The sequence below is a fragment of the Protopterus annectens genome, chromosome 12.part0, assembly GCF_019279795.1.
Source record: "Protopterus annectens isolate FY-2018-M chromosome 12.part0, PAN1.0, whole genome shotgun sequence".
Classification (NCBI taxonomy): domain Eukaryota; kingdom Metazoa; phylum Chordata; order Ceratodontiformes; family Protopteridae; genus Protopterus; species Protopterus annectens.
Window position 1 is genome coordinate 616,010,553 of NC_056746.1, and position 72,089 is coordinate 616,082,641.

The following is a 72,089-nucleotide window of genomic DNA, read 5'->3' on the forward strand; positions in this document are numbered from 1 at the left end:
TTACTTTATTAGTTATGGGTATGTGGAGGAGGTTCATGCCAAATGCATTATATATTTAGAAAATCTAGCCATTACAGGATTCTAGGCAGTCCCCTGATATTTAAAATAGTGGACTGAGAGGTGTTACTGCACCATTGTAGGCATCTCTTTTTTTGTTTCTTTATGAGATTGATTAGATCAGTTCATAGGTTCATAGATTAGTACTAGGCTAATTGCCCTTGTAGGCCATTTTTAGCCTAGCCAATTACCCCATGTGAGAATGAAACCCTGCAACTTACGTTTGTAAGGTAAACACCTTAACCATTATGCCAGTCTTCCATCTCTTTATGCCAACCTTCCATCCCTTGTTTTACTCTGTGGTTTTCTGGAAGCACCATAATAAATGAAATGCTCACATTTCTCACAGTGAAAGTGCATGACATCTCCCCAGTAAATTTATTTTCAACAAGAAGCAGAACTATAAAAATGGAGGACTGAAAAAAATAAAGATCTCTGAGATAGTAAGTAGAAGAGTTTCACTGATGTATGATCAACAGGCAACAGAACTGTATGTAGGGAGAGGTTACAAAAAGATCCTTTGTCTTCTATGTACTTAATAGTTCAGACTTTCAACACATGGTTACTAACTGTTATATGTGAGGTTTTAATGCAATTTTAAGCTCAACTACTTCTGAAAGTGTGTTATCCCATTCATTGTCATCAGATACTTGAGAATATGTCCAGACTCACACCTTGCACTTACTTCTCACATCAGTCAGCCAAAACCAGCACACAAAGAGGGATGGAGTAGAACTAAAAGTCATACTTACCAGGACAGCCTTATTTTGTTGTTCTTTTCTAATGTCTGCTTACTTTAACAACCTTCTCTTTAAGAGTTCTGGCCAAAAGGTTACAAGTGAGTTGCACTCATAGAAAAACAGTCTCATTATCAGGTCATATCAAGATGAAAAGATGTAGGCTATTCCTAAAGTTGCAGGGGCAGCTGAAAACACTGGTTCAGTTTATAACTTAACAATAATCTCCAATTGGTACAGTCAAAGAAACAATGCACTTGCAAAAGAATGACAGTAAAACACTGACAATGGAAGTGAGTGAAACAATGGTTAATGGAAGTTGATATGCAAATTAGGTGATATGGAGAACAGTTGTTAATAGCAGAGTGTGACTATTCTTCTCATTTCCAAAAATATTTCTCAAAAGAAATAAAGAGGCTTCAGTTTATACAATTCTGAAGCAGAAGCTTGAGCTTTGCATTCTGTTTATTATGAGGGTAGGATGAATAGGATGGTGCTTCCCCAAGCCATGTAATACCCTCTTCCATTTGCATCAGATGAAATAATTAGGTTAACATATAGCAAAAGCAATGCAGCAGATTATTTACTAGGACATATTTCTCAAAACAACAGATGGAATTTAAATTACCCTATTCAAATAAATTCAGTCGGATGATCTGAGACTTCTGGGAGGGTACTGGCTGAGCTATTACTCACACTTAGCGTTGCTGTGGAAGATTTTATATTTTCATATTAATTTTGGAACAGAATGAAGATAGAGTGGTAGGCTCCATGGACATTTGAGGATGGAGGCAAGTCATGATCCATCCATCCATCCATCCATCCATCCATCCATCCATCCATCCATCCATCCATGCATCAATCCAGGGTGTCACTTTAACATTGACAATCATCTAGAGCCAAGGTTCACACTGCTGGGTGAAATAAGACTAAAAGGGTACAGAGTCAAACAGATTTGGCATCCTTAATAAGGTACTATAGTAAAGAAAAATGTCAGTGGATGAACATCTAAGATGTAAACAGTCAGATATCTAGGATAACCTTAGTTAATCTTATGATTTTTTTAATTTGCATGGAAGCATTTTAGTGTATTTTGAAAGTTTATAATTTCTTTTTAGTTATAATTTTTCATTTGTTGTTGAGCCATATTGTGGGATTGCTAAGTCCTTATTTAGAATGTATTCAGGCACAGGTGTGTTTTTGACATATCCATTAACATTCCCTTTGTTTATGTGGGGTTACACCACTAGCAGACAGGAGAAGAAGAGTAGCTTTCAACAACTTCATACTTTTACATGTCTGTAAGTTGCATATTGGATTATCTGCAGGTTTCTGCTTCAGTGAATGGTGTGAGATAATCATTTGTGGTTTTCAGTTTGCTGTTTTGCCAGTCTTTTGTTCCAGCTTCATCTTGGGTTTACTTGTTCTGCCATCTATTAATAATCTGTTGCAGACCTCGCTTGTAGATATGTGCACAATCCTCTGCTCTGTGATTTGTGAGCACTGAAAACTTACAACTTGTTGCTGTTTCTATTATTTTTTTTTCCACTGGGAATTTGTTCAAATTCCTGGTTACAGTTTTTGCCTTTCTCTTATAGATAGTGATGGTTGAGACTGAATTACGTTGAAGATTTGTGAGTCAGATCTTTGGCATTTTATCCATTCTTTTGGACTGATTACAGATTATGGAATTATAACTAAGATTTGTGAAATGGAAATTCTACTTAGTGAAATTCAGACTGGAAAATGAATATTTACACTTTGGTTGATAACGTATTATTGGGTTTGTTTTATGTTCTTTTTTTGTGTCTAGTTCAGCTTTATATTATTTCTTTTGACCACCACATTGCCAGTGTGATCAGAAAGTCGTTCTATGTGGCACATCTCATTACTAAGGGTTTTACATCCAGGAAGAAAGAGGTCATTGCCTCCCTCTGCTTTTCCCTCATTAGGCCAGTCATTGAGTACAATGCCCCATTTGACATGTACCTCACTAAACACCTGCAACAACTGTTGTGGCCACAAAAGTACCTCACAAAGAGGATTATAGGCCTTAAACATTTGTCCTAAAAACTCTATTCCCTGTCTCATATTGCTAAATTAGAGGCGATCTCTGCTTGACTTACAAAGCCATGTCTGACCCAGCTCTGTTAGAAATGCTACATCTAAAGAAATCCCAATCCCTCCACACCACACACTCTAGAGACCTCAACCTCATTACCGCAATCAACAAAACATGCTGGAGGGACAGGTTCATAACCCAGAGACTGCCCATGCTATGGAATAGACTTCCCATACATGTCAAGTAGAGCACCTCACTGGCCCTCTTCAAGAGAAATCTTGATGAGTGGATGGGAAATAGAAAATTCACCCCAGGGATCATTCCAGTGGCTTTACTCGACAGAGGCACTGGAAACTAAGGCTGGATGGCATGATGCCAGGGTAATCCTATGGGCTAGGCTTATAAAGGCTCTAGGGCCATTAGCCTAGTACACACCTATGAACCTATGAATCTATATGTATTTTTTTCAAGCTGCAGTATTGTGATTGGCAACTTTGCCTTGGGAACCTTAAGTTTTGATTATTTTATATTATTTGGGCATTGTTGCTTTGAGAATTTTTACTCGTTATATTTGCTTTAAATAATGCTGCACATTTAATAGTTTGTGGTTTACTTATAGTTTGTATTCATTGCACTTCACTTATATTTTTATAAATTGCTTAGAATTAAGTTACTGAATAAAGCAATAAAATTTATAAATTGCTTAGACTTAAGTTACTGAATAAAACAATAAAGCTGAAATTGAAGAATGGGTTCAGTTATTGTATTCTAACAACACTGGAATATGGTGAGCCAGAAAAAGTCACAACTTTGCTCGAGGTAAAAATGCAAATAAAGATATGTTCAGGCAGTGAGTGAAGTCTGATCAGACATCAAAGAGTGATGGAGACGTGTTACTGAGGATGGATGATAGTATGGGTTAACAGTTAATATGTAGTTTTAATCAACACTGCAGCTCTGCAATGCTTGATTATTGGTCTAATCTAGTATTAGCTCTACTGTTTTACAAATTCAAGCATTAGTAGTGCTTTATCTACAGTTATAGGAAAATAGCTGCTCATATCCCTTGTAATAGTGTGGGAACTGCAGGACTGCTATCTATAATTTTAAATACTGTTTTACATGAAAATGTTAGTGTGGTGGAGCAGCATTTGTAAATGTTTTCCAAATATTTAGTGTTATATGATTGGTTTGTTTTTCTTCACTAAAAAAACTTTTAAATGAAACGAAATACAAAGCTTCAATACTCATTGATGAAGAAAAAGCATCTGTATAGAGAACCATCATTTTACCTTGACTTGACAATTCTTGACATCTAGAAACACTAATCTCAAAAAACAATACCTCTTGCCTTCAGAGTATTCTCAATAAAGATATTTTATCATTTTTGTCTTTCAGATATGAGCATCACTGAGTCACTTTGGTAAGGCCTAATTGCTTGCCAGTCACTAAAACTCCCACAATGGCATTCTCTACTCTGAGTTCATTTATAGTCTTTCAAAGAATACTGTTCCTTTAACATAAGTTAAATAAAGTATCCTTTTCTTTTTCATTCAGATTCAGAAATGATATAACAGTGTAAGAATTAACATAAATGTCTTTATCTTTTAATTACTCATGTTGTACTGGATAAATGCCAAATATATCAGTTTCTCCTTTAGTGCCAAATCTTCCTGTACCTTTCAAAGTAAAAGTCTTTACTCATTACAGCTTTGATAAAGGTGGTTATTATGTAGTAACACCATAAAGTGGAAATAGATATAGTAATCTAACAAGATCTGAACAAGACTTAACTGAATTGAGCCAAAAGGTAGCTGAAGATTACTCAGACATCTGTAGCTCTGAAGAATGAATTACACACTCCTTTGTAACTCTGACCTCAGATTTGTTTCTCTTCTCTTTGATGGCAGAATTAAGACAAACTGCACTGTCTTCTGTAGTTTCTGAATATGAACTAATGGATATTTGACTTAACTTCTGTACTCAGTCTTCTGAGAATCTCAACTCTTTTCTGTATATTTGAACTGCTGGATATTTACATTGACTTCTGTACTCAATCTCCTGAGTATCCAAACTGAACTGACTTCAGTCTAGACAAATGTCTCTCATAATACTAAAACTATGAAGGTTTCCTACAACTCCTACATGCCTCTTTAACCTTGGTTCCCAAGCCCTGTATTATCTAAGCAAGTGTTATTTCTGTACCAAATGTTCTGCACACTCTGTTAGCATGTCTTACCCTTATTACTGCTTTGGGCTGAAGGTTATTTCACTGAGTTCATTTGTATCCTTTACTAATATATTCCTTTCTATTGAAACTGTACTTACGGAAACTGCAGGTAAAATGTGAAATATAAATTACTTTACTGGAGTTTTATTTCTGTGAATACCTAATCATCGACCTCTTTACATCAAACATCCATTCATCGAATGTTCTCATCAGCGAATGTTTTTCATAGGGAAGGGAGTTAGTTTGCCATAATTAGAAATTTGTCTTTTTCTCCACTGTAATGTAATCTTGGAGTTGGTATATATAAGTGTGGGGGGTGCAGCCCCCCACATTGAGGAGTGTGTGGGCATAGCCCTTCACCTTGGTGGGTTTGAAATAATGTAGTGTATGTGACGATCGCTGTGGTGGACAAGTAATTCCCTTCCCTATGAAAACTGTTTGCTGATTTTAGCATTCGATGAATGGATGTTCAATGTAAAGGGGTCGATGATTAGGTACTCATGGAAATAAAACTTTGATGAAGTAATATATACCCAAAATGTAGACATAGGCCCACTTTAATATGGCTGTCTTTCTAAGCCTTTGCAAAAAGAATACTGCATTTATGAAGGATTTATTCTGGCAAAACCATACTTATATCACACCTATTCTTACAAACACTGCCGCTTCATTCTCCTCCCTAAACTGTTTTATTGAAAAGAAATGTTTTAATATTTCATTTATATTTATGGGGCCCTGTCACATACAGAAAATGATTGAACTTAGACTGTTTAAAATTAAAACTAAATGTTATCTTCCCGTATTTTTAATATCCCATTCATTGTTATATTTGCTTGGAATAGATGAAGTTCATGCTATCTTTTTAGATGTCTGAAATTATTGCTCTGTAAAAAGACACATGCCCTACCCTACAGGTATGAAGACCCTGGTCTTCACCCTTTTTTAGTATTTAAATTTCACTATATCATCCCTTAAATGCCTTATTACTGGTATTCAACATTTATCCTTCCTTTTAACATCTTCAAGGGTTTGTAGGTAGGTGCCAAGCATAAACAGTGTCTAAGTTTCACTAGTTTGATAGCTTAGAATAGCTTTTAATTACAAAATAGCTTTAAGTTATATCTTAATACTCAGAGTTTTGTACTTGTCCTGTTAACAGGAGACGATTGCAGTTATCTGTGCATGTTTAAGAAATGTGATCAATTAACCTTACTAAATTGTAGACTGGGACAACTATACAGTAACATAAAGCTAAGGTATTATTTCTTCTATATTTGCAAACACCTTAAGCTGATGAAGTTTACAGTAATTCATGTAATCTGACAATACTTACAAGCACCAATTTATTGCCTACATTTTTCTTGAATTAATCTGTATTTTGTAATTACACTAAGAGACATTAAGCCTGTCTGCTGTGGCATTTAACGTATTACTGCAGATTAGCTTTACTAGTGCAACTCTACAATGGCCCAAGTGTTACTGAGATGATTAAAGTGAAGACATGTAGGAGTCATTCAGCTGATTACTGTTCTTTGGCACACAGACTTTTTCTTAACTCCATTTTTTTCCACACTGCAAATACAGCATGCAAACTGAATCTGCACTCTTTACTTTGTATACTGTATTTGGTTGAAAAATAATTACCACTGAAAAAAAGTAAATTTCCATAGTGGGCATCCTGAAGTCACTTAGTCTCCCTGCCTACCTCCTTTTGAGTTTCATAAATGTTTTCTGGGTAATTATGTGTCAGTGGCCACAGCACGTGTGAAAATGTAACTTCTAAACATTGGGAACTGGTAAAAAAATATTTGCAAAGGCTTTCTGAATGTGAACTCTAATCAGACAGCAAAAGTTATACTATTAACAAGTAAAATAAGCTTGTTAGAACCAGGCTGTCAGAATAATGGGGTAAAAACAGATGTGTGCATCCAGACCAACCATTGTGTTCTTGTGCTTTAGTTCCTTCTCAAGACTGCTCCAGTATAAAGCACAGCAGCTTCTTTTATTGAAGATTTGCCATTCACTGATGAAAGATGTCTATCAGGAAATCTGCTGGAAGAAAAGCAAAGAAAGAACATGTAATGGGCTAAGCAATTTCTAGTATAAGAAACCTGGAGCCTTGTAATATACCTTTGACATTTGCAAGTATTACCATTATGCATACTGTCCAACAGTGCAAAAATGTATCCCCCTTTGCATCATGAAGTGCAAAAAAAAAATTTGGCATGGAATATTTTATATTCTGCTCAGAATGGGTTTGTAACTGGTGTTAAGAATCAGTAGAGAATGAGGAAAAAATGAAAAAGGTTATTTATACAACTCTGCACTTTCAACAATTTTGGCCATAATTCCTGCTTCAGAATTCCTGGGAAAAATGGGTAAAGCAATTCAAGTACATCAAGGTGCAGTGTTTTGTGTGAATGGAAATGTAGATATATTATCTTTAATTCATAAATCTACTCCATTAAATATGGCATATTATCATTTTACAATGTGTTTTGAAAACTCTGCCCTGTACTACTCAGAGTGCATTGCAGGGCATCAATAGAAAGCTTTCATTACTGGTGGCAACCTTTCCAATGATACATAACCTCTGTCAGGTTGCTGTTTTGACAGATGAGAACATAATATTTTCATCTTTTCAGGGTCTCAGTAAGTGAACTTGGCAATGATCTGGATGATGTCTTTATTTGAAGATGACATGCAGATGGATGATTTTCTGCAGATACAACATATCTGACTTCTATGGCTAATGAGATATCATCACTTGTTTGCACAAATATTTTAAAAATTAATACAAATCCAGCACCTATTGTCAGGATTGTGGGTGGGAAGGCCACCACAACAGTCATTGGGAAGAAATGTATGTGCAAAACAAATGTAGTCTTTAATGTTTTTCTATAGCTGTGATGGAAGTGTAAAGGCAGTTGGCAAGCACTGACACACACATATGAAGAAAAGATCCCAAGTGGCACAAAAGGGTGGCCTTTCATGTCAAATCACTGATAGCCAACACGATACAGTGCAAGAAAGAAAGCTCACACAACTCTAACGCAATAATCAATTCATAAAGTGTAACCTAGCCCCAAGAACATAAGAATATCCACTGTCTTGTGTATAAACTTTCAACATCCACCTCCAGATTTGACTGCACACAGATCACCTTCAGAGATGAGTGCTTGACCAGCATTCTTAGCCTCTTTGTCTCCAATTTTTCTGTGAACCATTGCGCCTTTCAGTGCCCCTTACCTGTGGTAACCGTCTTCTGCACATGTTATTCCTCCCACATGCACACATAGCTCCACGAAATTCCCATGGAAGGCTGACAGAATTTTCCAATTTCACACAGCTTTCTTTCTGGCATAGAAGTACTACCACCACCCTGGAATGGCCATGGACCTACGGTTACCTACTACTCTTAATTAAGTATAATATGAAATTATGCACCTTACTAATTTTCCCATACAGTAGTCTCAAATACTCTAGGCTAAGAGGAAACAAGAGCCATGGCTTTATAGTATAGTAAATAACCTTTTTTTTCAGCTAATAAACAGTAATAGTAATATATATATATATATATATATATATATATATATATATATATATATATATCATAAAAAAGACCAGCCACAAGAGGTTAAAATAAATAAACTTTACTTATATCTTAACATACATTACTGTCACATGTTAACCATGCAAAGGAATGAGAAAGAACATGTGGAAGAATAACATAACAGTTAGAAAGAGTATCCTCAGGATTCATTAAACCCTACATGGAGTGTAGGAATAGTGCAGCCGCTGTTACACAGAATATGGCCGCCAAGCGATTCAGCAAACAGCTGATCTGACGTGCACAAGCTTGGTAGCACTATTCCTGCACAGACACCATTGTCTAATGCTAATTACCTCATGCTCTGGTGAAAACCATGCAAATGAGGTGAATTAGTGATTCAGAAAGCAGGCAAGTGTCTGTGCAGGAATAGTGTAAGAAACAGAAATGTGTTCAGTTACTAGCTGAACACATTTCTGCAAATTAGAAAATGAAGGCATAACAGCTCATAATAAAGCATGTATTATATCTAGTAGGCATGCCAATGAATAAATATATGGCCATTGGCATGATAAATAGTTTCAATTTTTTAAAATAAAACTTTTACTTTTTTTGGCAGATTTTGGCCATTTAAGCATAGGGCAGTGGCATGCAAATGGGATCATGCCAAAAATTTAAAAAAAAGAGAGGAAAATCAATTTTTACAGAAATCTGCAATTTGCCATTATAATCAATGGCATGCACAATGAAAACAATACCAGGGAATAGTGGTTGCTAAGGGGAAAGGCCCAGTCTAAGTGTGGCAACTATGGAGTAAGATAGTGGTGCATACAAATGAGGGGATTTATACTGAATCACAAATTTCTTCTAAGTGTCAGATTGCACCTTACTGTGTAGGTGATCTAACACCACCGTGTAAACAGGAGGAGCAACTAACAAGAAAAGGGGGTGTGTCATGCTTGCTGTAAGCACATTGGAGCTCAGTGGCCTGTCTTTGCCCTAGCTAAGCACAGCTAAGGAAGGGGGGGGGGGTGTCTGAGGCCGTATTGTCTTATTCCATAAAATGCAGGGCATGTTCACATCCAGGGTGGGCCATTTCTGTTTTAAACTGTTTACTTTAGCTAAATAGGTGTGCGCAACATGCACTGGGCCTAAAAAAACAAACAAATAAAAAAAAAACAACAGTATTAGCAGAACTGTTTACAATTGAGCACCGGGTATGCGTGTCATGCATCAGGGCTTAAACAGGGAGGGAATGGGAAGGAGAAACAGCAGTAGGAAGGCAATCAAGGAGAACTACCATAGCTGGCAGGTGGAATGTATCAGAATCAGCCAATTACACAGGCAGCAGCCCAGAACACTACTATAAACTATGCTAACACCTTTCAGTCTGTTTTTTCCCACAAACTCTACACCACTGGTGTACACAGTCTGGGGAATTTTAAACTGACAACTCTAACAAAACATGTTAGGGGCTGCTGTTGCTCTGATCTATCAGTATTTGGCAGAGACTGAGGGTGGTGAGGAGGATAATACTGACAACCAACTCAGACCAAGGAGGAAGAGAAGAGTGTTCAGACTCAGGGTAACCTAACAGGGGCTACATGATCTGGAGATAGTAGAGCACTACAGGGTGGACAGAGACATACTTCAGCAACTTGTTGAGCTGTGTTGGGCCTCGCCAAAGACCCAGAACCAACAGAAGGTAACCCATCCTATTGGATACCAAGATATGTGTAGTCTTAAGAATACTAGCCACAGGTACTTTCCAAAGACCAACTAGGGATATCATGGGGGTCTCACAGGCATCTGCATCCAGGATACACAACCAGTTCCTGGATGCCATGCAACCACATGCCGCTGAGCACATTTACTTCCTCAGCAACCGTGAGGAGAGGACCAGCAATATGCATCTCTTCTACCATGTAGCAGAATACCCGGATGTATTGGGTGCCGTAGACTGCACACACATCCACATCAAAGCACCACCCAGTGACCAAGGTAGGGCGGTGCTACCCTACCCCGGTGACCAGGGTTGGGTGTACCTAAACTGCGAGGGGTTCCACTCCATCAGCTGCCAGGTCGTGTGCAATACCCAGCCCATTATCATGAATGTGTATGCTGGAAGCCCTGGAAGCTATCAAGACTCTCACATCTGGCATTCATCACAGCTGTCCTGGGCATTTACCAGTGGGGACATCCCATATGGCCACCTGATGGGGGATGCTGGCTACACAATGGAGTTATGGATGATGGCACCCATCAGAAATGCTCACACACCCACACAAGAATGCCATAATGAGGCACTGGCACAAACCAGGATCATTATAGAGCATGTGTTTGGGATGCTCAAGTCACGGTTCTGCTGCCTTGACATATCTGGTGGAGCCTTGCAGTACTCTCTAGCCACATGTGCACACATGTTCATAGTATGAGCCATGCTACACAATATGATCCTGTAGAAACAGCTGCAGCAGGAACAAAACAGGAAAGGGCCACACAGCCCCCCAACATTGCCAAATTCTCCACAAGCACAAAGGGACTCAAAGGAGGAACATCCTGAGCCTGCCCCTGTAGGCAGATGGAGGTGTGCCCAGTATGCCCTGTCCTTGGCAAAGAGGCAACGCATAGCACATACACTGATACTGTAGGGCCTGAGGGACTGATCTCTCTCTCTGTCTGACTAGCACACACAGTAAAATGGATGCCAAACATCACACCACCTATATCTTACCATGTATAGGCAGTGTCCTGCATGCATCCAACATAGTCAGCCCTCAAGTACCATCCTCTCAACAGCCTCAGGTACAAGGTAAGTCAGTCTGCTTACAAAATAAATGAATGGAGTGGAATGTTCTGATAGCACATCTATGGTATTGATCAAGCATGCAAGGGAATGGGGTGGCTTACTGGGATAGCTGCTGACAACTGACAGATCTGTGGGACAGCAGGAAGTGTATCCCCAGTACTGGCCTACCCACACCATGCAGTACCACCCTAGTTGACAAATACCACTGCAGTATATGTGGTGAGCCAAATAACTGTGTGGTCATAGGTCACATGCATGGATGTCGAAGTGGGGGTCCCTTACCCATCCTCAGCCTCACCCAGCAGATTAGCAGTAGAAAACCATACAGAAATGTCTCACAAAGGCCCCCACATGGCAACATCTATGAAATCCCCATCTACAGACTTTTACACAGTGATATCACAGCGGATCTGGTAGTGGCAGTATGGCTTTGAAAGGTAAGAAGTCTGAAACTACAAATGTTTATGCCAGAACAATCTGACCTGTGGTTGATACTGTTATGCCTGTATTCTCAAAGTTAGGGTGCACCACTATGCTAAATGGGACCAAAATATTAAGCAAATATCAGCATAGTCTCTGCAAATGTGTATTATGTACAGATGTGTCAGCCCTCCATAGTACCACAGAAATGCAATAACATGCCCCTAGCCTTAAACAGCAGCCAGCCATCAACTAGAGTGATGGCTCAACACAAACAGAAAGCAATTGTCAGTAACACCCGCAGTCAACTTACTAGTACCATCCCAGGGTTGTCCACTGCCGGCAGCCTGGGAACATATGATCATCAGAATGCACTGCCTTGCTACAGATGGACTGCATCTGTCACACCTGGCCTACAGACCTGTGACAAATGCCCATGCCTCACCCGCAGTGCCCTGTTAGGGAGTGTCATGGGGTTCATAACACCAACATAACTCAGTCTATAAAATGCAAAGAAAGGCCATGCTGCTAACTGCTAGGAGAAATCCTGCCAGTGTCAGAGAGCAAGAAATTTGGACAAAACCATGAATAATGGGATGAAAAAGGTGCAGAGAGAAGGACACCTTTGAAATACTGCTCTAATAATGTTAAAAAGTTGATGGAATAATTGTAGTAGCATGGGATGTCTGATGGGTACAAAGTCTGAAACTGCAATGTCAACTGTCATTAATATCTGACTTCAACCCTGAGTCTTGCAAAACACTTTTCCTTGAAAACCACACATGTTTGGGTAACCAAAAAGATATATGAGTCATGGATGTGGACATTCTGTAATACTCTGTACAGTCGACAGGCATGGCTAGGAGTCTAAACATGGGAATGCACTCATTGCAGGCAGTTCTAAGCATGGAAGATGGTGACATGTCTGCACCTACAGAACCCTGGCCCACAGCCATGGGGAGTAACACACCCTTCCCTGATCCCTCATCCTATGCAGCATCTTGACCACAAAATGTAGCCATCCAAGCAAAATGAGGAGGGCCATACATATATGTGAGACAAACACACATCTCCAGGCTTGTGAAACAGTCTGACACACAAGACCCTCCAGGTGCAGTCAACCATTGAGAAGACCCCTATGCAAAGTACTGGTAGCTATAGACAAACATATCTGTCCGAAGACAAACACACCCCACATATCTTATCCCCCACAGCTCTACCCAAAGTCTGCCTGCCACCCTGATACTGTCTGACTTATATTACCCAACAGTGGATTGGAAATCAGACCAGGTCAGAACAGAAATGCACAGAGCTTCCACCATTGCAATATATCACCAAGGTGCTGGACCTTTTCCACATCACCAGCAGTCAATTGCTTGTAGGCACACCTCTCAAGAGGCTGGATTGTGCAAGAATGCATAGCATTTGGCCCATAATCCTGGTGTGTGCATCATCCATCCTGTATTCCTCTGGTAAATCACTGTGATGATCTGATGAGGTATGTCATGAGGTACTGAAACAATACATGGCAGTGTCAAAAGGCATACATTTCAGATGTCTGATAAAACATCTGAATGTGAACTCTAATCAGACAGCAAAAGTTATACTATTAACAAGTAAAATAAGCTTGTTAGAACCAGGCTGTCAGAATAATGGGTTAAAAACAAATGTGTGTATCCAGACCAACCATTGTGTTCTTGTGCTTTAGTTCCTTCTCAAGACTGCTCCAGTATAAAGCACAGCAGCTTCTTTTATTGAAGATTTGCCATTCACTGATGAAAGATGTCTATCAGGAAATCTGCTGGAAGAAAAGCAAAGAAAGAACATGTAATGGGCTAAGCAATTTCTAGTATAAGAAACCTGGAGCCTTGTAATATACCTTTGACATTTGCAAGTATTACCATTATGCATACTGTCCAACAGTGCAAAAATGTATCCCCCTTTGCATCATGAAGTGCAAAAAAAAAATTTGGCATGGAATATTTTATATTCTGCTCAGAATGGGTTTGTAACTGGTGTTAAGAATCAGTAGAGAATGAGGAAAAAATGAAAAAGGTTATTTATACAACTCTGCACTTTCAACAATTTTGGCCATAATTCCTGCTTCAGAATTCCTAGGAAAAATGGGTAAAGCAATTCAAGTACATCAAGGTGCAGTGTTTTGTGTGAATGGAAATGTAGATATATTATCTTTAATTCATAAATCTACTCCATTAAATATGGCATATTATCATTTTACAATGTGTTTTGAAAACTCTGCCCTGTACTACTCAGAGTGCATTGCAGGGTATCAATAGAAAGCTTCCATTACTGGTGGCAACCTTTCCAATGATACATAACCTCTGTCAGGTTGCTGTTTTGACAGATGAGAACATAATAGTTTCATCTTTTCAGGGTCTCAGTAAGTGAACTTGGCAATGATCTGGATGATGTCTTTATTTGAAGATGACATGCAGATGGATGATTTTCTGCAGATACAACATATCTGACTTCTATGGCTAATGAGATATCATCACTTGTTTGCACAAATATTTTAAAAATTAATACAAATCCAGCACCTATTGTCAGGATTGTGGGTGGGAAGGCCACCACAACAGTCATTGGGAAGAAATGTATGTGCAAAACAAATGTAGTCTTTAATGTTTTTCTATAGCTGTGGTGGAAGTGTAAAGGCAGTTGGCAAGCACTGACACACACATATGAAGAAAAGATCCCAAGTGGCACAAAAGGGTGGCCTTTCATGTCAAATCACTGATAGCCAACACGATACAGTGCAAGAAAGAAAGCTCACACAACTCTAACGCAATAATCAATTCATAAAGTGTAACCTAGCCCCAAGAACATAAGAATATCCACTGTCTTGTGTATAAACTTTCAACATCCACCTCCAGATTTGACTGCACACAGATCACCTTCAGAGATGAGTGCTTGACCAGCATTCTTAGCCTCTTTGTCTCCAATTTTTCTGTGAACCATTGTGTCTTTCAGTGCCCCTTACCTGTGGTAACCGTCTTCTGCACATGTTATTCCTCCCACATGCACACATAGCTCCACGAAATTCCCATGGAAGGCTGACAGAATTTTCCAATTTCACACAGCTTTCTTTCTGGCATAGAAGTACTACCACCACCCTGGAATGGCCATAGACCTACGGTTACCTACTACTCTTAATTAAGTATAATATGAAATTATGCACCTTACTAATTTTCCCATACAGTAGTCTCAAATACTCTAGGCTAAGAGGAAACAAGAGCCATGGCTTTATAGTATAGTAAATAACCTTTTTTTCAGCTAATAAACAGTAATAGTAATATATATATCTATCTATATATATATATATATATATATATATATATATATATATATATATATATATATCATAAAAAAGACCAGCCACAAGAGGTTAAAATAAATAAACTTTACTTATATCTTAACATACATTACTGTCACATGTTAACCATGCAAAGGAATGAGAAAGAACATGTGGAAGAATAACATAACAGTTAGAAAGAGTATCCTCAGGATTCATTAAACCCTACATGGAGTGTAGGAATAGTGCAGCCGCTGTTACACAGAATATGGCCGCCAAGCGATTCAGCAAACAGCTGATCTGACGTGCACAAGCTTGGTAGCACTATTCCTGCACAGACACCATTGTCTAATGCTAATTACCTCATGCTCTGGTGAAAACCATGCAAATGAGGTGAATTAGTGATTCAGAAAGCAGGCAAGTGTCTGTGCAGGAATAGTGTAAGAAACAGAAATGTGTTCAGTTACTAGCTGAACACATTTCTGATAATTAGAAAATGAAGGCATGACAGCTCATAATAAAGCATGTATTATATCTAGTAGGCATGCCAATGAATAAATATATGGCCATTGGCATGATAAATAGTTTCAATTTTTTAAAATAAAACTTTTACTTTTTTTGGCAGATTTTGGCCATTTAAGCATAGGGCAGTGGCATGCAAATGGGATCATGCCAAAAATTTAAAAAAAAGAGAGGAAAATCAATTTTTACAGAAATCTGCAATTTGCCATTATAATCAATGACATGCACAATGAAAACAATACCAGGGAATAGTGGTTGCTAAGGAGAAAGGCCCAGTCTAAGTGTGGCAACTATGGAGTAAGATAGTGGTGCATACAAATGAGGGGATTTATACTGAATCACAAATTTCTTCTAAGTGTCAGATTACACCTTACTGTGTAGGTGATCTAACACCACCGTGTAAACAGGAGGAGCAACTAACAAGAAAAGGGGGTGTGTCATGCTTGCTGTAAGCACATTGGAGCTCAGTGGCCTGTCTTTGCCCTAGCTAAGCACAGCTAAGGAAGGGGGGGGGGGTGTCTGAGGCCGTATTGTCTTATTCCATAAAATGCAGGGCATGTTCACATCCAGGGAAGGCCGTTTCTGTTTTAAACTGTTTACTTTAGCTAAATAGGTGTGCACAACATGCACTGGGCCTAAAAAAACAAACAATCAAAAAAAAACCAACAGTATTAGCAGAACTGTTTACAATTGAGCACCGGGTATGCATGTCATGCATCAGGGCTTAAACAGGGAGGAAATGGGAAGGGGAAACAGCAGTAGGAAGGCAATCAAGGAGAACTACCATAGCTGGCAGGTGGAATGTATCAGAATCAGCCAATTACGCAGGCAGCAGCCCAGAACACTACTATAAACTATGCTAACACCTTTCAGTCTGTTTTTTCCCACAAACTCTACACCACTGGTGTACACAGTCTGGGGAATTTTAAACTGACAACTCTAACAAAACATGTTAGGGGCTGCTGTTGCTCTGATCTATCAGTATTTGGCAGAGACTGAGGGTGGTGAGGAGGATAATACTGACAACCAACTCAGACCAAGGAGGAAGAGAAGAGTGTTCAGACTCAGGGTAACCTAACAGGCGCTACATGATCTGGAGATAGTAGAGCACTACAGGGTGGACAGGGACATACTTCAGCAACTTGTTGAGCTGTGTTGGGCCTCGCCAAAGTCCCAGAACCAACAGAAGGTAACCCATCCTAGTGGATACCAAGATATGTGTAGTCTTAAGAATACTAGCCACAGGTACTTTCCAAAGACCAACTAGGGATATCATGGTGGTCTCACAGGCATCTGCATCCAGGATACACAACCAGTTCCTGGATGCCATGCAACCACATGCCGCTGAGCACATTTACTTCCTCAGCAACCGTGAGGAGAGGACCAGCAATATGCATCTCTTCCACCATGTAGCAGAATACCCGGATGTATTGGGTGCCGTAGACTGCACACACATCCACATCAAAGCACCACCCAGTGACCAAGGTAGGGCGGTGCTACCCTACCCCAGTGACCAAGGTTGGATGTACCTAAACTGCAAGGGGTTCCACTCCATCAGCTGCCAGGTCGTGTGCAATACCCAGCCCATTATCATGAATGTGTATGCTGGAAGCCCTGGAAGCTATCAAGACTCTCACATCTGGCATTCATCACAGCTGTCCTGGGCATTTGCCAGTGGGGACATCCCATATGGCCACCTGATGGGGGATGCTGGCTACACAATGGAGTTATGGATGATGGCACCCATCAGAAATGCTCACACACCCACACAAGAATGCCATAATGAGGCACTGGCACAAACCAGGATCATTATAGAGCATGTGTTTGGGATGCTCAAGTCACGGTTCTGCTGCCTTGACATATCTGGTGGAGCCTTGCAGTACTCTCTAGCCACATGTGCACACATGTTCATAGTATGAGCCATGCTACACAATATGATCCTGTAGAAACAGCTGCAGCAGGAACAAAACAGGAAAGGGCCACACAGCCCCCCAACATTGCCAAATTCTCCACAGGCACAAAGGGACTCAAAGGAGGAACATCCTGAGCCTGCCCCTGTAGGCAGATGGAGGTGTGCCCAGTATGCCCTGTCCTTGGCAAAGAGGCAACGCATAGCACATACACTGATACTGTAGGGCCTGAGGGACTGATCTCTCTCTCTGTCTGACTAGCACACACAGTAAAATGGATGCCAAACATCACACCACCTATATCTTACCATGTATAGGCAGTGTCCTGCATGCATCTAACATAGTCAGCCCTCAAGTACCATCCTCTCAACAGCCTCAGGTACAAGGTAAGTCAGTCTGCTTACAAAATAAATGAATGGAGTGGAATGTTCTGATAGCACATCTATGGTATTGATCAAGCATGCAAGGGAATGGGGTGGCTTACTGGGATAGCTGCTGACAACTGACAGATCTGTGGGACAGCAGGAAGTGTATCCCCAGTACTGGCCTACCCACACCATGCAGTACCACCCTAGTTGACAAATACCACTGCAGTATATGTGGTGAGCCAAATAACTGTGGGGTCATAGGTCACATGCATGGATGTCGAAGTGGGGGTCCCTTACCCATCCTCAGCCTCACCCAGAAGATTAGCAGTAGAAAACCATACAGAAATGTCTCGCAAAGGCTCCCACATGGCAACATCTATGAAATCCCCTCTACAGACTTTTACACAGTGATATCACAGCGGATCTGGTAGTGGCAGTATGGCTTTGAAAGGTAAGAAGTCTGAAACTACAAATGTTTATGCCAGAACAATCTGACCTGTGGTCGATACTGTTATGCCTGTATTCTCAAAGTTAGGGTGCACCACTATGCTAAATGGGACCAAAATATTAAGCAAATATCAGCATAGTCTCTGCAAATGTGTATTATGTACAGATGTGTCAGCCCTCCATAGTACCACAGAAATGCAATAACATGCCCCTAGCCTTAAACAGCAGCCAGCCATCAACTAGAGTGATGGCTCAACACAAACAGAAAGCAATTGTCAGTAACACCCGCAGTCAACTTACTAGTACCATCCCAGGGTTGTCCACTGCCGGCAGCCTGGGAACATATGATCATCAGAATGCACTGCCTTGCTACAGATGGACTGCATCTGTCACACCTGGCCTACAGACCTGTGGCAAATGCCCATGCCTCACCCGCAGTGCCCTGTTAGGGAGTGTCATGGGGTTCATAACACCAACATAACTCAGTCTATAAAATGCAAAGAAAGGCCATGCTGCTAACTGCTAGGAGAAATCCTGCCAGTGTCAGAGAGCAAGAAATTTGGACAAAACCATGAATAATGGGATGAAAAAGGTGCAGAGAGAAGGACACCTTTGAAATACTGCTCTAATAATGTTAAAAAGTTGATGGAATAATTGTAGTAGCATGGGATGTCTGATGGGTACAAAGTCTGAAACTGCAATGTCAACTGTCATTAATATCTGACTTCAACCCTGAGTCTTGCAAAACACTTTTCCTTGAAAACCACACATGTTTGGGTAACCAAAAAGATATATGAGTCATGGATGTGGACATTCTGTAATACTCTGTACAGTCGACAGGCATGGCTAGGAGTCTAAACATGGGAATGCACTCATTGCAGGCAGTTCTAAGCATGGAAGATGGTGACATGTCTGCACCTACAGAACCCTGGCCCACAGCCATGGGGAGTAACACACCCTTCCCTGATCCCTCATCCTATGCAGCATCTTGACCACAAAATGTAGCCATCCAAGCAAAATGAGGAGGGCCATACATATATGTGAGACAAACACACATCTCCAGGCTTGTGAAACAGTCTGATACACACAAGACCCTCCAGGTGCAGTCAACCATTGAGAAGACCCCTATGCAAAGTACTGGTAGCTATAGACAAACATATCTGTCCAAGACAAACACACCCCACATATCTTATCCCCCACAACTCTACCCAAAGTCTGCCTGCCACCCTGATACTGTCTGACTTATATTACCCAACAGTGGATTGGAAATCAGACCAGGTCAGAACAGAAATGCACAGAGCTTCCACCATTGCAATTTATCACCAAGGTGCTGGACCTTTTCCACATCACCAGCAGTCAATTGCTTGTAGGCACACCTCTCAAGAGGCTGGATTGTGCAAGAATGCATAGCATTTGGCCCATAATCCTGGTGTGTGCATCATCCATCCTGTATTCCTCTGGTAAATCACTGTGATGATCTGATGAGGTATGTCATGAGGTACTGAAACAATACATGGCAGTGTCAAAAGGCATACATTTCAGATGCCTGATAAAACAAGCCCTGTAACCCTAACAGCCCATACATTATTGAGAGAAATAGTCACAATCACTGTATGGCCCATTGTCTCCCTATTTTGGTAGGCTATCTCCAGATATCCTGCACCAACAGGTTGAGAGGTATAGCTGTAGCACAAAACAAACTGGACTGGAGTACAACAATCCCTGTAATGGATTCCCACATGTACTATAGAAGGTCGCACTGGGCATGCTTATACATTTAGAGAAATGTCAGTAGGGTCTAGGAATGAAAAGGCCTTCCCCTCCCTGTGCACTTACCATAGCCCTACTTTAGCAGTCCTGAAGATGTCTATCACCATAGAAGGCACTTTTGTCAAACCTCAGCCCTATAAGCTCTATGGCACATGCGATAACTGTGTAACACTATAGTACAAATGGCTAGTTAGGTAGTAGTTCTAATTATAGTCCTGGCAAATGTAAAAGTATGTGTGTTTTTACAAATTAAAGCTTTTGGGTACATTCAAACCCTGTACACTTCCCCTACTTTAGTAGTCCTGCAGATATCAGTCACCTTAGAAGTGCCTTTTGTTAGGCCTCAGCCCCATAAGCTCTGTGCTGCATGTGATTCCTGCATAACACTACAGTACAAATATCTAGTTAGGTAGGAGTTCTATTCTCAGTCCTGGCAAATGTAAAGGTGTGAGTGTGTGTGTGTGTGTGTGTGTGTGTGTGTGTGTGTGTGTGTGTGTGTGTGTGTGTGTGTGTGTGTGTGTGTGTGTGTGTGTGTGTGTGTGTGTGTGTGTGTGTGTGTGCGTTTACAAGTAAAATATTTTGGGTCCATTCAAACCCAGTACACTTCCTCTTTCCCTACTTTAGCAGTCCTGCAAATATCAGTCATCTTAGAAGTGCCTTTTGTCAACCATCAGCCCCATAAGTTCTGTGGCATGTGTGATAACTGTGGCGTAACACTATAGTACAAATAACTAGTCAGGTAGGAGTTCTAATCTCAGTCCTGGCATATGCAAAAGTAAATGTAAAGGTGTGTGTGTGTGTGTGTGTGTGTGTGTGTGTGTGTGTGTGTGTGTGTGTGTGTGTGTGTGTGTGTGTGTGTGTGTGTATGTGTGTTTACAAGTAAAAGCTTTTTGGTCCATTGAAACCCAGTACACTTCCTCTTTCCCTACTTTAAAAGTCCTGCAGATATCAGTCACCTTAGAAGTCCCTTTCAGCAAGCCTCAGCCCCATAAGGTCTGTGGCATGTGCAATAGCTGTGTAATATATAATACAAATAACTAGTTAGGTAGGAGTGCTAATCCTAGTTCTAGCAAATGTGTGTGTGTAAGTGTGTATATGTGTAATTTAAAGTATTTTGTGGCCTCTCTCACCCAGTACATTACCCATTGCCATACTTTACAAGGGCTTGTGATGTTCCTCACCTTAGAAGTACCTTTGGACAACCTTCACCCTCTAAGTTCTGTGGCATGTGCGATAAATGCATAACACTGTAATAGCAATAAATAGGTAGGTAGAGGTTCTAATCTCAGTCTGGGTAAGTATGTGTATGGGTTCTAATCTCAGTCTAGGCAAGTGTGTTTGAACAGTATCTTATCGGTAGGAGGGTTGATGTGTTTGGGTTAGAATCGTACCATTGGGGGGGTTACTACTTTTTGCTGTTGCCCACCCAGTGCATGTCCCAGTGTCTGCATTACAAGGCCCACAGTTGTCATCCACTGTAGAGAGACCTGTAGACACTCTGCAGCCCTATAAACATTGTGCCATGTGCAATAACTATGTGACAGTATGGAAGAGATAACAAGATAGGGCACCTATCTAATTCTTGGATATCACTCCCCACTCAGGAATCATAAAGAAACACAGTCAGGTAGGCAGCCACACCTAAATCAGTAGGTGGCCTGCAAACTGGCTCACAGATAGAACCCGCAGTGTGAAAGCAGTGGACTCCATGTCAGACTGCTGAACAGCCACAAGTGGAGTCCCACAGGTTTTGGACCTGGGTTCCCTCATGTTTGGGATCCACACCTCTGAGGACCAGCCCAATACAAATGTGCCCTGGCTGACAATGTTTGCAGATGACTACAAGGTGGGTGCTATTATTACTCCCCCATGTGAGGTTGACATCCATCACAAAGGCCTCTCTGAGACCTATGACCTAGAAGCCTGGACATAAGCTCAATGCCAGATGATGTGCCACCATCCCCTTTGGGTATGACATGGTTCCTATAAAGTAATACATTGATGGTGGTCCACTGAACGCTGATGTTAGTATAACGGAACTGGGAACACAGGTTGACAGTGAGCTGTATGGTGACCACCACAGTGCCACTGTCTTCCGAACATCCTTCCATGTGTTACTTCTCCAGACTCAGGGTGTTGAATCCGGGAAGTAAAAGGACAGTGGTTCCCTGTACACACCCTTCAGTAGGCCAATCAATGTGTACTATGGCCCATTTGCCATGTACCCCACTGGACACCAACAACAACAGGAGAGGTTGCAAATGTACTCAGCCCTATAAGCTTAGGTACTACACACTTGCCCCATACAGACAGACTCCAACAACTGCAATGAAACTCTGTCTCATATTGGCTACTTAGGTACGATCTCTGCCTGACATACACAGCCATGTCTGACCCAACCCTGTTAGGAATGCTACATCTGAGGACACATATCTGTCCACACAACATGCCCCAGATACCTCAGCCCTATCCTCACAATGAACAGAACATGCTAGAGGGACAGGTTCATAACACAGAGACTGGCCACGCCATGGAATAGATGCCACATACATATCAAGAGACTATACTCAGTAAACACACTGGGGAGTATCGTTAGGTGGCACAATGCCAGTATAGACCCATTGGCTAGTATTGTAAAGCCTCCATGGCCATTTGCCATGTACACACCTATAACGCTTTGAACCCATGGATCTCAGTACTGCCAAATGTCTGTATGTGCATTAATGCATCTGAAAGTGTTTGTGAGGGTGTAAACATGTGGGTGAAAGTAGTTGGTGGCCCATCTTACCCAGTACAACTACCATTGCCATACCTTACTAATGCTGTAGATGTTATTCACTATATAGGTACCTTGGGGCACTCCACAAGCTATAAGCTCTGTGGTGTATGCTGTAACTGCATAACACTACAATACCAATAACCACATATCTAGGGGTTCTAATATGAGTCCTGGCAAATGTGTGTGTGTGCGTGTGTGTGTGTGTGTGTGTGTGTGTGTGTGTGTGTGTGTGTGTGTGTGTGTGTGTGTGTATTATTGTGTGTAAGTGTGCATATGTGTAGGTTACATTATTTTGTGGACTCTCTCACCCAGTACATCACTCATTGTCATAATTTGCAAGGCCTGGTGATGTCCCTTGCCTTAAAAGTACATTTGGTCAAGTGGCACCCCATAACCTCAGTGGCTTGTGCGATAAATGCGTAACAATGTAATAACAATGTAGTAACAATAAATAAATAGGTAGGGGTTCTACTCCCCGTCCTGGCAAATGTGTGTGAAAGAAGAGTATCTCGTGTGTACGTGTGTGGGTGCAAATGACATCCATTGGATGGGCATGGATTAATATTTTATGCCATGGTACACACAATACACATTCCTAAGTCTACTTTAAGAGGTCCGCTGTTCACATAAACCATAGTGGTATCTGTAGACACTTTTCAGCCCTATAAGCCCTGTACAACAGTATGGAATAGTATGGTAAGAATAACAAGATAGGTTGGTCTGATAAAGTCAGTACTGGCAAGTGTGTGCACGTGTGTGTGCGTGTGTGTGTGTGTGTGTGTGTGTGTGTGTGTGTGTGTGTGTGTGTGTGTGTGTGTGTGTGTGTGTGTGTGTGTGTGCGTGTGCATGTGTGTGTGCGCATTAGTGTGTATAGCAGTGGCTGTGAGTGTGTAGACTTGTATGCAACACTATTATGAGTACTCACACACCCAGTACAGCTATCATTGCCATACCCCACAAGGCCACGTGATATTAATCACCTTACAGGTACCTTATAACACTCATCACACTAGTAGTCCTGTGCCACCTGCAATAAGCACATAATAGTGTGGTATCACAACGTGATGGGTAGGGGTTCCAAACACAACACTGGCAACTGTGATCATGTGTGTGCATATGTGTGTGTGTGTGTGTGTGTGTGTGTGTGTGTGTGTGTGTGTGTATGAATAGTACTTACTGTGTGTTTGTTTGGTTGACACAATATCCTCTTGGGTTGAGGGCGTTAGCAATCTGGGATATGTTCCACCCACTGCACTTACCATTGTCCACTGTACTAGAGCTGATGTCAACCACAATAGACTGAGATACAACCCCTCAGCCCCATAATCTGTGAGGCATATGCAAGAATGTTTACACAGACCTGGGAGATGTGTGCAGATACAACTGGACCCTGACAATGACATGGTCAATGTGTAACTACACTGCCATACCCCTTGTTGGTGATGTCTGCAGGGCCACATCCTGCTGACACACAGACACCTGGAGCACAAACAGAATAGAGCATGTGAGAACACATCTGCTTAGTGTTACTAACACCAATAATGCATTATGCTGAAAAGGTACACATGCACTCTGATGTGTACCCGTTCCAAATGCCAGATGACAGCACCTTACACAGCATTAAATAGCTACACTGTAACTAACATCACCCTGTGCATCAGACCCATATAAGCATGCCCCTGCATCGATGGTATGGATGGCATGGATGCAACACAGGTATCATCATATGCACAGGGTGTTGTGTGGGTTTGCCAGAAGCCTAGGCTGGGCCATCTGGCTGACATCATGTGTTTGTGTGTTTGGGGGGTGTTCATTAAATGGGCAGTTCAGTGGTGGTGTGTGTGCATGTGTGTGTGTGTGTGTGTGTGTGTGTGTGTGTGTGTGTGTGTGTGTGTGTGTGTGTGTGTGTGTGTGCACATGCGTGTGTGTGTGTGTGTGTGTGTGTGTGTGTGTGTGTGTGTGTGTGTGGAGGTGACTTTTCTGATGGTGATATGTGTGTGTGTGTTTGTATGCACACAGTCACGCCATGTGTCACCCTACACAGGCATATTTAGGACAGTTGTGGGTTGTACATGGCAGGGTGTACAGTTCACCATCTCTGGCCATGGACATGAGAACTGAGGGTATCACTGGCACCACTAGGGCCGAGTCTAGATGCAGTACTACTCCCAGCTGGTGACTGCTGCCTGCTGGATCCATGTCCCTGTTGGGACCGGCCAGGATCATGTGCCCATAGCCTGCTACATCATGGTGTGGGCAGCACACCGCCTTTAGTAGTGCTGGTGGTACTGCCAGCATGGGAATGTGATGGTGCACAGCTACATAGACCCTCAGCTGATCGAGATGCTGCCCTACAGCCACATGGCTGCTGGCAAGTGTCCACGAAATGCTCAGGCACAGATAATCCATGGACAAGGAGTGCCAAGGTCTCCCCCCACCATCTATCCATGGCCCCAGTATGCTCACAGATGCCTGCAATGAATTCATATTGCCACAGACACCAGGGACGTGCTCATCCACGACCCTGGATATATGTCTGGTATTATGTTCATTATGTGCCTGTGCCCCCATGACAGCTTGAAACATGCATCTGGTGATTGTTGCCATGGCACTTGCAACAGGGGCATGATGGGCTGCTATCCTCCTCTGAGAACTCCTGCCTATCTGCCTGTGTGGAACCTCAGCAGGACTCTGGCTATGGCTAGTGCCTGCACCCTCACTTGCCATAGTCACCACAGTAGCCTGTTCCATGCCACCACCTGCCAACTGTCCATTATCTGTGGTCACTGGTGATGGGGTATGTGTGCACATTGTGACTTTTTGCGGAGATGGGGTTGACAATAGTGAGATGCCAACCAATGGCACAGTATCAGCCCCTGACAACCCCACCTGTGCCGCAATATGAGTATCATCATGGTCAGATTCTGCAGAGACACTGACATCAGTATCAGAGTGGGAGGGACTGCAGTAACCATGTCCACCTGTGAGGGAAAAAACATATGTAAATCACTACTGGCACCATAAGGTTTGCTAGTATATATACACACACACACACACACACACACACACACACACACACACACACACACACACACACACACACAGGTGAGGTGCCTCAAAGGCATTACACAGACCTCACATTAGCTGACTCTGGACATTCACGACACACAGTCAGACAATAACATACACACTCTGGATGGACCCTCAGCATCATGCAGTGCAGCCCTTTCCAATTATTGTTACTACTAATATACACCTCTGGGATATGTGAGTGGTGTTAGTAGGTGATGGTCCTTCACCTAGCACACACTGCACCCATGTAAATTACTGCTGTTCACCTGTATAGCACTCTGACAACTCCTACAGGACATATCCCCTAACTGTATAGAGTTTTGCTGAATGTCTACATGTGTGGCTCATATGTTTGGTCTGATCCTCATAACTGTTGTGTTTGTCTGATACATTACTATGTTGGCCTGTGGATTGGTGCCACTAAGTAATGTCCTAATTGTTGGTGCAGGCTGCATAGCTTGCAGTACATTTATTTTAAAACAAAGCTGGTTACTCAACTTCCCAAACTTACAGTGGATATAATAAGTGTACACACACCTGTTAACATGCCAGGATTTTGTGATATATCATATGAGACCTCAGAAATCAGGTCATAACATTGCCATAATTTCATATGACATATGACCTGTGCAATACAATTGAAGAACATACACATCAGTTACAGGTAACATCTGGTAACTGAAATAGGTACAACAGGCTGGTTGCATGAGTGTGCATACTCTTAAAGTAATACTATGTTAAACCAACTACTGATTTAATCACAGCATGCAGTCCTCTTTGGAAGGTATATATCAGCATGGCACATCTTGATTTGCCAGTGTTTGCACACTCTCCCTTGCAAAACACCTCCAACTATGTCAGATTGCAAGGGCATCCCCTGTGCACCACCCTCTTCTGGTCACCCTGCATATATCCTATTGGATGTAGGTGTGGGCTCTTACTGGGCTAGTGCAGAATGTTGCATGTGTTCTGGCGAATCCATCATTTTGTTGATATGGATGTATAGTTTAGGACATTGTTGTGTGGAAAGGTGGAATTCCTCACCATCCACAGCTATGTGACAGACACCAGAACATTTTGAAGCCACAAGGGACCAGTGTTTGGAACTGTTCATAATCCCCTCTAACTTGGCTACAGCCCTAATTCCAGCTGTAAACAGCAATCCCAAAGCAGGACACTGCCATCCCCATGGTTCACCATGGGGGTGGTGTTGTTGTGGTGATGTGCAGTGGTGATATTGTGCCAAACACACCTGTTAGAATTGTGGCCAATGAGGACAACAGTGGTCCCATATTACCATAACACATTTTCCCACTTGATTTTTGGAGACCTGATATATTGGTTTCAGACTTTCACCAGGCCTGGATATTGTTTAGTGTGAGGTACTTCTGCCGTCTTCCAACCCTACCCTATAGGCAGGATATATGAAGACCATGGAAGGTTGTTGTGACATATAGTACACACCCAGTACTTGCTGGACATTCCTGCTACTCATTCATTGTTGCTGTAGGGCTTCTGGTAGCCTCCCTGGCCAGTTCTGGTTTTGTATTCTCATAGACTTTGGTGGGATGTCCACTCCTTCACAATGCCACTGTAGCCCCATATTTTCACCACCTTTTGACGACCTTCTACACTCTGTTCCATGGTATGTGGAATGCTGTGGAAATGTTTGGGTACCCTTCTCCAGGCTGATACATCTCAAACATGTGGTTCCTTAGCAGCTTCTTCAGCTCTATGTGAACCATGGCTGTTGCTGCAGCAGGTAACTGGGTATATGTTAGGATAATCCTGGTAGGACAGCTGACTGTTAGTTGCAGTTAATCAAAGAGTCTCTGTAATTGATGGCTATTGTATACCCAATAAGATGTACTGCTGCAGTTATATCGAAAGCTACTTCAGCACAGTACTAGCTTCAGCCTGTGCACACATATGCATCTAGGTTGTTGTACTATTATTATGTGTCATTATTGTTCCCCTAACATATTTGTTTGCTGTACAACTGAATTGTGCAGGTTATAGGTCACATGAAAAGTTGGCAGTATTCTGAACTTTTGGCAGTATTCTGAACTTGTCTATTGTGCTCTCATTATTATATATCACACATACCTTGCATTCTAACAGGTGTGTACACCATTTATATGCACGGTATACCACTAATTTCTACAATATGACCCTAGGTTTTGGCTGTTGTCCCCCCATTTTGTCAGTCTTTGTCCAGGTGGTCTGCAATGACAGGTTGTGAGGTATGCTACAGATATGTGACATCTCCTGCAAATAAGCCCCTTGTTATGTCCACCATGATGCAATGCAGTAAACACCACCACAGGTGAACATGCAGATATTGCCAAATGACTGAGTATAACAGTTGCGTGCATGGTCATATGCATTAACTTTAGCATGCCTGAGGTACTAGTGAGCCACAACAGGGAAACCTCATACTTACTGGGTTCAGGCTGCTGTCCCACGTGCAGACCAGAGGGACCTATGTAGTTGTGAGGGAGAGGTATTGTCAGCAGATTCACATTAGACATTGGTACAAGATGAATGCTAAATTTCTGCACAGGTACAGTACACACTATGATATTACACAATTTGCTGTCTTTCACCATAGATGTGCACTTGTGTGCATTACTACACCCCACCTACTAATTCATTTTACACTGACATATGCATCTAGAGACTCTGTAGAAGACAGTTTAAATGCTACTTCATTACATTGATGTGCACTTTGGCCTTACCTGGATGCTCCCCACCTGTTGCCTGAGTACCGCCCACATACACAACTGCTGTTTCCCATGTTTGAGTTTGCATGGGGCCTACCCCAGGTTGGCAAGAAGCTCCTTTGTCACTGTACATGGGGCCTGTGCGGCTGGCCCCCCACCGGAAGCAGTACAGTCCTTCGCTACAGCAGCAGCCCTTTGTGGGCATGACATATCAGGTCAGTTGCTCTATGCTTGACCTGATCATATGTGCATCCATGGTGGCCCAACACATTCACTCTGTGGACAATCTCATCTGAAAAGGGCAGTCCACTTCTGCAGATTTTGCTGGCTACGGCCAGAAAGGATAGCATAGTTTAAGATTACAGATGGCTGCTGTCTCCGCAACAGTATAAGACATTTGTCATTGCATAGCACCTGGAGGACATACACAAGAAAACACAGCACAGGTCCTCAGACTTTGCTCAGAGTTCTTTATAGAGCCAGCACATGCATATGGACTATCATTAGCCACCATTTACAAATACATCATACCCCTGTACCTGGCAGCACTGTATGAACATGCATTGTACTCTTGGCCCTGATGTGTCATGTTCCCCCAAATGAGGGCCAGTATATTACATAAATCGCTATTCATTATCCACATTTGTGTAGAGGGATAACAGCGGCCATGTTCCATGCAGATGGGATGTCAATGGTGCTCAGGTTTTGCTTGCATACAGTGTGTAATGGAGCTGGAATCATATGCCTGGGTGCATGTAGCATGCAGACAGGAATGTTGTCAGACCCCAAGGGGACTTGCTTTTGTCAACTTTGATTAGGCAGTTTTCACCTGATCCATAATGATGAGGGGAGGGGTGCACGTGTTATGCATATACACCTATACTAATGGTGATCCAGGGTGGTAATGTTTGCCCTAAACCTGTCTGCAGCAGGTTGGCTATAGCTATGGTGTGTGTATATGTGCTGTGATTGACCACCATTACAGGGTGGGTTGGATTGGTGTCTCTCAGACTGCAGACATATGTGAAGATGGTCTTATGATTGCCCTTAGTGGATGTATCCAATTTGTACTCATAGTTAGCCTTACAGAAATCAACCTGTGACCTATTATGCTCATTCAGACAAAGGTTGACATGCCGCCTAGTTGGTGCCTGCTCATACTTTGCCCTGTACAACCAATATAGCATCAAATTATGTGCTTTATGCATTGCTGCTGTATAGCAAAGGAGTTTTCTCTACTTTGGTGGAGACAGGTTTTACAAGTATGGTTTTGCTGAGGCCATATAGCTATGTGGGTAGTCATATATCTATTTATAGTAGGCATGGACACAGGGTCAGAACACAGTTGGCCACCTCTACAGTTTCAATGTGATACTCATGCTTATTATACTACCCATGTCTGTGTCAGGGCAATGACACCACCAGTAGCTGTAGAGGTGTAACTCTGTTGGATGCACAGAAACTAAGCTTACATACATGTACAACATGTGCAGCTTATTTACCTGACATTTTGCATCCCATGTCAGTTGTTATGAGGCAGCCAGGTACACCTACCCATACATACCTATGCACAGGTAATACCTGCTATACATTTCTGTTCTATGTCAGTATGGCACACTGTAATGACAGTGTGCCATACTGACACACTGTAATGACAGTCTTGCTGCTCAGTCAGTCATGTCAACCTGTTAGGGCAGGACATCTGTAGGACAACGTACATACATGGTGGGCTATGGGCCGCACTTAGTGACACTTTCTTCATATTGCTGTAACATGCATATGTCATTTGATAGTGCAGTAGCCTTTGCATTCACAGACATACCCTGGAGGATGTCTGATGCTCATATGGCAGGCAGAGAGGTGAAAGGCTAGGTATGTGGTAGTGAGGGTAGGAGCTGTTAATGTTGTGAGTATGACTGGTATGGGAACAGAGCTAGCTGATATGCTGGACAGAGAAAAGGTGGATATATTGTGTGTGCCAGAGACCAGATGGAAGGGCTGTACAGCTGTGTGTATTGGAGTTGGATATAAATAGTTCTATCATGGTGTGTATGGGAAGGGGACATGGTGTAGGGGTTAACCTGAAGGAACATTATGCCAAGAGTGTTTGTGGAGGTGATACGATTGTCGAGTAGAGTGATGTTCAGGAGGCTGGAAATTGTGGGTGTAATGTTGACAGTTGTTAGTGCATATGCTGTGCTAATTGCATGTGTGATGGATAAGACAGCCATACTTTGGTGTGGTTGGATGAAGTGGGGATGCATGTACCTAAGGGTGAGTGAGTGGTGATTGGAGCAGATTTCAATGGGCATGTTGGTGAAGGGGACAGAGGGGATGCAGACGTAATGTGCAGGTATGGTGTTAAGCAAAGGAATAGAGAAGGTGAGATGGTGGTGGAGTTTGCAACAGAGGTTGGACATGGCTGTGTTGAATAAATAGTATCACAAGATCAAGGGGCATAGAGTGACATAAAAGAGTGGAGGAAGATGCACACAGGTGGATTATCTCCTAAGCAGGTGGGCCTGTTTGAAGAGGATTGGTAACTGAATGTGGGGACAGGGGAAAGTGTAGTTAGGCAGCATGGAAGGTTGGTTTGTGGGACAATGTTGGTGATCACGAAGAGGGGGAAGAGTGTGAGGGCGGCACCAGGGATCAAATGGTGGATATTGTGAAAGGGTGATTGTGACGCTGAGTTCAGGGAAGACTTAAGAAAGGCAGTGGGTGGTAATGAAGAGTCAGGAAATATCTGGGTAACTACAATCGAGCTAGTAAGGGAGATGAGTAGAACAGGGCTTGGTGTGACATATGCACAGAGGAAGGAGAACAAGGAGACCTGAAGAAGTACAGGTGAGTATACTTAGAAAGAGGTTGATCAAGAGGAAGTGGGATTGTCAGACAGATGCAGAAAGTAGACAGGTGTATAGGGAGATGGGGTGTATGGCAAAGAGAGTGGTGGCAAAGGCTGAGCATGGGGCATCTGAAGGGTTGTATGTAAGGTCGGACACCAAGGATGGAAAATAGGACCTGTACCAACTGGCTTGACAGAGGCATGTAGCTAGGAAAGATGTGCAGCAGATAAGGCTGAGAAAGGATAATGGTGGAACTGCACTCACTAGCGAGGAGAGTGTGTCGTGCAGTTGGAAACAGTACTTTGATGGACTGTTGAATGAAGAGAATGAGAGCGTGAGAAGGCTGGATGATGTGGGTATAGTGAATCAGGATGTGTAACAGATTATCAAGGGGAGAAGTAAGGATAGCTATGAATAGGTTTAAGAATGGAAAGGTTATTGGTCCCGATGACATACCTGTGGAAGCATGGATGTGTTAGGACAAATGGCAGTGGTCTTTTTAACTGGATTGTTTACTATAATCTAGGAAAGTGAGAGGATGCATGAGGAGTAGATGAAATGTGTTTGGGTACTGATTATGAGAATAAGGGTGGTGTGCAGAGCTGTAGTAATTGCAGAAAGATAACATTGATCAGTCACAGCATGAGATAATGATGAAGGGTGGTGGAAGCTAGGCTAAGAACAGAGGTGAGGATTACTGATCAGCAGCATGGTTTCATGTCAGGATAGAGTAGTACAGATGCGATGTTTGCTCTGAGATTGTTGATGAGGACATACAGAGAAGGTCGGACATAGCTGCATTGTGTCTTTGTGGACTTACAGACAGCATATGACAGGATGCCTAGAGAGGAGTTGTGGTATTGTATAATTTGGTCAGGAGTGATGGAGGAATCCATAAGAATGCTACAGGATATGTACAAGGCAAGTGTGACAGCAGTAAAGGTGTGTTTAATGTGGAAGTGGGGGTACATCAGAGATCATCTATGAGCCCTTTCTTATTTGCAGTGGCGATGGACAGGTTGACAGACATGATCAGACAGGAGTCTCCCTAGTCTGCTGTTTGCAGATGACATTGTGGTCTGTAGTGAGAGTAATGAACAGGTTGAGAAGACCCTGGAGAGGTGGAGGTATGGTCTAGAGGGGGAGGAATGCTGGTCAGCAGGACTAAGACGTAATATATATGCGTGAATGGGAGAGAGGATGGAGGAATAGTGAGGATGCAGGAAGTACAGTTTGCTAAGGTGGATACGTGCAAATACTTGGGAACAACAGTTCAGAGTAATGGGGAGTGTGGGTGAACGGTGACAACATGAGGACAGGCAGGATGTGGCTGGTGGGGAAGAGTGTCATGTGTGATTTGTGACAGACAAGTACCATTAAGAGTGATAGGGAAGGTGTACAAGAGGGTAGTGAGGTCAGCTATGTTATATGGGTTGGAGACATTGGCATTGAAAAAAGAGGCACAAGTCAGAACTGGATGTAGCAGAGTTACTGTTGGTATGATTTGCACTGGGTGGGGCCAAGCAGTGTCACAATTGGCATTTTGCAACACACACTCTAGTAGTGGTCATATGTGAGCTATCCTTTCCTGGGGTGACTCAGGGTCCTGAGCTATATTCTATGTCATTGCAGACAGACACAGTTTCTATGGCCATAGGCTGTGCTCAACAATATATCAGTACAGCATGTGTTGTTGAGACATAATATTGTTTGAACTTCCTATTTTCCATGTTTACATGCCCCCTACTACATTCTGTTACAGACTTGATAGTTTGACATAGTTGTGTTTATTTGTTTTCACTTCAGTTGGCATACTCCATCAGTCTCAGTATGTGGGTCTGTCTGTCTGTCTGTCTGTTTGATTGTGTGTGTGTGTGTGTGTGTGTGTGTGTGTGTGTGTGTGTGTGTGTGAGAGAGAGAGAGAGAGAGAGAGCATGTCTCTCTCTCTCTCTCTCTCTCTCTATATATATATATATATATATGGGTCAGATGTAGGTTATACATCTGGTTTGTATAGGCAGCATCTCACCTTTAATAGGTACTGGTCATGAGAAGCCGATGGCCTGTGCACCATGTGGAGTCCCCCACTTGCTAATTGCATGTGGAACAGCTGTGGTATCATTCCCATACCCAATAGCAATGAAACACACTCCCATAACTGCGTACTTCATGTGGGCATTGCCCCTTTTCCTTGCCTGGGAGGAGTACTTCATGGAGGTGCGTGTGACAAACAGCATCATAGAGGGTGGTTGGGAATACCTCTTATGACAAACACTGTAGAGACAGCCCAACAAACTGGGGGAGAATGTTACAGACATAGGGACAGAATGTAAGTATTGCTGTTATACAGTTGAACTAATGCTAGTTTGACAGGGTTTGTGTGGATGCAGCTGCATGAATTTAAGTCTGATAGCGTTATGTGGTTGACATATGACCAAATGTAGGGCTATCAGCAGACTGGCCAGAATTTGGACTCTAATATTTGGTGTGTTACTCACACATTTTTTGGCCTTGGAAATTCAGTAGCATACTTTGAGGATTGCAGTCAGTAAGTGGTAACATCCATGTGTGTTTCTGATTTTATATCCCTCAGAACAGATATGTTACATCAACCCTGTTACACCAGCAACATTCTCAGTTTTTGAAAGCAATATGTCAATAATGACCCAGTGCTTGGGCCTCTGCCCACAAATATGTCAGGCTTTGTCCAGATGTGTATGGGTGTAGTATATCATTATATAGTGACTTAATTCCAGATATCGTCCCAGTGATGTATCAGACTGCCAGACATGTTACGTGTAGAAGGCCTTATATATGAGGACTAAGCCTGGACATTCTGTGGGACTCTATGCAGTTAAGAGGACTGTGTATTTCTGGCAATTGTTGACAGACTGTCAGGATTGTGTAGCATTGTATTGTGAATGTGTTATTTGGCCTGTGTATGGGGGTAGATATAAGTGCTGGGGGTCCTTTCATATCTGACTTTGCATGCTACTCCAGGTTTTGGTGCTCTATCAGCTGTATATGTTTGTAGGTGCAGAATGAGATATGTCCCATACCACAGTTAGGCATCAGACTACACTGTGAATTCTGTCAATATATATAGGGGTAGTTTGTGAGTGAGTGGCAAACATGCTGGTGATTTTGTTCACACAGTCCATATACTCTACTGTTCCTGTGGTTACCAGTATGTCACTTTGAATGTGGTGAGATTGTTTCTGGGTATGCACTTACACTGTGTCTGTTGATCAGTGCTGTTACATCCCTGTAGTGCCTGATATATTTGCAATTACATGTGTATTCCCCATAGCAAAACTGGGTTTGTGTTGTGTCAGTCTACCTGTAGTTTAGACAGTACTTAGTGACATGCCTAGCAGCTCAGTGTAGTTTCCCTACTGTGATGTTATGTCCTGATATTTATCAGATGTACTATTGCCTGACCTCCATATATGTTGTGTATGTCTGACACATCAGTGGGATGATGTGAGGATGTATGTCAGTGAGTAGTAGAGAGTAATTTGGTTTTGGACTTGGGATATTCCAATCAATATATGGTGCAACAGACATGAAGGTGTTACTGCATCAACTGTGTCACCTTATGTACTCCAGTATTTGGGATATGTTCCCAGTTTCATGGCTTTACCCCCCCCCACACCAGTCAGGCCTGGTCCAGATTTGTTGCATTAAGGGGTTCTCAGCATACCACTCGACTGGCCAGATTGTTTCAGACTGTCCATGATTATTGCTCGTATGTATGTTCTGTTCTACAGAATCATTATTTTCATTTCTGTGGTAAGTCACTGTGATGATGTGAGGATTGTTATCTGCAAATGATGACATACATTTCAGTTTCAGAACTCACATCCTTCTGGACATGTATGCTGACACAAACTCTATTGCTGTAGGAACATTCTACAGTTATAATTGCAGCATGTACATTGTGTCCCTGTTCTTGGACCATTGTTCCCCCCATTTTGACAGACTTTGTCCAGAATTATTGCACTAAGAGGTGTAGAGGTATGGTGCTGGGTATGACTCCACTACATGTTATGGGCATAGATATATATATATATATATATATATATATATATATATATATATATATATATATATATATTCCTTTTTTGATATCTATACATATGATTATATAACAATATATATGTATATATTCTATACATATTTGTTTTATATATATAGCTCCATATATCTGATGCATATACTTTTTAATATTTATCTATCACCATACACATCTATATGTGTATATTTATATATTACAAAAGTTTTTAATAAAATAAATACAAGTTGAGCGTTTTCATCTAAAAATATTAGACTTCATCAGAACAACTTCTAAAATGTTTGACAGCTTAAATAGTAGACTTTGACCAATGACAACCATCAATAAATAAAAGTATAACAATAAAACCAATAATTGAGGTTAGGATTTGATACAGTTAGCTTCCTGTATCAATCGATTGTGTAAAGGAAGTGATGTAAATGAAAAAAAATTTTTTACACGTAATTGAATGGTTGTCATTGGTCAAAGTCTACTATTTAAGCTGTCAAACATTTTAGAAGTTGTGGTGATGAAGTCTAATATTTTTAGATGAAAGCGCTCAACTTGTATTTATTTTATTAAAAACTTTTGTATTGTATACTCTTCAGTGGATTCTTGTGGTTTTCACACTGTTTTTTTCTGTTTTTTTGTGGTTGTGACTACGTGGATATCAGTTGGATTATTGTATATTTATATATACTAAACATGACTGATTCCACAGTGTTTGTTCCCTACTATTCTATACCTGCACTGAATGATATATTTGAAAAAACAGCATCCATTATTACATCTCAGATGGTGTAGTGGTAATTTGCTCTGAGTATAGTGTACAGGGTCCTGGATTCAAGACTTGGTAGGGCTGATTATTTTGTTGCTGGGCAGAACAGTGGCTGATGGAAACAGGGTGATTAAGGGAGTTTTAAGCAGTTGTAAGTGGGTTTGCATGATGGTAAGCAATGCCAACACAAGGTTAAATGGGAAACTGCTTAACCTGTATTGACATCACTTAGCATCGCACAAACTCACTTACTGCTGCTTATTGCAGCTTACTCATGCTTACCTCCACACTAATTTCTTTAAAAGAAAAGAAAAAATGGGTGATAGGAAAGTGGTGAAAAAGGGGGCATGCAGAGGGGAAAAACAATATGACAGATAGCTAGGGATGTGCAGGATGGGTGTAGGGAAGGTCCACAGCTGCCCAGTTCATTTACAGCAACAGCTGTGCATTTGTGCAGAATTTGGGGGTGAATTTGGACACTCAAACCCATGAGAGATGGGTGAGAACAACAGTAATGTGTTGTTAAACCAATTAGACCAAATTACATGTCTCCAATGGACATGTGTGCAAAATGGATAGCTGTGTATGGGGTGACATTTTTTGTGGGGAACAGATTGCCCTTTTTTATGGTGAGTGTGGGATATTGGGGAAGAATAGTAAGTATATTTGGGGAGGGAGGTTGGGTAGGAAGACAGACACGACAGGCAAGACAGCAGACAGGGGTGGTATATGACACATGTGTGGGGTAAACACCTTGGACAGGGAGGGTGGTTGGGAATCAGACACCCATGAGCCCCCAAATGAATACAGTGGGACTGAGGTTCCCACCCATGGGCAGTCACCACTGCACCTTCATGGCCCCAAAGGTGGCTGTGCTGGGGGCTGAGCAGGAGAAGCAGGCTGACCCTCAAGATGCACCACGTGGCCCTCAAGCTGGTGTATCAGATCTCTGAACTCCTTTCAGAGCTCGCTATGCACCAATCCCTGGATGTGATGATGGGTTACAGTGTCCTGTCCGTGCCCACTTCCGGGGGTGGGCGAGCCCCATCCCCTGAGGTGGTTCCACCCAAAGGTGGTGCAGGACCAGTGGATGAGGAGGTCCCAGGTTGGATCACAGATGTGCTGGAGCCCAGTGCCATGGCCAGTTAAGGCAGGACAGGTGGATCCACTGGGATTGGCCTTCCCAGATGTGCTATGGTGTTGTAGTTTTATAACATATGTTGGTTAGTCATGAAAAAACAAACGAGACCACACCAAAGGAAGCAACAAAACAATTTCACCAAATGCAACTGTTTAATCCACGTTAAGGGCTTTCTTCCCGCAATACAAGGGACTTCATCAGAACAAATTCATGCAAACCAACCCAGCCATATATAGTTACAAAATTAATCAATTAAAATTAATCAATTAATTAATATAATTGAATCAAATAATTCAAATAATAAACTCATACTTAAAACCATATTCTTAAAAAAAACAAATATGTTGAATATATTTAATATTCACATAAACATACATTAAACATTTAAAACCCCCTAACTATTCCTAAATTTTATTAAATAAATGCTGTTAGTGTGGTAACATCAAAATGACTAATACTATCCTAAAATATTTTTTAATTTTAAAATACAGGAAATGCTGATGGCTTCATATATTCCAGGGTATTCTGTTGCATTACATCGCAACTGAAATCTTAATTCACACACATCCGAGTGTATGTCTATGCATTTTCCTTGTGGATATTTTTCTAGGTGTTGCACAGTCAAAAACTTAAAAATATGGTCTTTGATTTCCTTAATATGCCTAGCAAGTGCATTTGTGAATCTACCATGCTTAATATCTAACAGGTGTTCCCCCTATTCTATTTTTAAAATATTTACTAGTTTTTCCTATATAAAATATAGGACAATTTTGACACTTTGCCATATAAACTTAATTTTGGGTATTATAATTATAGTGCCCATTTATCATTATTGGTCTACCATTTAGGAAAAAACGTCTCACCTGTTTCTAATATATATGGACAAAATGTACATCTGTTGCACTTAAAATTCCCCTTTGCCTTGTTCGCACTAATTCCACTATGATTTTTAGTCTTTTCTGATATATTTTTTAAAAGACCTATCCTTTTTATATATAATTTTAGGTAGCTTCCCTACCTTTTGCCCCACATTGTAATCAAATTGTATTATGTCCCAGTTATTTCTGATTATTTCACTAACCTCTATGGCATCCTGATTAAAAGTGGTTATAAACCCAGTGCTATAAGTTTCTCTCATCTTCTCAATATCCAAAATGGGTAATACATCATTTCCATTATTATTACCCCTTAAAACGGGCTTGTATACCCCTGTATTACATTTGTGTGTAACCTCTCTACTAATTTTAACCAAAAGATCTTGTGGGTACCCCCTTGTCTTAAACATTTGCAAGATGAAATCAATCTCTTTCAAAAATTTACTATCAGAGCTCATCATCCTTGCAGCCCGTACCAACTGACCTTTTACAATGGACTTTTTTTGGAAATGTGGATGTCCACTAGAAAATTGTAAATATGAATTAGAAAACGTTAGTTTTCTATAAATTCCTGATTCTAATTCATTGTTTACTCAATTAATTGTTAAATCCACATCTAAATATGATATATTTGTTGCACTATGTGCATGTGTAAATTGCAAAAAGTCCACTCTATGTTTAATATATTCATTAAATTGATACAATTCACCTTTGGTACCCTTCCAAACTATGAATAGGTCATCCAAAAACCTAGTGTAGTACATTATTTTAGATTAGAAGGGCTTCCATTATGTATTGTTGCTCCCACTATGGCATGACATAATTTGCAAACACAGGGCCTCGGGCTGCACCCATTGCTACCCCTGAGTTCTGAGTATTGTCCTTCAAAATAGATGTGATTATTTTGTAATAATATTTCCATTAGTTATGTATACATTAATATGATCTTGATCATAAAACCCTGTTTTATTGCAACTGGGCCTCCAACCACTCTAACCCTACAGCGTGTGGTATCACTGTAAATAGACTACACACATCTATAGTTACTGATAATGCATCCTTTTCCATCTGAACTCTCCCCACTTTTTCCAAGAACTGCCATGAGTTTGACTATATAAGGAAAGGCTGTCAGTCCAACCTGTAGCTTAACATCCAGAAATTTACTAATAAAACATGTTTTTGACCATTTGCCATCAACTATAGGTCGAAATGTTGGGTCCCTAAGTCCTTTATGGACCTTGGGTATTCCAAATATATTGGGTATCATGGGGTATTTATTAATCAGGAAGCTATGTTCTTCCTCACTTATTTGTCCTTGATATAACATCTCATTTAGTAACATGTCAATTTTCATATAAGTTATGTGTATCTCATTCAAGGAACTCCCAATATATGTACCATCCATCAAAAGAATATTCATTCCATTTAAATAATCTACTTTATTCATGATGTTCACCCCATTACCCTTATCTGGTTTCATTATACATATTTTTGGATTGTGTAACACATTTCAGGATTAGTTATAACAGCATGCATAGGTAATCCCATTAACCCAAAACAACAGATTTGGAACAGTTGTATAGCAAACAGAACACATGCATATATGGAACCACAGTGGCCATTATAATGGCATGCAGGTTACATTGATAGCAATAGGCCACCAATGACAGTATTTGAACAGGGAACATTAATAGTCAAACATTTAAACATTAGTAGAACAATAGGACACGTCCCAACAGTAGGATTGGTGAAAAACATACCCATTGATTTATGTGTTTAGATTATTTGTGCAGATAGGGTGGGTGAGAGAAAGAAAGATGTCAATTAACATCTGTATAGGCTTCAATTGCTCACAACTTTAATGATCATTACTCTAATCATTGCTCCCTAGGTATTACCTCAATTTACATTAACCTATGGCCTTCGGTTGGGCAGTGGTGTGTTTGTACACAGTGTATAATTACAACCTTCTTACAGATAATTTATACCTTTTCTTACCTGGCAGACCTGTGAAGGAAGTTTCTGTTAACACTACCTGACTGTTTCTACCCATACTCACATAGTCAGGGTTACATATGAGCACTCATACTGTGTTTGTGTGTGTGCTACTGCCATACTCTGCCTTGATTTCTATCGGTCACCCTGGGTGGGAGTGGCAGTGAGCACTTGCTGCGACAATGTAACACTTGGACATTTCTTGGAGGAGACTACTTGGCATATGTACCTATCTTGCTGTCATTTGCAGCCTTGAGGTTGGACAGTGGGTGTTGTACACAGTGTATAAGTACAGCCTTCTTGCAGCTAAGAAATACCTTTTCTTACCTGGCAGACCTCTGGAGGAAATGTCTGTTAACACACTGCCTGACTGTTTCTGCATATATTTCTGTGTGAAATTATGAATACAGCTTACTACCACTCCCGGGATTTGAACCGTGCCTGTTTGTGCAAAAAAATATAACAAAAGTTGTGTTTCATCAGAAGGAGCTACTGAGAAACTGCTGTTTCTTGTCTGATTGTTTTCTATCTAATATTGTTTTGTTTGTACAGTCTTGTAACTCTGACATTCATGCATGGCAGATAGTTATTATACTGTGTATTCATACTTTGACATAGTACAATCCGGAAAACACTGGTTAACACAATATTACTATTCAGGTATCAAATCTTGGTCAGATGAGCCTTGATTATTTAATGCTTTCAGAGCTATTGTTGCTGTGCAGAAACTGTAAGCATTTCGATTCATACCACCACATACCAAAGTGAACACAACCAGTTCAGGGTTTTGACTTATTGACAGGTACTGACACTTTTATTGATATATACCCTGTAGACATTGCCCATTTGATTCTCAGTAAGAGTGTCTTCTGTGTGGCGACATGGGTGAATGGGCGTTCCTTCGTTGAATGTTGTGCATTAGGCCTGGCAAGCCAGCATGTAAAAATCTACTGCCAATCATTAGCGGGACCGGAGTTCCGCTGTGGTGACCCCTAACCGGGAAAAGCCAAAAGACACAACAACAACAACCCTGTACATCACTATTACTGTGCTAATGTCTTGTTTAATCAGTGCAAAGAATACCAATTTTTAAATACTGACAGGTGACATTCTACTCCTTTCTATTTATTTGCCCTGAATACTACAAGATATATTTGTACTCACCAGCCTTGCGATGCAGCCTTAGCCTGCTGGCTTGGGTGTCCATGTTCATGGCCCTCTCATCTGCAGCTGTGCAGGAGATAGAGAAACATTTATGCATACCTATCCATCACATACACAGGCTGGAGTTTGGAAAAAACTTATTGTTACTGATACTTACACAAAGCTGGGACATTCCTTGGCCATGCATCTTGAACCCACTGGTCCAAGAGCTCCGTCTTCCTATTCTTCAAGTCAGCAAAGTGGTGCCCAACCGGCTCACCAGTCTGAGGGATGCCAGTGGCACTGGTGAGATCAAGTGCGAGATGGTCCCAGGCCTCAGCTTTGTATTGGGAGCCCTGGTACTGGTCTTGTAGCAGTCTCCCTTCATGGTCTATTACTAGGAGTCCAACCATGACCCTGGATCCTGAATGCCACAGCACTGTGCCCGAAAGTGTACACCTTCACCAATACCAGCCATAGTGCCTGCAGTGATCAACTACAACTGGTTTTGGATGTATTCCTATCTGTGTGGTTTAAATAGGGCTGGATTACCTCCCTTTGCCCTGATTGGCTGCATTTGAATATGCTGAGCTAAGCCAAGTGACAGGCAAACCCGCTTAGCACAGATAGGCATTGCTTAAAGGGGTAGATGCTAAGCATTGCTTACCATTGCGCAAATTCGCTTAGCTGTGCTAATTATTGCTAATCAAACACATTTAAGCAATGCTTACTCCAGCTAAGCATTGCTGAGCACAATTTAACATTGTTCATCTTTCATTTTATGGACTATCAGGATTGTGGGGTTGATTCCTTTTTAATGACATCTTATGATATGTATATTTCCCTTCCATAACATCCCCCTATGTGCTTTCATTACACTATATTCTTTTGTGGCTGTACTGTATGGGACACTTGTATTTATATGGGGGTTTCATATCTGTACTACACTGACACCTCACATTTGGACCTGCTACACTAACTTGGTTAACAAATATATATTATTCACTACCTATTTATAAAAAAAGATTCTTTTAGTGCTGTTTTCACATATAAAAATTAATGGATTGCATTGGGACTCAACCATGAATGGCTGCATGCTAAGTGAACATGCCAACCACTATGCTATTTCACTTTGACTATTTTGGCTGTATGTTTCTATTTAGCTACTTCAGATATTTCACCTATGCTATACACAGCTGTGCGGTGCACACACCTGCTCAGCTATGCTTAAACTTTATTGGGGATGGAAAAAAATGTGTTTTATTTTTATTTACTTTAGGGGTATGTATATTTCTTTCTGTCTCTTAGGGCAGAACATCTGGACAACTGCATCATACAGGGGGTATTATTTTACATGTTCCTCTCAGGAACATGCTTACTTATTTTGTATGCCAGCATGTATACTGGCATACCGTTGTGAACATTATCTGTGCTGGACCATTGTGGGGGGCTGTGCTTGTGTGTGTATTCTAATCATACCTCTCAACCTCTTAGAGCAAAAAATCTGGATAAAGCCTAACTTGATGAGGGGACAAGTAGGGACAGATTTTAAATATCGCTCTTACAAATGTAGAAAGTTGATGGAATAATAGGTTTTACATTAGCATGAATTTTCTGAATGATGTGGAGTCTTAAACTCAAATGTTAGGAGGGGCACAACAAAACTATGAGGCAAAAATATGGACATCCTGCAAAAATCTGTACAGTTGAGAGGCATGAACGTATTTTGTTTGCGGACACTGTTTTGTGGTGATAGTGTCTACGGACACTGTTAATTGGTTTACAATTGCCATACTCAATTCTAGAGTGTCGGGGGCGTGTGTACTGTGTGAGCAATGCAGGTTATACAGCAGCATGTCTTCATGAATATGCAAGGTGCACTGCTGTGCTGCACTAGCATGATCCCCTCCATTCAGGAATAACACTATTCCTGCATAGAGTTTAATGAATCCCAGGGTTTTTTCAAAAAAAAAAAACCCTGACCTACAGACAGCTAGACCTCCTAGCTTTCCCCTGCTAAAAATGCTGGCTCTGACCAATATGAGTTAGAGAAATATTAAAAAATATATATGCAGTCCTATTTACACTTATGTGTCACAAAATTCTTCCAAAGACAAGAAAGAATAAAAAACAAACATTTTTATAAATTTGAGTTCCACAGCTGTGTTCTAAGGCTTCATTTCATAATTTCATCTACAAGAAAGAATTATATCAGCTTTTCCATATATTTTCTCTCCCTCAGCAAAAGTAGCCAATCCACTTTTGAGACCTGTAAAAGACAATGACTTAATTACCCACCAGCCCAGATACAATAAAGAGAAGCAATACACAGGAAGTCAGCATACATCTCTTAACTGACTGCATTTTAATGTCTGATTTCATTTCACAGTTATAGCCAGCTACTTCTTTGAAGTGTTCTGCAATTATATGTTATGCCCTGCAATCACAGGAGGTGCAAGCACTTTAAAATTGTATTCAAAGACATTCTATGTCCTTACATGCCCATATGCATTAAAAAAATGTATTATTTTTATTTATTTATTTTACATTTGTTTACCAGGAGAGGGCATAAAAGCCTTTTTCAGCAGAGGGCTGGGGAGAAAAGCTCCATTGTTAGTAGACTATTATGTTAGTAGAAAGACGATCGTATAATACAATAAAGAAAAAAATAATAACAGACATTCATAACAGTAAAAAGACTAAAACAGAATAAATTGGTCAAGTGGAAGACAAGACCAATACTCTTATATAACAATGCTTCTTGAAGACAATTCTTGCAGTAATAGCAGGTAGTGACATTATATACAATAAGAATGCAATTACGATACTTAGTCTTATATATAGGTAGCATAGCAAACTGAAGACTTAAAATCTGATAGATATTAACAGTGAGAAAGAAAAAAAAAGAAGCATAAGATAGTTGTATGACTTCAATTCAATGCTCATTACATATGCAATTCAAATTTTAAAATCAGCTAGTTCCATGGTTTGGGCTACCCATGCCCAGTACATGTACAAGTCCAGGAATTGATGAGGTAGGCTTTACTGTGATGCTTGAAGTTTTTTAAGCTAGTTATAGTTCTAATTTCAAGTGGTAAGGCATTCTGCAGCTTAACAATGTAGTAGGAGTATAGAGAGTCACCTGAGCTATTTTTACTCCTGGTTACTTCAATTAGAGCTTTATTAGTGGATCTTAGTGGACAGATACATATATATATATATATATATATATATATATATATATATATATATATATATATATATATATATACATATGGGGATTGAGGAAGCCTTGTAGAGCTGGTGTTTTATCAGGTTTATAGTATATTTGGTGGGTGCTAGAGAGTTGTGTGAGGATGAGTTGCTGGTGTAGTTCTAACCAAGATAGTTGTCTTAGTGCCTTACAATGATGGGTTCTAGGAGGACAATTACTGGCAAAAATGGAAAGAGTCACAGTTTTCTTGCCATTGGAAACATGCATTTTGCAGACCAAATTTGTTACTAATAGGAAATAAGAATGAGAGAAGAAAAATGTGTAACAGTTTTAAAACACTTTCCTTAGCCTGCCGTCAGCTGTAGCAACCACAGGTTTCACAACATTGGACAATTATTTTCATGCATTTTTTTATAAAATATTTAATATAAAACACTCCATAACTTCCCTTTGTACTTATGGAAAGAGTTAACAGACAGCATCCATGAGATGCTGTGACATTATCATTCTATCTCCCTTTCACCCTACCATCACCCTTACCTTTTCTCCATCCATCTCATGCCCTGTTAAGGGTTTCTGTGGATTTTCTCTCCACTGCCCATCTCATTAGATCATTTCATGGATTTTCAATCCTATATGAGAAGATGTTCTTTAAGAAATATAGGGAGTAATTAGTCCCGAGAACATGTTGGCTATGTCCTCTACTTCCTCCATGTCCTTCCTGTTCATGATAACAAATTCCCATCTCCCTGACATAACTTTGGATGCCAATATAATGTTCACTTTTTTATTCTGCTCACAAGTGAAAATACTCAAGCTCCTCTAGCATCTGCTGATAGGTGTTCTCCTCATTCCCACAGACCTTGCCGCTGTATTCCTTCCAGCAGCCTGTCTGTTTGCTTGCATATAGTTCTGAAGCTGTGGTCTTACCAAGGCCCTATATAGTGGAAAAATTGTATCTCTGGTTCTGGTGCCTGTCCCCTTAGGATAGCCTCCAGCATTCTGTTTGCTGCTGCTGCAGCTGTTTCACTCTGCTCCTGGTTGTGAAATCCACATGGGAACACCACTCCTCTGGATATTTTTTCTGCTCTGTTTCCATTAGTACTACTTTCATCAGCAGATACATCACTTTGGCATTGCTTTGTCCCAAGTGCAGTACTTCACATTTGCACACAGTGATAGCTTAGCTTTGTCCCAAGTGCAGTACTTCTCATTTGTGTACAGTAAGTCAACTGTTGCCTCTTCTGTCTACTTGTTTAGCTTTTCCAAACCTTTCTCTAGACTTTCCTCCTTTCCTCATCTTGTGCTAATGCACCTATATTATGTCATTAGTGAAAAGGCAGATACTGTTTTCTATTTTTTTAGACATTTCTGCAGTATATGAAGAGTACTAGACATAGAATATACCCTTTGCATATTGCACAAGTCACTTTCTAATGTTTACAATTATTTCTTTCATGATAACTTTCTATTTCCTACCATTCAGCCCAACAGTAATCCTGTCTATTAGTCTTGGGCCAACCTGCAGCCCCTTGTGTTTTCCCATCAGCCTCTCATGTGACACCAAGCTAAAGACCTCCATGAATTCCAGGTAGAAAATACCTACTATTATATTCCTATTAAGGTCTCATGCAACTGAGTCATAAAACTGTATCAGATTTAATTTCTATTGCTCTTTCTGACCAGTAACACATTTTTGCTCTTCTGGAGATTGCTACCTTCTGGAAAAACTGCAGTCCTTCCCTTCAGAACTCTCTCCATGATTCTGCCTCCCACGGTTGTTCAGATAAAGTGCTCGTAGTTTCCTGGCTTTATGTTCTTGCCTGACCTGCACAATGGGACTGCACTTGCTGGATTTCAGTACTCAGGCACTTCTATATTAGCTGGGTATCTGTTTAAGGGCTCTGTCAGTGGGTGTTTTTATACACTAGCCATATAGCTTAGGAATCTGGGATGTACCTACATGGTCTGCATACTTAACCCTCTCTAAGGGTAGCCAGTTCTCTCTCTTTCTCTTTGCACTCTGTCTCAGTATCTTCCCTGTGTTCTCCACATTCAGCCTGACATCCCACTGCATGATAGCTTCTCCTTATATTCCTTTGTGAAGGCTGAAACCAACCACTCATTTAGTACATTTGGTCCTTCCCATTGTTCTGTGATGTTACATAGTATAAGCACCACTGTACAAGCATTACAAAATACAAATAGACTGCACACTAACTCTTTATTCTGTATTTTCATTACGCGACTTTCTGAGACTTCTTCAGAATAAATATCAAATGTGAACATAAGATATTTAAATACAGTACCTTTCTTGTTTACTTGTTTGTTGTCTAAAACCAACAAATGAAATTGATGTCTGAGCTCATTTATGTATATATATATATATATATATATATATATATATATATATATATATATATATATATACATACACGTACCATCAAACATCTTTTAAAAACATGAACCAGTCTTTTTAATAAAGCTAATATCAAGATAATACATGTATTACCTTGTAACTGTCCAAACCTTTCTTGTGGTATTGTTTAGTTACTGTGTCATTGACATCTTTTCAGTAAAGAAGATGTTTTTCATAGTTTGATAGTCTGATTACTGTATTTTATATAGGAAATGTAATGAACTGTGATACATATTGAGCCAATTAGTGCAGCTGCAGTAACAGTCTTCTCTATGACATGTTATCATAAAACATTTGATCACTGCATTAACAGCATGTATCAAAGTGGTTTTGAATATACTGCATTTTCATTTCTTCATTTTAAACCAACACAACTTCCCTACAAATGCTGAAGGTGAGATTGTTCAAGCATCAGTAGGTCGTAGAAAAAAGATGACAAGACTAACTTGGAACTCTTTTTCCCATAGGAAATCATTGCCAGGGTGATTTCTAATTGTGTGCTAGCAATGATTCACATCTTAGGAAGATTCCTCCCTTCCTTGAACTGTTGCAACAGTAGAGCTCGTATATATGTTTTTTTTTCTTGCTGGGGGGGGGGGGGCTTGCCCCCTGCAAAAAAATACAAATAAAATGAGTTTTTCACCCTTTTATATGTTGGGCATTTTTTCCAGTCTTCTGGAATATCAACTTTAAAGAAGTTGACATTTCATTGTAGAACCAAAAGCCACATTGTAGAATTAAAAGGCATAGCTGTTATTCAGCAGATATCAGGCTGGAGTCATGGATGCCTACAATAAGTGTACACCATTCTGAGTGAATAAACAACACAAGCATAATTCCCATGTTATTCCTCCTTATTTTTTGCTTTCTTACTGATTTTCTTGCAACCTTAAATGTAAAAGGGAGTTCATAAAGGTTACCAGAATGTGCAGACTGTGTCTACGTTAACCCTAATCTTTCTGAGTGACTACACAATGCAAAACGTGCAGTAGGATATTTTCAAATACAAATTGTGTACACTTAGTGTAGGCAGGCATTCATGGTGTTTTCACTATTCAACTTCATTCTGTGAGTGGCTTGACAGAAACACTATTTTCTCTTTAAAAGCAGTAGCAGGCTTTGCTTGATTATAGCTGCCTTAATTACTTCTTTCTGCACACATTGCATTAAATGGACTGGTTGCTAATGCCATCATGTTGCAGAACAAATTCAATAGATCATGTTTTTATCCATTACTCATGACTGAAACCTTTTAATTTCTAAAGCAGGTCTTTGGGTATTAACTGTTGCTGTAACAAGCCCCCATCTCTGAGGCAGACACAATATTAAGTGAATATGCCCTTTGTCTGTATTTATTACAGTTCAGGAATCTGCTGTATATATTAAATTATTTTCTATGCCTTTGTTAAGGGTTTGTGCCTCACCACATAGCTAATGCTTGAGTTGTATTGATTCAAACTTTACTCTTGGAATTAAATGCTGAAATTGAAAACATATATAATGTCTTTTTACTTTGAATACAAGGCCTACAGCCTATATAGAAATGATTGAAATATGCATGTAGAATTTAATTTGAATATAGCTTTCACAGGTGTGTTAGACTAAACAGTCTTGGTGTTTGTCATAAAACGGTGACAGCTGTTAATTTCTTATTTTATTTATTGTTGAATACAACTTATTTAAAGCTCACTTCCCTATTTAATAGGCACTAGTTATTTCTGCTCATTAATTGTTCTACTCTATAAGTCCAATGTGTTACTTAAATTATCAGTGTTTTTATCAATGTTATTAATGTCTGCATGTTTTGCTCTTGATATTTTTTGTGTCCTTGTAAATCAACCAGTAATATCAATGCAGCAGATAAGGGATGGGGACAGAGATGCTATTAACTGGCCCTGAGGACTGGTGACTCATGTGAATACAGATGGTCCCTTGAATTATTGTTAGGAAAGTAAGACAAAAGGTAGCACCACTTCAGCCATTCTGACCATTCTTAGTATAAGAAAAATAATCTGTCATGTCTGTTACCTTTCAGGTTAAAAAACGTCTTGCAGACAGTGATGGCATAGTTAACAGTAGACTTGACATAATAGAAAATACATTGGCTCATGTATCAGAGTGAACACTAGTCTTGTTATGTCATCGTGAACAGACACCCTGATAAATCATACTTGACACTGGCCCTGCTATTTCACAGAGAACACTGGTGCTGATGTATTATAGTGATAACCTTCCCTATTATATTATAGTGAATGCTGGCTTTAATATATCTTAGTAAACAGAAACCCTCATGTATTATAGATAACATTGGCTTTAATATATCACAGAGAACACTGACCCAATGTTTCATAGTAAACACTGACTGTCAAATATGATAGTGATTGCTAGTCCTGGTATGTAATAGTGAACAGAGACCCTTATATCACAGTTAATACTGGCTCTGCAATATCACAGAGAACACTGGCTCTAATATATTATAGCCAGTGCTGGCCCTGATATATCATAATGAACAGAGGGCCTGAGATATCATTGCTAACACCAACCCTAATATATCACAGAGCACACTGGCTGTAATATATGTATGTATGTATTTATTTCCAGTTTGCTAACTAGGTAAGTGGACCAGTCAAGCTACATCTCATGAAGCCTCTACTTCTAAGCCCATAAGGCAAGTCACTGCACAATCCAACATTCTAGTCACTGGAGACTCCATTGTGAGACACACTGATGTCCCTCTCACCAAGCTGAGTAAGGAGAAAGTTACGGTCAGTTGTTTATCAGGGGCTAGGATCTAGCACAGTATGAATGCACTCAGGTCATTGGACCACAATTACCAATGACTCAGTTATAGTCCATGTGGGTGTAAATGACCTGAAATGTGCCTCAGTAGACTATATGAAGAGAGACATCATAGAGCTCTTGGAATAAGTGTCTCAGGTGTGTATGAGCCTAGCATTGAGCAGCATTTTTCCTTCTCCAAGGATGATGCCACAATACAAACAAAAGATGGTTGACTTTAATAATTGGCTCCGTTTTTGGTGTCATTCTAAGGGGGTGCAATATTTGTCAGCATGGAAAGAGATGGTAACAGACCACTTTGCCTTGCCAGGGATGGTCTGCACCTCTCCCCTCTATGCATTCGAATATTAGCCAAGATAATGTCTTCCCCCATAGTGCCTTTTTTTAGCAATGCCAAACTGAAAGCACTTCTGATATATCAAATCAAAACCAAGAAAATCTAATGGTATTACTGCTTAATGCTAGGAGCCTAAACAAAATACTCCACTCCCTAGATGCACTCTTTACCCTAGAGAATGCTGATGTTTGTGCGGTCTCTGGGATGTGGTTTAAAGCCGTGGACAGCACACCAGCAGTGCAAGGTTATAATGTCTTCCACACGTTTAGACCAGCTACTTCATAGGCAGGGACTAAAGGTGGAGATGTTTCTATTTACATCAAAAATCAATATACTCCAAGGCTAGTCAAACAGGACAATGCACTTGAGCTGCTCCATGTTCAATTCACCATAGGTAAAATCCAATACCACTTCCTTGCAAGCTATAGGTCCTCCTCTATGACCCAGGAAACTCATACCATATATTTAAACTTATTAAAAACACTAACCATTCAACTCAATACTATGTTCATGGGTGACCTTAATTACCACACTATTAACTGGGAATCCTATATGACATCAAATGTACATACACAGACATTCCTGGATTTTGTAAACATAAACACCCTGGACCAGATAGTCAATACACCAACCAGGGGTACAACCATATTGGCTCTGGTTCTCACTAATATGAGAGAGTGCTGCACACCCCCTTCTGTAATGTCTTCTCTGTTAAGGTCAGATCACTAAATGGTTTTCTTTGAAGTAAAAATAAAACCTGGATCCCCAGCTAAACCAGGAATATTCAGGAATTATTCTAAGGCTAACCTCCTACTATTAAGTGAGAACCTGGCAAAATTTCAAGCCACTATAAATCATGAGAACACTTCTGACTTTGCAGAACTGTTCACAGAAACACTGTACAAGCATGTTAATAGCTGCATAGAGGCAGCTGTACCCACCAGGAAGAAGTACAGAACTAACACAAAAAAAAAACACCCTGGTGGAATCGCAAAATCAGTCGGATGTATAACAGGAGGAAGAAAATCATGGCGAAAATTAGGAGGTGCAGCACCCAGCAGGATAAAAACACTCTCATCAAACTAAGCAAATAACTCAGAGGACAAATAAAGTCTACCAAAGCCAAATGTGAGGTAAGTTTGACCTCCCCAGGCCAAGGACAACCACAAAGCATTCTTTAGCTATGTCCCCAACCTCAAAGGCAATACACAATTGTGTGCAGAGCTCATTGTAAATGGAGCCACCTATACTGAGCCAGAAGATATAGAAAACCTCCTAGCTGATAAATTCAGTTCCACCTTTACTCCTCTCTCCCCCTCAACCTTCCCTCAGGAAATATCATCAAATATAACCCCCCCCCCACTATCACTAGGGAACAGGTCCTTAATGCTCCCTCTAAGACCAAGAGCACTGCCTCAATGGGCCCAGACAATATCCCAGGATGCCTTCCAAAAAGCATGTAGCATCACCTATCAGGGTCTCTGGAATTACTATTAAACTGTAGCCTCCAAACAGGCTCCATGCCTCATGAATGGAGAAAGGCAACAGTCATCCCTTTGCACAATGGTGGGACATCTACAGACCCTGGAAACTACAGACCCATAAGTCTCAGTAGTCTTATATGTAAAGCCATGGAAAGAATTATGATGGAGATGATCAACAGAGATATAGTAAACCTCCAGACACTGCATCCAGCCCAGTTTGGTTTTGTCAAAGGTAGATCATGCCTACTCAGCTTGGTAGACTTCTTTGAGAAGGTCACCAAAGCAATGGATGAGGGCAAAATCATTCACACTGCCTACCTTGACCTGGCCAAGGCATTTGCCACAATACCCCACTCAGGCATTGTTGATAAACTCATGAGGTTAGTTACAAACTCGTATGTCACCTGATGGATAGCCAACTGGCTCACAGGCAGGACCCAGGAAGTTAGAATTGGGGAGTCCACCTCTACAAAGAGGCCAGTCACAAGTGGAGTCCCTCAGGGATCAGTCCTTGGACCGCTCCTTTTTGGCATTTACTTCTCAGAAGTCAAGGCCAATGTCAGTGGTCTCTGACTGACTAAATTTGCAGATGGCTGTTAATTAAGAGCTGTCATTGAATCTCACACTGACACAAATGTTCTCCAGGAGGGGCTAACACAGACAAACAACTGGTGTCAGAGCAATGTACTAAAACTAAATGCCAAGAAATGCATAATAGTATCCTTTGGGAAGTCATCCATCCCTGGTAACTATCATATTGACTACACACCCCTTAGAGTTGGCCCAGTAGTCAGGGACTTAGAGACACACATAGATAGTAATCTAGCCTTTGATCATCACATGTCTACAGTGGTGAGGAAATCATTCTATATTGTGCAACTTGTAAACAAAGGTATGGCATCTAAGTCTAAGGAAGTCATTGTTCCACTATATTCGGCTTTCATCAGACTTATTATTGGGTACTTACAATGCTCCCTTTGGTATGTACCTAACCAGGCATATCCAACAACTGGAGCATCCACAGAGGTTCTTCACTAAAAGAATACAGGGTGTAAGTAATATGTCCTATGCAGACCGCTTCAAGGCCCTACCTCTGTATTTTGTATCCTACAGGCTTTTGAGGGGGTGATCTATGCCTGGCATACAGGCATTGTCAGACCCCACTTTGATGGACCTTCTGCATATCCACAAAACAAATAGTACCAAAATTACCCATTCTAAAGACATAAACCTTGCCTTTGATATAAATTGGACCTGCTGGAGAGATAGGTATGTATTCCAGAGACTACCCCATCTATGGAACAGGCTCCCCATCTATGTGAAGCAGAGTTCTTCCCTACCCCAGTTTAAGTGGATTTTATTTTATCAACTTTGTGGACAGTGCAGTGGTGCAATGGTAGTGTTGTTACCTCACAGCAAGAGGTTCTCTGGTTCACTTCTTGGCTGGAATGCATTCTGTGTGGAGTCTGCATGTCCTCCTTGAATGTGTGTGGGTTTTCTCCGGGTACTCAGGTTTCCTCCCATATTACGAAGATGTGTCTAGAGTGTTTCTCCCCTGGCCTCCGCTGACAATTGGCTTGTTACAAGTCAGACTTTCCTGGTAAACAAATGATAAATAAATAAAATAAAAATAAATAAGTGCAACTTCAACAATTAGATGGGAAACTGGAAATTCATCCCTGGTTTGGCACCTATGTCTCTAATGCAAACAGGTAATCTGTAAATGGTTCATCTTCCAGGCCCATGCTTATACTTATCAAGGGTATCAGAGATTTAGGATGCAGGGCTAGGCTTAAAAAGGCCCCTGTGTGGTTAGCCTAGTAAACACCTGTGCACCTGTTTAGCCTTTACCTGAGCCATATGTTAAGTATAAAAAGAAGTAAACAAAACAGGGACATGCAATCAAATTGCAAGAATAGTGGAAAACATAAAATGCAAGTGTACAAAAGGGAGGCATGAAATCAAGTTACAAGAATGAAAATCCAAGAGCATTTCTACAACATAAGAGTAAAACCATCAGTTTTATCAGGTAAATGCAAATTATTAAATTTAAAATATGACTGTTATATTGACTTATGCAAGAGACATGTAAGTAACCATTGCAATGGAAACGAGCGTTTTGAGTCAATAAACATGAGGTGTTTTTGGTTTTCTTTTGAACATTTTAAGAGTGTCTTGTCTTATTTCTATTGGAAGTTGACTCCAAATTGCTGAGCTGAATTTAGAAAAAGCCCTTGCACCTGTGGTGGTTTTGAAGCTGGTTCTAATGAGTGCTAAGGCTTCATCCTGGCAACTATCTTTCATGGTATTATTCTATTCTTTCCTTCTCAGCTTTCTTTTCAGAGGAGGGCAGTGTTTCAATTTCATTACTTTGAAAATCTGTGAGGCTAAGAGCAGAGTTCCTCTTTGAGTAATGGGGGTAGCAAGTAGAACTTATCTATGAGTCAGCAGTTCTGAGGGTGTGATTTTTCTAACAACACAAATCTGTAGATTGTGTTAATTGCACTTTGCATTTTGTGTGTGTTTGAACTGGAGTTTATAGCCATCAGAGGTAAGCCATGCTCTAATTTACGTAAACGTAGATTTCAAGATTTTGCCCTAGCTGCTGGCCTATAATTAGGCGAGACATTTTAATACATCATTTTATTTGGAATATTGTTTTGTTGGTAATACTGTCAGTATGCTTTGTTAGTAAGATAACTGGATCCCCAGATATCTCTGCTCTGTGGCAAATGGAAGAAAGTTGCCTACTGTATCAGTAATTGTAATGAGTGTAGTTTTGGGAAGTCTTTCAGGGGTGCCAAAGATCATTACTTTGGACTTGTGAAGTTCATTAGAAATTTATTACTGCATTAGTTTGTGAAACCAGTCTGTAGCTTTTGTTGTAGGGTACTCATATCTTTATTTGCTTCAAGCAGTAGGATTTCATCAGTCTACATGACTCTATTAAGCTGGTCTAGGTCAAAGGAGATATCATTAATGAAAAGGAAGAACAAAATGGGATGTATTATGGATCCCCAAAGCCTGGCATAATTAAGGAACTTTAATTAGCGTGGCAATTTCCTGCATAAACCTTAAATGTTTTGCTTTATAGGTAGGTATCAAACATTTAATGGTATCTGGAGACATTTTAAATCTACTGAGTTTGTAAAGTAGTAGGTTATGATCTACTGTTTCAAAAGCTTTGGTTATGTTCAATAAATACTGCTCCTGTTACTTTAAGTTCATTCATGTTGTTACAAATGATGTGTGTTACAGAATACTATTCTGGATGGTGATGAATAAATTTCTGAAGCTATTCTGATTATGAAAGAGTAACCCATATGTGTTTATATGGTTAAGTAGTTATTTGTAAATTAGCTTTTCAAAGGCTTTTGCTTTTGGGCATAAGTTTGCTATTCTTCAATAAACTTTGCATTTTTTGAGATTTTTTTTAGAAAGAGGTATGATGTAAGCATATGTTGCATACATCTCAAGTGTCCAGACATTTGCAGAATGTTCAGATTTTTGCCTTATATTTTGCTCAATTTCTCATAAAATTTATGGTTTTCTGACAAATCACTGGGCTGATCTGAGGATTGAAGTTACTAAATAATGACATACATTTGAGTTTCAGGCATCTAAACCTTCAGAAAATGTATGTTAACACAAACCCTGTTACCCTACCAACTTCCTAAGTTTATGAGTAATATTTAAAATCTGTCCCTATGTTTGGGTCTTTGTCCCCCCATTTTGTCAGGCATTGTCCAGATTTCTTGCACTAAGATGCTGAGAGATATGAATTTATTTTATTGAATATTGACCCTAACATATCACAGTGAATAATGGCCATTTGTAGCATAGTGAACAGTGACCCTGCTATATCATAGTGACCAATGGCCCGGAAATAGCCATGATATATGATAGAGTGGACATTGTCCTTCATTTATCATAGGGAAAACTGACCCTGATATAGCATAATAAAATCCTGCACTGGCATACCACAGTGACCACTGGCCCTAACATATCATAATGAATTATTTCCCTGATACATCAGAGTGAACCTTGACCCTAATTCATCCTATTCTGTTCCCTCATTAGGCAACCATGGAAACAGATAAATTGGAAGGACCACTATAGCCACCCATACTGGCCCTGTTATATGTGAATATTGAAAATAACAAACTGACTCTACTGGAGTACTGGGTGTTTCTTAAGGACAGCTATCAGAGATTAACTGATAAGAGGCAATGCCTGAGAAGAGGAGATGACATACTCCTAACTGCTAAGAAAACAATGAATGTTCTTCGTGTTTCACTGTTGTAGTCATCACACATGGGTTATCTACCTGCAGGTAGCCCTCAGTCGGCCCGAATACTAGAGTCTTGGGATTTCTGCATCGGATGCTGTCATCTCTTCCATGATGTCAGATCGTTAGGGGTATAAAACTTGCAACCGACGTCATTACATCAGCTTTTCTCTGAGAAGAGGAGATGGTATACTCCTAACTGCTAAGAAAGCAATGAATGTCACAGTCAGATACATCGTCCAAATTGCTATCATTGGTAACCCAGCTGTCTAATGGTTATTGCTGAACTGGTGACAGGATGACATGCCAAACAAATTAACTCATTAACATCTCTGAGTTGTGGAATGTCACATATCTAGTATCCTGCATACATACTTGTGTTCCAGAGCATATTTGAAAAAAAACAAGTAAAAAGCATTAACCAAACAAATGTCAATACTTTCTAAACAGAAAATACTATTAAAAGGGTGTAATCAGTAATGTTATTAGTAAAAAATCTTTTTTACCATACAAAAAGTTAGCACATTCTCAGTCTTTGTAATAATGCTGTAATGTCTTATAATATATACCAATACAAAATTATATATTTTTTCTTAAGGTTTCACAAATTGTCATATCTTGAAAACTGTACATCATAGACATATAGTGTTTGAGCACCTTTTTCAGCTAGATGTAAGCTTTCAAATGGCACAAAAAATACTTGAGGACATTCATTTGCATTGATGAGGATGATGAGGAGAGATGTTTATATAAAGAAGACCAATGAAGTGTATTCTTAATAATGTGGTTGTTGGCTACATTTTATAGGATAATATTCCAGATATAAGGTCTGAATCTGCAATCCCAAATGATGCAAATGTGTTTGCAATGTCTTTTTCGTAGCAGTGCCAATTATTTGAGTTAATGAGGCTGAAATGGAACAATTTGGCCAGAGTCATGTAAACATGATGATTACCTGTGCATTTAGCTGATGGACTTAAATACATTATAGTCTTCCAAATATGGCCCAGCAATGCTGAAGGTTAATTTGGATTGCATGTTTGGATAAAAGTCTATTTTTGCAGAATGGGTTCCAGTACAAAATGCAAATTCTAAATGCAGATATAAAGATCCAACATTCCCTGACTAAAAAGCAAAAATATTACAAAGTCCAAACCAACACATAAAAGCAGTAGCAAAATCACAATAATGATATAAAATACATAAAACATAAACACAATATGATTTGTATAACCAAGCTCTTTGCATCTCCCATGTAGGTAAATTCGTTGCACACCTGCTTTCTAAATTATCCTTGTTCTTAAACCTCATCACTTTGGAGAAAAAAGAAAATGCAAACCCACATGTAAATTATGTTTTATTTTGTCTCTGAGGTCAAAACCAAAATCATTGGATATAATCCACTGCACATATCCAAAAATAAAAAAGTCAGTAACCAACTAAGGCAAACATGATTATTAGGCTAAAAATATATCTGAACATATATACATTTTAACAAGCAGTGACTGAAGAACTGTGAATCAGTGGCTAAGATGGCAAACTGCTAACAGCAGAAAGTCTTAGGTCTGCTTTATTTTCTTTAATTCTGACAAAATTATGTTATACAAGGTTAACAAAAACTTATTTTCTTATACATTTTGAATCTTTTAAATACACATGGAGAGCTATTTGAAAGAAAATAAAGTTTTATGGCTTTTCTTTGATTTTTTTCCTGTTAGACCTTTTATTGACTGTTGTGACAGAATGAGCCACTGAAAAGTGAACTCTCAAGACAACTCACTGAAAAAGGAACTACAGTCTATACTGGACAGTATCCAGGAGCTTTCTATTAAATTTGATAAACTTGAGATCAAAATGGACAATGTAAAAGAAAATTCCAAGAAGCAAACAGAAATGTTAAAAGAGATCATAAAACAACAATCTGTTCAGATCTTGGCAACAGAAAACACATTAAATGACCTGGATAGCAGAATGGCAGAGAGTGTGAATCACACAGAATTCCTGTTAAAACAAAATGCTTTGCTTATGGAAAAAACTAGAGAACCTAGAAAGTAGATCTAGAAGAAATAATTTTAGGATGTATCATGCCTCTCGACCTGGAGACATCAAAAATCTGGACAAAGGCCCGTGAAAAGTAGGTACAACTAGCCAAAATTCTGGGTGATAATTAACAAAATATTTGCATGCATAATAATATGACTCTGCCCACTACAGTGGAATTGTCAAATACCAAATTTTTAAAATTATTTTGAGAAATATTGCAAAAGTATTAGGCAAAGTCAAGAACATTCTTCAAAATTGGGGACAGTTGGGGAGGTATATAAATGAGGCACTGGTCCCGACTACAAAATATTTGTAACTTAAAGTAGAAACTTTTAGTAGAAATGCTAGATTTTGCAGCACAAATCATATCCACAGCCAGTGCAAAGGACTAAAGTTCTCTTTTTGCCAAAATAAAAGATTATTTTTATACCATTTGATTTGCTTATGCTGTTTCAGATTGATAACACTTAAGTCCTATGCAGGAAGTTGTTGTTGTTTGTCTTTTGGCTTTTTCCCGGTAAGGGGTCACCACAGTGGAACTCCGAGTCTGCTAATGATTGGCAGTAGATTTTTTTTTTTTTTCTTACAAAACGCCAAAGTCGTATGCATGAAGTATGTTACTGATATTCTCTATCTGTCACATGGTACATGTATGCAATTGCAAATTATTAATCTTATCTGACATGGATTACACATTCTTCTGTATTAATGACTGACAAACCATGAACTCGGACAATCATGAATTACCCAACCATTAAATCATAAATAAATGCATAAAACTGTTCACCTGACAGTATATCTTCCAAATTTCTCTGAAGCACTGCTGCACAGCAATGCACTTTAAAAACCAAAACATAAGCATACATGTACTGCAAACAAAACTACATTTGCATTGAATATATCTGAAAGGAAACTGGGAAAATTTGCACCTGTAGAGCATAATTGCTGAAGTCCAATCAAATCATGTTCAGTTTAGTGCTGCATGCTCACCCGGGGAAATTACATTTGCACACACACACACACACACACACACACACACACACACACACACACACACACACACACATATGTGGGAGTGAACATGCATGTATATACTTGGCTTATTTTATCGAATCTCATTTAACATCCAAATTATCCAAGTCCTGAAAAGCATGTTTATTCCCATTCTCCTGTAAGGTAAAGTATTATACATCAAGTTGGTTTATTTTATCTGTCATCTCATATCTCTTCCAGTTAATATTCACACACTACCATCCCATTACTGTATTGCCTTTATTCAGGATACTGTTTCTCCACTTACTGCTTTTATTCCTTTAGTAGTCTTTTTCCACCTGAATCCCAGAGCAGAACTCTAATGCACTTAGTTTTTATAATTATTAGTCTAACCCACCTCCTGAAATACTCTTCTTTTATTGTTTTCATTTGCATTTCCTTCCAGCACCTCCATATTTAATTTTTATCCAGCATGCTTTTAATAGCAACTCACTCTTTTCAGTCTTTCATCATCCATATTCCTTTACTCCTACCCCAAATATACACAATAGCCATCCATTCTGCACCAGTGTGTCATACATGTGTTTTCCAAGTACACTCCTAATCTTTTCCCAGCCTTCCAGAATAGCATTACTTCTTTACCACATGTACAGTCTATCTTCCATGCCCATTCCGTATCTATAACCCTTTGCCTTCACCAAGGTCTTATCAACAGTATCAATGAGGAAAATAGAATTCAGCTTTAACAAACGTGTTGTCAGAAAGAAAGAAGGAAGGAATAAAGGGATGAAGGAAGGAAGAAGAAAGAAAGAAAGATATGAAGGGAGGGAGGGAAGAAAGGAAGGAATGCTGGCTATAGAAATTCTTTAAAAATATTGAATACTTCCAACATAGTATCAACAATAATGTAAAAATACACATATTCAACATAAGAATAATGCTGTTTAGCACTGTATAAAATTAGAGGAAAAAAGATGTACTAAACTAAGAAATATAGAAATGTTTAAGCATTGATTGATAGCAGAGACAGGCTGTAGAACAAAAAAGAACAAAATCTGAAAATCGGTTCATGAACGGAAACCTTTAGCATTTGTTAAATGCATTGTTGGTTTGTCCTGTAGAAATATTCCAGCTCTGGATCCCTGAAAAAATGCCAAACTATATTTAAAACAATTTAAAAATGATGTACAACAAAGATGTAAATACAAATGAACAAGTAATTTAGCAACAGAAGTGCTCATTCTAACCAAGAAGAAAACATTATCTGAATCCATTTAACATATTCAAAATGCACCTTAGCAAAAATGACATTATGTTTTTGAACTTACCACGACAACAGTCTGAAGCAAGTAAATAATATCATGTTAATGTAATTATAACAATGGCAGACTGCTTCTGTCTTACCAGCAGTGGCGGCTGGTGACTTCAAATTAAAGGGGGGCTGCAGGAGACAGCTGAATGGGTGGGGCCAATGGGAAGGGCTGTGACCAACTAGAAAGAGGTGAAGCTATGTTCAAAACCGCAACAACTGGAACTTTAATTAAATACACTACCCTGGGTGCCAAACAGTATTACGAGAGTCCAATCAAGACAAAATTATGTCTAGAAGAAAAATATTTCAATGCATTGGCTACATGACAACTTACTTAATATCTAGATGGAAACACAAAGATTGTGAGGCATGAAAAAATAAATTACTTTTTAAATACATTACTGGAATGCCAGTCAAAATCAAGTATAAAAAAACAAGCAGCACTCAACTCAAGCCACTTCTCCTTGCACTGCAGTTCTAATTATAATTTATATTCAGCTTTATAAAATTACCAAGTAACATGCTGAAAGTAGCAATCTCTGTGATACCCCCACTTGTAAAAATGTTTCTAATCCAAAAAAGACCTGCTGCCGGACAACAACTAGCTACTTGTTTCATGGGGAAGACATGATCAAAGTAAAAAATGAACAGCAAACAAGAAACAAGCTCAAGATAAATTGCTTAAAGGATTACTGCACAAGCTGTGGCATTCTGTTTAATTTACGGCTAAAGCCTGCAAAGATGACTGCAAGTCGCCAACAAATGTAATGAGCTTCTGAAAATATGGCAGTCCTGTCCTTTATTACAAATACTGTCATATGCAGTTCAGTACCTAAGGATTATACGTTATCTAGTTATGTAAATATTCTCTGCATGGCAACAACGAAAAGGCTTTCAATGTTGGTAATTCTTTAACAGTATGCTTATTAAAGATTACTTGCATCTTACAATCTCCAACAAGCTTACCTGATGGCCATTAAAGCATTGCTACTTAAACACAGAGCAACAGGGCACTGCGACAGCATGTATTTTCTGAATAATAAGAAGCATAAATCAACAGTATAAAAATATGACAGAAAAGCAGAACATTCTGCCAAATCAAGGACAGATGAAAAGCCATGGTCGTACATGTGGTCTACCTTGGATGGGGGAATACTCTGCACACTTAACAGCATAACTGCTCCTTGCCTTGCTTGGACACATCCAGAGCCACTACAATGAGGAGTGGGGTGCAACAAGTATGTCACAATTTGAAATGTCTCTGGCTGATGGTGATGGCTCTGACACTCATACTTCTCCACCTCAGAACAAGAAATCTGGACAAAGCCATACACATAGCTCTAAACCTTCCATCTCAAAAATAAGGAACACTCGCCTCCATAATGTGGAATAAATGGGCAAAATGTGGCACACATACTAATGGCTTACTAACAACTTCAACTAGGAAGGTCATAGGATGGTTAAAATGTACTGGTTTTACTTATAAAGAAGATCCTTTAATGAATTAAAATGATTAATTTCTATTTACCATGGATTTCACTTAAAAAATTCCTAAAACTGAATGTGTGACAGACTGTTTCAATGTGGAACATTGAGGAACTTCGAGGAACATGAACTTTATAAGACCCCAAATGAGGTACGTTCCTCATGATGAGGTACACTTGAGAGGTATGGCCATACATAGAAGTGGGACACAGGCCCAAAAATAAGGACAATTTTTAAATATTGCTCTTATAAACATAGAAAGATAATAGAATAGTAGTAGGTCTTGCATTAGTATGAATTTTCGAAAGGGTATGAAATCTGAAACTCAAATGTCTGCCATTATTTTTCAACTTCAGTCTTTAATGATTTGAAACTAATTTGCCAGAAAACCACAATTTTATGAAAAACAGACCAAACGTGATGCAAAAATTTAAAATTGCCACACAATACAGTTGGGAACCTGTCAAACAAGGGACACCTTTTTAATATTTTTTACTGTTAACTTGAGCAGCTAACAAAATAAAAGCATCTACATCCATTTCTAAAATAAAAGCAAACTATAACTCTGATCATTACAGTTATTTATAATTGTAAACCCTCCACCTTTTCTTCCAAAATTGCCATTTGGTGGAGGGATTATTAGGGGGAGAGCGACATTTTGAGCCAAAATTGGGGACGGTTGAGAGGTTTGGATATTCCTAATTCTATAAATCGATTTATTTGCACGTACCTCTCAACCTCTTAATGCAGGAAATCTGGACCAGGCCAATTATATTGGGGGAACATACAAACAGTACTAAAAACTTCTCTTGTATAAACTTAAGACAGTAGATAGAATAACAGGTCTTGCTTTAGCATGCATTTTTCTGAAGGTTATGGCGTCTGAAACTCTAATGTCTGTTATTTTTATGTAACATTTGATCTGAAGTAGGAAGACTTCATTTGTCTGCAACCTGTGGGATTCGGATCTGACATCGGATCCGAGCCAGCAATTCATAAGCTTTAGGATCCGAGCTCCTAGCTCCTCCCTTTACCCACAATCCTCTGCTAAGCCCTGACTGACCCCAGATTTCGTTTGCCGCGTTCAGTAGCTGACAGGATTTTTCGAGCTCCATAGCAAAGAAATTTGGTGAAATAGTTTTGACTATATTTCTTTTTTATACTTTAACAGAAATTAAAGTGTGTTTGTTTAGGCTTTCCTCCCTTCTTTTAGTTAACTTTTCTCGGGTGTTCGTTAGTGTGTGTGTTTTTTTTTAGGGCCTGTTAGGGCGTAGCTATGTCTGAAGCCCCCAAGGCTATATTTTCTAAATGTACCGAGTGTGGCCATAAGCTTTCCCCGGCTGATGGCCACACTCGGTGCATTAAATGCCTGGGGGTTGAACACCTTTCATCTGGTTGTACCATTTCTGCAGGGTTCAACCCCCGGGCTTTAAGGGAGCAGAGGTCGAAGTTGGTTCTGGCGGGACTTCTCCCTCCTGAATCGGCTTCGACCTCAGCCCCTGCTTCACCAGTGGCTACTTCGGTCTCCCTTCCTCCGGCAGGGACTCAATCTCCCGCCAAGAAACCAGAGGATAGGGAGACCAGGAGGGAAAAGGAGAGGCATAGGAAGGGGCACCATAAGCGGCGGGCCTAGGCCTCTGTCTCGGCCCCCCTGCCTAAGCGTGCCTCCCCTCTGGATTCTAAATCTCCTCCTCCTTGGCTCCGATCCCCTCGGTTCTCTCCCGGACCCGAGGAGGTGGAGACTAGACCTTCGTCGAGGTCATCGAGGTGACACTCTAGATCCGCCTCAGTGGCCTCGTCGAGGTCAACCTTTTCTATGTCGGACGCTGATATGGACCGGATGATGAGGCGATTCATCCAGGCCCAGATGCAGATGGGAGTGCTCCTGGCCCCCCCATCCGGGAGGGGCCTCGACCCCTTTTTTCACCCCCATAGCTCCTTCTCCGACCCAACTCCCGGGTTCAGAGCTTTTGGAGCCGGGCAGCGTTGGACCCGGGGGTGGGTCGGATCCGACTGGTGGTCGGCGCACCTCGGATCCGATCCCTCCCTTGAGTGCTTTGGGTACTTCGGACCCGACCTCTCGGAGCCGTGGGCCTAGCCTCGGATCCAAGGGAGCCGGTGTCTCTTCAACTCCATCTAGGTTGGAGTGCACCGGTCTCTCGGATCCGACGGTCTCGGCTCCGGTTCTGATCCATTCGTCGGATCCGAGTGGGGGTCGGCTCTCGGGTCTTAGAGAAGTCGGCTTCCCCTCAGCCTTCCACGTTGTGGAGAGGATTCTGTCGAGGACATCCAGACACCCAGTCCCTGTCTCGGCTCCATCCCGCACTCCCTCGCAGCTGGGCCAGGCTCCCATCAGCCGGTCTCAGGGACAGCCTGCCTCAATGTCCCAAGTGGTTCCTTTGGAACAACTGGTTGCTGGCGAATACTCCTCGGACAGTCCTTCCGAGGAAGTGCCTCGTAAGCATAAGTGTAAGAGGAGGCAGGTGGACTCCCCCGAGTCTATTACTGAAGACACGGACTTGGAGGAAGGGAATGGCTCCCCAAGATCACCCCCAGAAGATGTCTCCTTTGGAGACATTATGGAAATGTTAAGGATCGGGGGGGGTGGTCTGCCCCCAAGGCCTCCTCGGATGAGTCTGTGTTCTTGGAGGCATTTGAGGCAGGCCCGTCTACCTCTTGGGTGTCCCCTTCTGCCAACCCTCTGGTGGACCTTATTGCCACCAGAGCGTGGAAGGACCCGGACACCGTAGAGCCTGTTAGCAAATGTCCAGACCAGATTCTTAGTCCCCCATCGGACCGTACACATTGGAGTAAGGGACCCCCAGTAGATGCCATGCTGATGGCTGCAGCCACAAAGAGGGAATTGGCTCAGGAGAGTCCCTCTATGCATCCCCCTAGCAAGGAATCCCGCTCGATGGATCGCATTGGGAAGTGAGTCTTTAGTTCAGCAACCTTCTCCCTGAGGGTGCTGAACTATATGGCACACGTGATCAGGATGCAGCGAGACCTGATTAAGGAATACGCTGCATCTCCCCCAGAGTCCATTTCGGCGGAGGACAAACAAGTGTACTCCACCCGTATGGCCACTCTCAGAGCGGTGTCTAATACTTCTATGTGGCTCTTATCTCATGCAACAGAGGGAGCCGCTAGAGCTAGCAGATCAGGCCTTGTTATGAGACGCCAGGCCTGGCTCCACCACTGTGACTTTGCGGAGCCCTTCAAAGTGGCCTTCGCAAATGCCCCTTTGATGGTTCTGCCCTTTATGGCAAAACGGTTTGCAAAATGCTTGTTCAGAGCGAAAAGGATGGGAAGACGCTGTCTGCTATTGGAGTCCGCTTTTCAGCTCCCCAGAGGTCCTTCTCGAAGAACCAAAAGGGACAGAAGAAGATGTGGTTCCAGAAATCGCAGCAATCCCAACCTGCTCCGGACAACCAGTCCTTCCGTGGCAGAGGAGGATAGGGAGGTCGCCGTCCTAGAGGCAGAGGGGCTCCTAGAAACTTTGGGTCCAGAGAACCCTTCTCTGACAGACCCACGCATCAACCCTGATGGGTTACCCAGCTGCTCCTCTCTGGAGGCAGTCGGGGGGCATTTTTCGAGGCACCTGACATCATGGGAGTCAATCACGTCAGACCGTTGGGTGCTTCGAGTGATATCCAAAGGCTATTCAATCCCCCTTCACAGTATTCCCAGATCCAAAAACCTCCCCGATGTACAACCCGATCAATGGGAGGTAGCAACTGTGGAAATCGCACAGCTGCTAACAAAAAGAGCCATCCAATGTGTCCCCCGAGATCAGACCGGATCAGGGTTTTACTCCAGGTTCTTCTTGGTGCCAAAAAAGACGGGGGACTTAAGACCGATCCTAGACCTGTCACAACTGAACCTGTCTGTAACCAAGCAAAAATTCCGGATGGTCACCTTACAATCTATCCTTCCCCTTTTGCAGGAGAACGATTGGATGTGCTCTATAGACCTCAAGGACGCGTACTACCACATTCTAATGGACAGACGGTCCAGGAGGTTCCTTTGCTTCTGGCTGGGAGCCAGTCACTACCAGTTCAGGGTCCTTCCCTTTGGTCTCACCTCTGCCCCCAGGGTGTTTACCAAGGTACTTGCAGTGGTAGCGGCCCACCTGAGACTCCAGGGAATTCAGGTGTTTCCATACCTGGACGACTGCCTCCTTACAGCGTCATCAAGGCATCTACTGTGCTCAGCCAGGGACTATTTCCTTCACATAACCCCTTGGCTGGGCATCACCATAAACCGAGAAAAATCTTCCTTGGCCCCCACACAGCTTATAGATTTTATAGGAGGAAGATTGGACACAAGAAACATGCGGGCATTCCTCACTCCAGATCGACTGTCCAACCTGAGGTGTCATATCACGGCCATCTTAGAACCGGCTCCGACTGCAGCTATGGTCCTGAGGGCCCTAGGTTCAATGGCGGCAGCCATCCCACTCATACTTCACGCTCGGCTTCACATGCGGATCCTTCAATGGACCCTCCAGATCCAATGGTCCCCGCTTTACCTTCCTCTCAACAGCCCGATAGCCATCAGTAGAGCATGCAAGAGCTCCCTGTTCTGGTGGCTCCAGTCGACGGACCTCCTAACAGGGAGACCCTTCTGTACTGCATTCCCCCTAGCCACAGTGACCACGGACGCTTCTCGCCTCGGGTGGGGGGGCATTCAGAGGGCAGGATTGTCCAAGGCACGTGGAACAGTTCAGAGACCTCCCTGCATATAAATGTTCTGGAGATGAGGGCAGTGCTATTAGTGTTGCAAGCACTACACAGCCTTCTTCCTGTAGGAACTATTGCTATCCAGACAGACAACATGTCGGTAGTCTGGTACATCAACAAACAGGGGGGAACCAGGTCCTACCCCCTTTGTCAAGAGGCCATGAGAGTATGGGAATGGGCAATCTCCACCAACCGCTTTCTTGTGGCAATGCACATTCCGGGAAGGTCCAACATTCTAGCAGACAAGCTCAGTCGCACCATTCTTTCCCCTCACGAATGGTCTGTCAATTCTCTAGTAGCAAAGCAGATTTTGTCCGCCTGGGGGCAACCCTGTTGCGATCTTTTTGCTTCTCCCTCAAACGCTAAATGCGACAATTTCTTCGCTCTACTTCCCCCATTTGTGGAATCCCCGAGAGACGCCCTGGTGCATGCTTGGCCTCCCAGTCTCCTATGCGCTTATCCTCCTCTTCCTCTAATGCAAAAACTATTACAGAAAGCCAGCAGTTTGGGGAGCAGAATGATTCTCATTGCCCCATTCTGGCCTCGTCAACCATGGTTCCCTTATGTATGGTCTCACAGAGTGAATCCGCCCTGGATTCTAGATCCAATTCCGGATCTCATTTCCCATCCTCAGGGGCTTCCAATCCCGAACCTTCACACGCTGAACTTGACAGCTTGGCTGCTCCAGTTCCATCCCTAATAAGGACTCCTGGTATCTCTTCACCAGTGAAAGCCATCATAGTGGCTGCCCATAAACCTTCTACTAGGAAGGTTTATCGAAGCAAATGGAAGCGGTTCTCTATTTGGGTGGAACATAAAAATCTTGATCCCTTGTCCGCGCCACTCTCTGCGGTACTAGACTTTTTGACAGACCTTTTCCAACAAGGAGCAAGCTCTTCGATGGTAAAGGTACAGATGGCAGCCATTTCTCATTACCATGTGGGTCATGACTCGACACCTCTCATGGCTGCAAAAATTTGTAAAACCTTTCTTAAGGGTGCTTTCCTCTTAAGACCTCCTGTTAAGGAAGCCGTACCACCTTGGGACTTGTCTCTAGTGCTGCAAGCCCTAACTGCTCCTCCTTTTGAACCTGCAGCCTCTGTGGACTTGAAGTATCTTTCCTGGAAAACTGCTTTCTTAGTGGCCATTACGTCAGCTAGAAGAGTTTCAGAACTCCAAGTGCTATGCGTCAAACCACCTTATCTCTCCTTTTTTCCTGATAGGGTTTCCCTCAGGACCAGTCCTTCCTTTCTTCCAAAGATTGCTTCCGAATCCAATATTAACCAATCTATTAATTTGCCAGTTTTCTTTCCCAAATATAAAAACAAAGGAGAAAATAAACTGCATTCCTTAGATGTTCATAGACAACTGCATTTCTACATTCACAGAACAGCTGGTCATAGACAATCCGATCAACTGTTCGTCTCCTTTGCAAAATTCGCACTGGGTAAGGCAGTCTCTAAGGTCACTTTGTCAAAGTGGATTTCTGTCTTGCAGGCTTATGACACCTCAGGAAGGCCAGCTCCTCAGAGAATTACAGCACATTCTACAAGAGCAGTATCTACTTCTGCTGCCTTTAAATCTAGAGTACCATTAGATGATATCTGTGCAGCAGCCACTTGGACCTCATCTCATACTTTCATTTCACTTTACAAAGTGGACATTGTTTCCAGAGGGAGAGCATCCTTTGGCTCTGCGGTGCTCCAGAACATCCTTCCATGATGGCCGCCCAAGATCCAGGTAGCTGGGGACTCTGTCCCACAGGTTGCAGACAAATAAAGTCTTCCTACTTCAGATTAAGAAGTTATGTACTCACCATAACGTTCAATCTTAGTAGGTGACTTCATTTGGATGCAACCATCCCCCCCCGTCCATCCCCCTGACCTTTCATGACGCTATTAGTCCTGGTTTCCCAGGATTCTGTTATACTGGTATTCAGAGGGCAAACTCACTCTGAGGTCAGTCAGGGCTTAGCAGGGGATTATGGGTAAAGGGAGGAGCTAGGAGCTCGGATCCTAAAGCCTATGAATTGCCGGCTCGGATCCAATGTCGGATCCGAATCCCACAGGTTGCATCCAAATTAAGTCACCTACTCAGATGGAACGTTATGGTGAGTACATAACTTCTTATTAACCAGGAAAGTCTGACTTGGAACAAAAGCCAATTTTCAGCAGAGCAGGGAGAAACACTCCAGACACATGTCTTTGTAAGATGGGAGGACATGCATAATCCACACAGAGGGCACTCCAGCCAAGAATCAAACAAGAGAACTTGTAGCTGTTAGGCAATAATGCTACCAATGCACCACTACACTACTGACTTTACAAGGAAAAGAAACATAAAAAAAACACAGATTTTATGAGGAACAGAACAAATATGAGGCAAAAATCTGCACATTTTTTTACAAATGGTGGTGGGTAGGGAATTCAGGACCTTGCCACCTGCATTCAAGGTACAGGGTTCAAGCCTCGGTATTATCTACCCACCACCATGTGTTCTCTAGCCACCAGTATATAGCAACTGGGGCATTTCACACACACTTACATCTGTGGCAGTCCTTCGCGAATACACAATACATCCCCACACACACTTACCTTACATCCGTGGCAGTCCTTTGCTAATACACAATAACATCTGCAGCAGTCCTTTGCTAATCTAGTCACCCACGCAAGCTAATGGCTAGTTTCCTGGCTCCACAAGAGTAGCTGGAGCTAACAGCTGGTTTCCTGGCTCTGCAAGAGTAGGGTAGAGGCTCCAGCCTGTGGGTGATGCAGTCCTGTGTCCTTCAGTTCTGTGCAGTCATCACCACGCAGACGTCTGGGCCTGCAGGGCAGAAATGCCTTTCTCCTCTATCTGGACTGCCTAACACAGTATTCTGGATAGGGGAGAAGGCATCTCTGCCCTGTAGCCCAGAAGTCTGTGCGGTGATGAAAACAGCAGTCTAGAATTCTGTGAGGAACTCCAGAACGGATGCGTGGAGTTCTGCTACTCACCGATTGTTTTTATTTCTTCTTTTTTTTAATTTCTACAGGTGGGGGGGATGCAGTCCTGCACTCCTATAGCACAAGCCGCCCCTGTATGGAGGTGGTTTATGCCATGCTTCAAATGACCTATCATTCATTAGTCTAAATAAGGCAAACGAGGAAATAATTTCAAATGTATCTGATAATTCATATAATCATGGCATATTATAATATACAGAGAAGAATCAGATGACTCCTTACTCCATACCACTTTGTAACATGCAAAGATGCTTTAGATGACTTGTATATTCAGTACTGTGTCTATGGTAAGGCAAAAGGAGAGTAACCTCAGGCACAAACTGTGGCCTTGGTCTTTTTTTTTTTTTTTTTTTATATCCTCAATTTTGCTTACAGTACAAACTGATCTAGTTATGACTGTGTGTGCATTCACAACACTTTGTGATATATAAAATGCATCAGATGACTTGTGCATTTATGGCACTTTATAATATGCACTATGTTTGCACTAATTCAGTCACGGCAATAAATCATGTGTTACCATCTCAAAGTAGCCAAAGTGGTACCAGTGCCTAGCTGCTCCTGTGATGTAGGTGGATGAAGCCCTGGCTATGGCCCAGCTGACCCAGGTTTGACTAGTGCCTCGTGAGATTGATGGAGTGGCAGGAAAGAGATAGAAGTGCCCATCCAAGATGGGAGGCATTCACTGATATGCTCCCAAAAGGGGAAGCATGGCCCAAAGATGGGAGTTACTGATGGATGTAATCAATTAATGTAAGGGACAGGGAAAGAGGATGGGCAGGTCATTTAATAGAAAATGTCTGCAGGACCAAAGCAGAGATGAGCAGAATCTCCAGCACACTCGGAAGTACCATGACTGGCCTCAGCAAAAATGAAGTAAGTCTGCAACTCTGGTGGACTTGGAGATTAGCTGGTAGGCCCAGAGTGGACATTGGGTACTGGGAGCTGTGCCAGTAAAGTTGACATCTGAAGGGACCAAAAAATTAATAGTAAAAGTACCTTGTGTTGTGACCATATATGTATGCTTAACATCTAATTACATAAGTAGGACTACTTTCTTGTGTTTGATAATTTTTATTGAAATGTTAAACTGAAGTAATTAATTTTCCATACTGTAAAGTAAGTTAGGCAAAAGAATCCAAGGTGTGAGTCATAATATGAAAAAAAGAACTTGGGAGGGGACAGCAGATATTGAAAAAAATGCACAATTTATTGAAATGTGTGAATATTACTGTTGTCTGACTGACATACTTTCTAAGAAAAAATAAAAAAGTAACCATTTTTGTCCCAGAACCTGTATCTCAGCATTACTAATTTAAATTACCTTAATTGACTAAAAGTTAATTATAATTGTTCTTATTTGTAGTGAAGTGGCTAGCATTTCTGTCTTATAACTTCATTGCTTTTACTGGCTCATTTCCTGGTTAAGGTACTTTATATATAGAAAGAAGCAACCACAGGTAAACATCCAGCCTAGTTGGAAAGGCTATATGGACATGATTATAATAATGTTTCCAGCTTGTTACTTCTAGAGACAATGCAGTGTGCCTATATAAATTATAGTGACCCTCCATGCAACTGGCTGAAGTTTGTGAGGAAACTTAAAAAATGATGACCATACTCTCCCCAGCCCAATACAAGATATAATGATCTCTGAGGTTTGAGAGGGATATTAATGAAAGAATGGCATTGCCACAGCCCACAAAGAAGAACAGCTAACTTCTGTGTACACTTACGGGTAGGAGTGCTTTTAGAGGTAAAAAATGTTGGGACCCACTAGAAAGACTGAAAAAATATGAAGCCTGAATGGCTGAAAGATTGGACTTATGTATACCACTCTGAGATACCATTTCTTGGTATGGTAATCTCAGAATTGGTATATTTAAGTACAGGAGTGTAGGGGGCATTTCTACCATATGGGGGTGAAGGGGGCTTGCCCCTCTGCAGAAAGACGTTTTAAGGAGAAGAGTGATCATTGAGATTTTCTCTTCTGTGTTTTTGCTCTTTTTTTTGCATGTCGTCACTTCCTGTTTTGATTGCTGACATTTCATTAGTCAGGCGGTTTTAGATTAGGTAAGTTTCAGGCCAGAAGAGATTACTAAGCCCATGTCCAAATCCATTTATATGGCCAGCCTTAGTGTGTGGGGGCCATCAACCCCCAGAAATTCTGTATGTTTGGGTATTCTGTCATGCATATATTCCTTATTTTTTAACAGGTGACTGTTGAAATGAGCAAATGACAATGGGGTCAGTTACTTTCAACAAGGCAAACTCCACCAAGCAGTTATAGGCATTTCTATGTACCAATATGCACATCTGGTTGCAATAAAAGTGTATGGCCCTGAAATGTATTTCACCTTTGTTCCAAAC